We start from the raw sequence: 66,464 nt of genomic DNA on the forward strand, positions 1-66,464 counted from the left end.
TAAGCAACCAAGAATGTCCCATTCCACACCCATTTCGGCTTCACAGGTCCTGCTAGGGTGCTTTCTGCACAGAGAGCCCTGGGACCACACCAGCCCAAGACAACTTCAGCTATAGCCATCCTACAAGGGCAACCCCAGCAGGAAGTGTCCTGGAACATCCAACACATGCCAGCCACAGCTCTAGCCAGCCAGCCTAAGTCACCAGGCACACACAGTCTACACAGGGAACAACCATACACAAGACCATTCCTTTAAGTTTAGAAAAAGTAGCTCTTCCACACAATTCATACAAACAACACAAAAAGTCAAGCAAACTGCAAAGACAGAGGAATATGCTACAAATGAAAGACCAAGACAAAACCTCAGAAAAAGAACAAAACAAAACAGAGATAAGCAATATGCCTAATAAAGAGTCTAAAGTAATGATCATAAAGATATTCACTGGAAAGGGAGAGAAGAATGGAAAAGTTAAATGAGAACTTCAACAGAAATATAAAAAAAAAATAAAAACAAACCATTCAGAGTAGAAGAATACAATTGCAATGAAAAATACACTAGAGGGACTAAACACCAGTTGATGCAGAACAAATCAGTGATCCGGAAGACAGGGTAATGGAAAGCACCCAAGCTGAACAGGAAAAAAAAAAAAAAAGGAATTTTAAGAATTGAGGATAAGTTAAGAGATATCTTGGACAACATCAAGCAAACATTCACATTATAGGGATCCCAGAAAGAAAAGAGAGAAAGGAGCAGAAAACTTATTTGAAGAAATAATAGCTGAAAACTTCCCTAACCTGGGGAAGGAAACAGATATCCAGGTTCAGGACGTACAAAGAGTTCCAACCAAGATAAACCCAAGGAGGTCCATGTCAGGACACACAATAATTAAAATGTCAAAGATTAAAGATAAAGAGACAAATTTCTAAAGCAGCAACAGAGAAGCTAAAAGTTAAGTATAGGAGAAACCCCATAAGGCTGTCAGCTGATTTGTCAGCAGAACCTATAGGACAGAAGCAAGCAGCATGATAAAGCTAAAGAGCTGAAAAGAAAAAAATCTAAAACCACAAATATTCTACACAGCAAGGTTATCATTTAGAATTGAAGAAGAGATAAAGAGTTTCCCAACAAAGTTAAAAAAGTTCATCACCACTAAACCAGACTCACAAGAAATTTTACATGGCCTTTAAGTGGAAAAGAGCATAATTAGATGTAAGAAAATTATAAACAAAAAAGATATAAAATATGACAACATATACATAAAAAAACAGAGAGGAGTAAAAGAAAGTTCTTTTAGAATGTGTTCAGACTTAAGTCACCTTCAACTCAATACAGACTGATATATATTCAGGATGAACCTCACAGTAATCACAAAACCAAAACCTATATAGATACACAAAAAATAGAAAACAAGCATAACACTACAGAAAATCTTCCATCACAAGGAAAGAGAGAAAGGGAAGAAGAAAGGAATAGAGAATTACCAAAACAGCCAAAAAACAAGAACAAAATGGCAGTAAGTACATACCTATCCATAATTATTTTAAATGTAAATAGTTCAAAGCTCTAATCAAAAGATATAGGATGGACAAATGGATAAAAAGCAAGACCATCTGTATGTTGTCTACAAGAAACTCACTTCAGACCTAAAGACACAATCAGACTAAAAGTTAAAAAATGGAAAGATATTCCATGGAAAGGGAAGAAATAAAAAAAAGCTAGGGTAGCAATACCTATATCAGACAAAAATCGACTAAAACAAAAACTAATAAGAAACAAAGAAGGGCATTATATAATAATAACCCAACAAAAGGATAAACCAATTATAAATATTACACACCTAATTACATAAAGCAAATATTAACAGACATAAAGAGAGAAATTGATGGTAATACAACAATAGTAGGGTACTTTAACACCCAACTTACTTCAATGCATAGATCATCCAGGCATAAAATCAATTAAAAAACAGTGTCTTTGAATGAAATATTAGACTACATGGACATAATAGATATATACAGAACATTTTATTTAAAAAAAAAAAAACAGATACACATCCTCTTCAGGCGTACCTGGAACATTCTCTAGGATAGATCACATGTCGGCCCACAAAACAAGTCTCAATATTTAAGATTATGGAAATCATATCACACATCTTTTCTGACCACAATAGTTTGAAATTAGAAATGAATCACAAGAAAAAAGCTGGATAAGTCACAAACACATGGAGGCTAAACAACATACTACTAAACAGCCAATGGGTTAATGAAGAAATCAAAGAGTAAATCAAAAAATTCATAGAGACAAACACAAATGAAAATACAACAGTCCAAAATCTTTGGGACACAATGAATGCAGTTCTAAGAGGGAAATGTGTAGCAATACAGGTCTACCTCAAGAAACAAAAATCTCAAATAAACAATCTAACCTTACACCTAAATGAACTAGAAAAAGAAGAACAAAACCCAAGGTTACTAGAAGAAATAATAAGGATCAGAGTAGAAGTAAATGAAATAGAGTCTAAAACAAAATAGAAAAGATCAATGAAACCAAGAAATGTTTCTTTGAAAAGATAAACAAAATTGATAAACCTTTAGTCAGACTCTTAAAGAAATAAATCAAATCTGAAATGAAAGAGGAAAAGCAACAACTAATCACAGAAATATAAAGAATTATAAGAGAATACTATGAAAAGTTATATGCCAAGAAATTGGACAACCTATAAGAAATGCATAAATTCCTAGAAACATACAATCTTCCAAAACTGAACAGAAAATCTGAACAAATTACTAGTAATGAAACTGAATCAGTAATCAAAAAATCCCAACAAATGAAAATCCAAAACTAGATAGATTCACAGTGAATTCTATTAAACACTTAAAGAAGAGTTAAGACCTATTCTCCTCAAAGTATTTCAAAAACTAGAAGAGAAAGGAAAGCTTCCAAACATAGTCCATGAGGCCAGCATTACCCTGATACCAAAACCAAAGACACTACTAAAAAAGAAAACTACAGACTAATATCCCTGTTGAACATAGATGCAAATTCCTCAACAAAATATCACCAAACTGCATTCAACAATACATTAAAAGGATCATTCACCAGTCAGATGGAATTTTTTCCAGGGATACAAGGACTGTTCATTACTCACAAATCAATCAACATGATAAATCATATTAATAAAATGAAGGGTAAAAATCATATGGTCATCTCAATAGATACAGAAAAAGCATTTGACAAAATTCAGTATCAATCCATGATAAAAAAAAAAAGTGGGTTTAGAAGGAACATACCTCAATATAATAAAGGCCATCTATGGAAAACTCACAGGTAACATCATACCCAATGGTGAAAAACTGTTCCTGATCTTTCTCTAAGATCAGGAACAAGACAAGAATGTCCACTCTCACCATTTTAGTCAACATAGTACTGAAGTCCTAGCCACAGCAATCGAACAAGAAAATGAGAAAAAGACATCCAAATTGGAAAGGAAAAGTTAAAATCATCACTCTTGGTGCCTGGGTGGCTCAGTCAGTTAAGTGTCTGCCTTTGGCTCAGGTCATGCTCCCAAGGTCCTGGGATCGAGCCCTGCGTCAGGCTCCCTGCTTAGTGGGGAGTCTGCTTCTCCCTCTTCCTCTCCCCTGCTTGTGCTCATTCTCTCTCTCTTTCTCTCTTTCTCAAATAAATAAGTAAAATCTTTTTAAAAACTCTATTAGATGTAATAAATGAATTCTACTGAAGTTGCAGTTGCAGGATACAAAATTAATATAGAGAAATTGGTTTTGTTTCTATGCCCTAATCACTAAGTAGCAGAAGAGAAATTAAGAAAACAATTCCATCTATAATTACACCAAAAAGAATGAAATACCTAGGAATAAACTTAACCAAGGAAGTCAAAGACTCATATTCTGAAAACTATAAAGCACCAATGAAAGAGATTGAAGATGACACAAACAAATGGAAAAATACACCAGGCTCATGGACTGGAAGAACCAGTATTATTAAAATAGCCACACTACACAAAGCGATCTACAGATTCAATGCAATCCCTATCAAAATACCAACAACATTTTTCACAGCAATGAAACAAATAATACAAAAATTTCTATGGAACCACAAAAGACCCCAAACAGCACTAGCAGTCTTGAGAAAGAACACAGTTGGAGTTATAACAATCTCAGATTTCAAGCTATACTACAAAGCTGTAATAATCAAAAGAGTATGGTACTGGCACAGAAACAGACACACAGATCAATGGAACAAAATGGCCCAGAAACAAACCCACATTTATACAGTCAATTAATCTATGACAGTAAAGGAGGCAAAAATACAGGATGGGGAAAAGATAGTCTCTTCAATAAATGGTGCTGGGAAAAGTAGAAAGCTATACAGAAGAATGAAACTGGACCACCTTTTAACACCATACATAAAAATGAACTAAAACCAGAATAAATATCTAAATGTAAGACCTGAAACCATGAAATTCCTAGAAGAAAACATATGTAGTAGCTTCTTTGACATTAGCCTTAGCAATATTTTTTCTAAATATATCTCCTCAAGCAAGCGAAACAAAAGCAAAAATACACCAAAATAAAAACTTTTGCACAGTGAAGGAAATCATCAACAAAACAATAAGGTAACATACTGAATAGAATATATTTACAAATGACATTATCTGATAAGGTGTTAATATCCAAAATATATAAAGAACTCATACAACTCAACACCAAAGAAGCCAACTGATTAAAAAATGGGCAAAGAAACTGAATAAACATTTTTCCAAAGAAGACATACAAATGGACAAAAAACACATGAAAAGATGTTCAACATCACTAAAGATCAAGAAAACGCAAACTGAAATAACAACGTGCTATCACCTTACACCTGTCAAAATGGCTAGAATAAAAAAGACAAGAAATAACAAGTGTTGGCAATGATGCAGAGAAAAAGGTATCCCCATGCACTGTTGATAAGAATGCAAACTGGTGCAGCCACTGTGGAAAATACTATGGAGGTTCCTCAAAGAATTAAAAACAGAAATACCATAAGATCTAGTAATTCCATTACTGCGTATCTGCCCAAAGAAAACAGAAACACTACTTTGAAAAGATATATGTAACCCTATATTTATTGTAGCATTATTTAAAATTGCCAAAATATGGAAGCAATACAAGTGTCCATAAGAATAAAGATGTGGTATATATCTATATACATATAAGAATATTAGTCAGCCATAAAAAAGGTTGAGATCTTGCTCTTTGTGCAACATGGATAAACCTAGAGAGTATTATGCTAAGTGAAATAATAGGAAGATCGGTAGGAGAAGGAAGGGAACAATGAGGGGGGGTAAACAGAAGGGGGGAATGAACCATGAGAGACTATGGACTCTGGGAAACAAACAGAGGACTTCAGAGGGGTGGGGGGTGGGGGATTGGGATAGGCCAGTGATGGGTAGTAAGGAGGGCACATATTGCGTGGTGCACTGGGTGTTATATGCAAATAATGAATCATGGAACATTGCATCAAAAACTGGGGATGTACTGTATGGTGACTAATATTAACAAAATAAAAATTATTAATAAAAAAAAGAAATAAGTCAGACAGAGAAAGACAAATACCATATGATTTCAATTATATGTGAAATCTAAAAAATAAAACAACAAACAAACAAAAAGCAGAAATGGACCCATAAATACAGGGAATAAACCAATGGTTGCCTGAGGGAGGAAAGTTTTATGGATGGGCAAAACTGGTGAAGGGGAGGGGGAGATACAGGCTTACAATTATGTAATGAATAAGTAACAGGGATAAAAGGTACAGCATAGGGAATATAGTCAATGGTATAATAGCATATGGTGACACATGATAGCTATACTTGGGGTCAGCATAGCATAACATATAGACTTGTCAAATCACTATATTATACTCCTGAAACTAATGTAACATTGTGTGTCAACTATACTTCAATTTAAAAAAAGAAATAGACAAATTTAATTTTGGATTCAAGTGTGATGAATAAGTTATATTATCAAATTAAACAACTGTGTGCAAAAGCTGTAAAAATAGTTTTAAGAAGATGCTTATTGTTGTTACGGGTTGTGTTCCCCCCTCTCCAAAATACATTGAAGTCCTAATCCCCAGTATGTCAGAAAGTGACCCTATCTGGAAATAGGGTCATTGAAGATTAGTTAAAATGATGTCATACTCTAGTAGGGTGAGCCTTTAATCCACTATGACTGGCACATTTGTAAGAGCGAGAACATCTTGCAAACACAGACATGCACAGAGAAAAAACAATGTGAAAACACACAGTAACAGAGAACCATGTACCTGGAGTGACGTTTCTACAAGCCAAGGAATACCAAGGACCGCCAGAAAACACTAGACGCTAGAAGAGGAAGCTGTCAGAGAGAGTATCGCCATACTCACATCTTGATTTTGGACTTCTAGTTTCCAGAACTGTCAGACAATAAATTTGTTGTTTTAAGCCACTTCAAAAATAAACAAATATTGTTTTAGATGTTACATAAGCAAAAACACTTGAGCAGCACTATTTTACATATGAGATACGACTATGTGCCCTAGGAATAAAATGAGAGCACAAGTGTCAATCTATATTATTAGATATTATCAAAATGGAATTTATTGCTCACAGGTCAAACTAATCCCAAACCCTTCTGACACCCTAACATTTTATCCAGAACCTCTCAGAGGTTCTAATGATTTGTACTCTACCTTACAGACTGCTGTTCAGAGGACTCATGGGGACTTGAGTGGTGGCAGCACTATGAGGTCTATGATCAATATACAAGAAATGTAAACTAATTCCTTTTGCTCTTCCCACAGCAAACCTGGAATGTTCAAAAATGAGAGAAAAGGAGGTGACTGGAAATTTTCTACAAAGGAGCAGGGTCCCTCAAGCCAACATGAATGAAAAGAGAATGAAATCATACTGGCTTCCAGGGCATCATTCTCATGGACACTGCTACTGATATGGCTGGACATGTGCCATGTTTGGGGGTTGAGGTCTTACGGAGGCTAAACAGCAGAGGAACTCCATTCTCTCATAAACATGTTTTATCCATAAGATGCATTCTCTACTTCCATGGTTGACAGTGTCAGGCTGAAGCAAATCACTGAGAGATGAACAGTGAAATGACCAGTCTTCCTTCTTTGCAGTTCATTAAATGAGGCACAATTGGGAGTCTTCACATCTTTAACCTATTAAGTCTCTCCATATTGGGTTGAGTCACACTTGATCTTAGAATCAAAATGTTAACCCTGTTAAATTTAATCTAGGGCATGCCACAGTGGATGACAGTCATCATTTTTTCTCTGTCATGTTCTCTTTGCTCCACATTATTGCTTGCTTTTGTTATGCTGTTTCTTATACCGTAACTCTTAGGGAGGTACAAGGCTCACCTTTGTCCTTTACTCCAATTAAGAATGTATTAAGACATAGGGGAATCCATGAATCATTTCCATGACTCAACTATTTACACTATTCTAGCTTCTTCTCTACATTTATTTTCCCCTAGAAGGTTCCTGATCTAAAATTTCTAGAAAAGAAAAATAATAATAGAAGCAGGCAGTGATATCTACACTAATAGAACTTCCTGCAAAAATGTTCTACTGTGCTATGTCCAAAGTAGAAATCACTAGCCACATACAGCTTTTGAGCACTTAAAGTGTGGCCAGTGCCACGGAAGAATTTCTTTTTTTTACTTGTAATGAAATTTAAATAGTGACTACTATAAGAGTGGCTACTCTACTGGATAAAATAGACTTTTATAGGGTTCTACAGTGTTACACCTTAGACTTATATAGTGTTTACCATGCGCCATGCACTGTTTTAAGAACTTTACAAACACTAATACACTCAATCTTCCAATGACCCTGTAAGGTAAGTAATATTATTCCCTTTCATCTCACTGAAAACGAAATTGAAACATGAAAGGTTCAGTAACTAGCAGAAGATATCACAGCCAACGAGTAGCAGAGATAGGATTTGGACCTTGTACTCTGCTTCCAGAGTCTATATTTGTATCCATTAGCTACCTTATCAGGAAAAAATTTAAAAAGTGACAGGAATAATATCTATTTTAATAGCGTCCATTTTCTCCTTCATCTGCCACATTTTCTGATCTAATTTTCAAGCCTTAATATATAAGCAACATTCAATCAAAATGGTTCATGAATAACTTATTTTCCTCTTCCACCGCAGAGTTAATGTTTGGTAATCATAAAGTTCTTTTCTTTGGAAAACAGAAGGCATTGTCACACTCTGCAATGGGTCTGAGGAATAGGTCAAGGTAATAGAACTATTCTGTAATGAGCTCCTTCTACCAGTTTTGAAGCATCCAAAATTCAGAGACTCTCTAAAGCAAGGATATTTATTTTTTAAATTATTCCAAATTGGAACTAAATTTTGCTTACTGATTCTTGACAAAGGAAGTCGATATTCATTTCTCACGTTCGCCAACTTGGAAGCAATTAGTAGGAAGGAAGGAAAGTCCTCTAACACTTTTCAGTTATACACATGTAGAGAAGCCTTAAAATCCTCCAGGAGCTCATCAAGGGTCACCTACAGGCAAAATATTTGTCAGAAAGATCTCTCTCTTTTTTTTAAATTCATTTGAGGGAGAGAGACAGAGAGAGCACAAGCAGGGGAAAGAGTCAGAAGGAGAGGGAGAAACAGATTCCCCGTTGAGCAGAGAGCCCGATGTGGGCTCAATCCCAGGACTTCAGGATCATGACCTGAGCCAAAGGCAGACGCTCAACCCACTGAGGCACCCAGCCACCCCAGAAACATCTTTTTTTATTTAAACAATTAAACTGCTTGGTAAAATGACTGCATCATAGTTTTGTAGGTTAATATTCATTCACAGAAATCCGCATTTACTTTATTCATTTGTGAAATTAAGGTAAAATTCCATTTGGTTTCAACCAACATCTATAAATGCAAATATCTTTCCTCTTAAAAATCTACCTTGACCCTATCCAATCAAAATCACCATTTAACTAGATGCATGCCCTGAACTCATTTTTAACTTATATCTATTGTAAAAACTTGAGGGGCATATTTGGAGAGCAAGTAACAATTTATTATAGCAATACGAGTATCAACTCATTATTTAGTTCTGATTATGTGCCAATGCTGTGCTGCACTTTGTTAAGCACTTGTATTTTACCGCAGTTAATATTTAGAACAACCTGTGAAGTTGGCATTTTCATCTACATTTTATAGATGAGAGAATGAAACCTCAGAGGTAAACTTGCTTTAAGTTGCGCAGGGAGTGGGTAAAGAAATAGCTGTAGCTTGTACTGTAATCCAGATTAGCTTCCAAATTTCATACCTAAGCACAAATTTTTTCAGAATCAAAACGAGAAGTTTCTTTATTTAATTGAAATAGCATAAACAGAAAACTATGACATTAGAAATATTGTTTTCTTTTGCTACAACTTCTGTTTTTTTCACTTGGTATTTTCTTTAATTTATTCACACCCTGCACTACTCCAAGAATTAAGGTACTTTATATGGGTGAAGATAACACAAGATAAAATAAATCAAAATATGGTAAAAGGAAAATAAAAACAAGAAAAAGAACATAAAACAGGCCACAAATTGTACTCAAAGATTCCTAGCAGCCACATGCGGAAAGAAAACCTCATCAGTTAACACACACATTTCACAAGGTCTATGAGATAAACAGTTATTTCAGTACTAAAACCACATAAGAACCTCTCGGTGGACTCAAAAAAGCACTATGTGAATATGACGAATAAAGCCTCTGGCCAAATCCTTACATGGACAGTGTGACGATTTTCCTAGGGCTCTTTTTCATCTGTTTCTCTCTATCCATGCATGAACAAAAGCCAAAGAAAAGGGCACTAAATTCAATTCTGTAGTAGGGCCAAAGTAATGTGTTGATGTGTCCTCACTCAGTATTGCACAAATATTACTGTTATTATGCCTTCCATTTCCTGTTTCTGTGCCAGGGTTGAGCACTGTGCTAGGGGTGCGTGTGCTACTTATCACGGACAACCTTAGACTGTGAGACATCTTCTCCCATGTGCGTGCCACATATTCCGAGCTAGAGGGTAAGCTCTTTGAAGGCAGCAATCATGTCTTCTAACTCTGATTTTCCCACACAGTTTTCACATAGTTATTACTCAATAAATCTTTGCTAACTGACAGATATAAAAGTTATTCCCAAACTGTGGCACATGTAACATAGAAGTACATGAGAGGATTTAACATGACACATACATAGAGCATTAAATAACATTAAGTCAGTTTTAAAAAATAAAAACTCCCCCCTTCCCAAATCTCTTTAATGCTTTTGGTATCCCATTTGTAAAGGTGACTGGTTATCAACTCATAGATCCTCTTTTTCAGTTTATCAACACTATCACTAAAAGAGTATCCAACACAGTTGTTCTCTGTTTATTAGCTGTTATACTTTAAACCAAACTAGATGATATATAAGGTGATACAGAACAATGATATATAAAAGATCACTAATTTCTACTACATCTTCATTCATAAACACAATTGCTTTATACACAGTGCTCTCATTTTACTTTCCAAAAATAAGATAATGAGTCAAAAGCTATAGGCGCTGGTAAACAATTCCCTGATCTCAGTGGAAAGAGACTGACAGGAGTTCTTTCTAGGACCACCTGGTGCTAACAAACTTTCAGGGAGCCAAGAAGCATCACAGTGAAGACCATTCAGCTCTTCTTTTTGCCCAGGAACGAGCAATGTATGGACTTAATGCCATCCCTCACCACAGCCAGATGAAGATAGCTCACTGATCCTATTCAAGTCATCTCCACGAGAAATCATCTCCACGGAAGAGTAACAGAGGACCAAGGTTAGATAGCTCCCTTTAATTCTTCTCTTGTTGCCTCAACCTAATCTCCTTCCTGTCATGATTGAGCCATTTCAATTTCATCTGATGTATGCTATACTAGAACAGAAAGAAATTGCTCTATTGGATAGATCAGCTTGCTGTTATTATTGCTACCCTTGGAGCACAAAAAAAGTCTAATGTAAATGCACAGCTCAGAAACTTAACCATAGTTGTCTAAAAACTTTAAAAGGCCTAAGTCTTTATATCTATCCCCAGATATGCATGAAGATTTAAGAAGATTTAAGAAGTACAGCCTTGCACGGGACTGGAGGAGGTAATGCTAAGCGAAATAAGTCAAGCAGAGAAAGACAATTATCATATGGTTTCACTCATTTATGGAACATAAGAAGTAGGAAGATTGGTAGGAGAAGAAAGGGAAGAAGAAAGGGGGGGTAAACAGAAGGGGGAATGAACCATCAGAGACTATGGACTCTGGGAAACAAACTGAGGGCTTCAGAGGGGGGGGGTGGGGGAATGGGATAGGTGGCATAGGCCGGTGATGGGTATTAAGGAGGGCACGTATTGCATGGTGCACTGGGTGTTATACGCAAGTAATGAATCATGGAACTTTACATAAAAAACTATGGATGTACTGTATGGTGACTGACATAACATAATAAAAAATTATTATAAAAAAAAAAGAAGTACAGCCTTGCAGAAGTCATACAGGGTCAGAGGACACTGTAGTGGTTATGTTGCTTTCCAGTTACTCCATTAATAGCCACTGAGAATACAGGAAGGCATGTAACCCAAAATGATATTCTTGCCAAGTACTCCTAGCCACTGTACTCACAGCTGGTTAAAGATAACCTCTCTAGGGGGCAGCTAGCTGGCTCAATTAGTAGAGCTTATGACTCTTGATCTCAAAGTTGTGAGTTCAAGCCCCATGTTGGGCAAGAATCCTGGTTTACAACAACAGCAACAACAACAAAAATATAACCTGTCTGGAACCTCCCTAAGCATAGTAAACCATAAAAAAAAAAAATTATAAAATACTATGCAGTTAGAAAGTGACTGGGAATTCTATGTTGAAAATGTCAGAAAATGATTAGAAAGTTTTAAAAACTATGTCTCTTCATCCTGTATCTATTCTCTAGGTTTGGAGTCAGGTATGGAGAGAGGCATGAAGGGCAAGAATGTGTATTATAGCATTTAGTTTGAGTCAGTGTAAGCACATGAAAAGTTACATAATAAAATTCTACTTGAAAACTTCCATGAGATAGAATTACTTCAGCTAGGTTTTACATTCCCTTGATCATCACAGCTTGAGTCTATGAAGTCATTTCCATTCAGCCACTCACTCAGGCATTCAATCTACAAATGTTTCAGTGAAACGCTACTGCTAAAATCTTTAAGCCTTGAAATCAAACCATCTGAATTTATATCTGAGCCAGACAATTACTAACCATGAGTTCTTAGGCTATGTAACCTCTCTCTCCCTCTCTTTCCTCGTCTATAAATTGAGGATAATCATAGTACATTTATTACCAAGATGTTATGAAAATAAAAAGAGCAATATAAATTCTTAGCAAGTACTGTCCACAGAGTTAAATGCTCAACATATATTGGTCATTGTTATTCCACAAATACATGCTGAGCAGCTTCTAGATCTAAGGCACTATGAGCTAGCTGTAAGATAATCCAGAGGTGAAAAAGCACAAAATTCTTCATCAGAAAGTCTGGAATCTAATTTTTTTAAAAAAAGATATGGAAAAAACAAAAAATTGTAACAGCAGGCTGACCATCCTTGGTGTTGTTTTTTAAAATACAAGTGAGTTATATACCAAGAGAAAGGATTACTTCCAGAAAGAGAGATCATAGAAAGACTTCTGAATAAGTTCCCTCATTAGCAGAGACATGAAAGATGAATAAGATCAGTAAATCTATAGTTTAGAATCTGGGGTGAAGCATTCTAAGTACAATATATACCATGAGGTCTTCCAGGTGAGGAAAGTGAACCTAGACTAGAGAAGACCTTGAATGCCAAGCTAAGAAGTATGAAATGTACTTGTTTCCAATAAAAACACATTGAAAGCTTTTGAATAGAAGAGGGAGAGGATGAGAACTATATTTTAGGAAGATGAATGGAACAGTAGAATCTTGAACATAGCATAATGAAAAGACCAGCCATTGGCTATCGTCTTTGTACCTTTGAGAGGTGTCCCAACTAGGATGTCTTAAAGCTTCCAGCTTATCAATCATGAAAAAAAGTTATGTCAAGATTTTCATGTTAGTAAGAGGTGTCTCTTCCTTATTTAGACCATTTGATAGTGATCAGTTTCTGACATGAACAAGGGGTGCCCATACAGTTGTAGCTGCACTGTTAGTCACAGAGAAGCTGAAGACAGAAACAGGTGCAAGGAACAAGCAAGATAGGTAAAGACAAATGTCTAGGAAAAACATAATAATTAGCTAACCAAAGAACCCAAATTAGAATTCTCCATTACTTTCTCTCTAGTGGTAGTTACTAAACTTTGAATGTCACAGATAACATTGAGATTCTAATGCAATCTACAAAAAAGTATACACTTAAGATTGTTAGGGAGAATTACAATCTCGCATGAATGTTTAGCATCCATGCTTAGCATGAATGATTGCCATCTTCATGTCCATTGACCCAAGGTTAAGATTATCTGTTGTTAAAAAAAAAAAAAAAAAGGCGTTTCCGCAGCACCGGGGGCGGGGTCTGGCAGGCGGCGGCGCGGGCTGCGCGGGGATCGGCTGAAGCCGCCCAGGCGGGCCGAAGGCTCCGTGCGGTGTGGTTGCGGCCTGCCGGACCATGCCGAGCGGAGCATGCTGCTGGCTCGCCTCAGCGCTGCGGGGTCCACGCGTACCGCCTTTCGCGGTCGCCCGGAGGTGCCTGCACGCGTCGGGGTCACAGCGGCTCGCGGACAAGAGCGAGAGGACCGGGGACCCGCCCCGCGCCTTCGACCTGGTGCTGCTCGAGTTCCTGGTGTGCCCGCTCTCCAAGATGCCGCTCAGATATGAAGCATCGACAAATGAATTGATTAATGAAGAGCTGGGAATAGCCTATCCAATTATTGATGGGATTCCTAATATGATACCGCAGGCAGCTAGGATGACACATCAAAATAAGAAGAAGAAATGGAGCAGCACTAGATCATAATTAAAAACAGCAACACAACTAAATTTTCTTAATACCACTTACCTTTTTAAAAGTCAGAGTGGCAGGTAATAAGTGGGGGAGAACAATGTTTCTGTCTCTTCCTACGTTGACTGTCCTTATTCCGTTGGTCTCTCTAGCAGGACTGTGGAAGAAAAATTTCTTCCACAGGACTGCACTAGCACAACCAGCCTGTGCTTTTACAGTCTGCTCCTGCCCATTACCATACCAGTTTATGTGTTCTTCCACCTTTGGACTTGGATGGGTATCAATTCCGGCATAATTAATACAACCAGAGCCAAGATGATATTTAATGATATGTCGTGAGTGTCTATCTCTGAACGCTCAACTACATGAAAATACTGGAAACCCACTTAAATTGCAGGAAAGGTGCTTTGCCTTGCTTCTCTCAGAGGTTTAGGGCTATGGGAGGCTTAAGCTGCAGAAGTTTTATTGTACTTTTTGTTCTGCCCTTGTTTTTTGAAAATTCTAATTTATAACTACTGTATCAGAAGAAACACTTCAACAGAGTTGCTTGTTGGAAATTAACAGTCCCAACCATCACCTGATGCCTTTCTTACCCCATTCATCTAAAAATTAATAATTAAAATTTTATATGTTTATTTTAGATTCAAAGTATTTGGCAGAGTCACATGTTAAGGATGACTGAAATAATTCCAGAGGAGTTATGCTGGAGTAGTTGTAGAGAAATGTATTTGAGCTAGTGTGCTAGAAAACTACAATAAAATGGAAATTTTGTGTACTTGCAGAAAAAAAAATACGCTGAATTCTATGAAGATTAATTGAACCACTTTTCAGTTGTGATATACATTAATTAAATTCCTCTAATAGGCAAATATGGCTTTATCCTTAAAATATTTAGTGCAGCACATTAAGTGAAAACGATCAAAATAAACATCATGTTTTACAGAACACAGGTGCTTCTCTAAATCATCGTCTCTCTCTTTATAGAGTACTGAAGAGAAAGAATATCCAAATTAATGGATACATGATGATTGGAATATAGATAACTTTAAAGGAAAATATAAAAACCTCTATACTTCTTCTATATTAAGCTTACCAAGTCTAACTTCATGACTGATTTATGTGCAAGTAGTCTAAGAAATCTGAGACATAGGTCAGACTTTATTTCAGAAATGAATTTTTTTTTCATAATTTTATCTGCCTGTTTCCAATACTGTTATACTGATTATAGCCACCTTAAATAATAAATATGCAGATTATGTAAGCAAAAATTGGAGCCAGTTACCAATAATTTAGATATTTTAAGCAAAAATAATTCCTCAGGTCTAAAAATTTATCCTTAAGCACATGGGTTTAGGATTTAAACTGTAGGAGTTTGAATCCTAGCACCATCACTTCATAGCCATGGATTCTGGGCAAGTCCCTTAACCTCTCTATGCCTCATTTCTTCATTTTAAAATGGAGGACAATAACAGTACCTTCTTCATAAGGTTGTTAAGAATTAAGGGAATTAATATATCTGCCATATAGGAAACACTATGTAAGTGTTTGTTGTCATTGTTGCTATTATCGTGGTTGTTGAAAAGCCAAGTCTGGTACAAAACAATACTCGATATCCAAATAATATGGCTTTGTTGTTCTTATGATGACCATCTAGGGGGTGGAACAATGTTAAGAAACCTCAAGGTCAATGGCTGTATCCAGTTATTTCCTGTGGCTTTACTTCTTGGATAAGGACAAAGAAAAATGAAAACAGTATCACTTCAGATGACACTTGAGAATTTTTGGAAATTTTCCTACACGGTTTCCTACCTGGCTGTGGGAGACCTTGATTTTCTTTTGGGGAAGAGGTCTTTCTTCTGTCTTCCAAGAAATATATGTTCAAAAAAAAATTTAGAGAAGTTATAGTCTCTGAAGTTTCAAAGATAAGGCAAATTTACCTGAAAGATATAAATGTTATAGAAATAACCTTAAACACTTCAGACCATGTAGGTAGTATACAATTCATTCAATACATAATAACTATTCTGTCCAAAATGAAACCTACACTTACTTAGTGAGAAGCTTAGTGTTTCTTATGGTAGCTGAAAAAAACAAAGGAACACTGGATCATGATAAAGAAATGCTCCCCAAATTTTCCTCCAATCTCTCTGGCAAGAATTATGAACCTAGTAAAGAAAAAAAAAATCTATCAGTTGAAAAGCTGATTTGCAAATAGTAAATGGAAAAAACACAGAAGCATAAAATAGTCATGCAGTTTCATATAGTTGATCAAGCCTAAATAAAGTGAATGGTGATTCAGGCAATACAGACCACTGATACTTAACTCTTCTTCAATCTCCACAACTAATATGCCATTAATTCATATAAATTCCAATTCTGAAGCCAATTTTGAAGCCATGTCTTCCTCTCCATTCCTATTGGCATTCAATCTACCACCACCTGGATTTCTACAATAGCCTCCTGATTGTTTTCTTTGGTTCCACTCTTTCTCTATACACTTCATATTGTAGTCATAGAGGATTTTTACCCTAAGTCAAATCAGGCCATGTCACTAATTAAAGTTCTGCAATGTCTGTTTAAGCACTTAGAGCAAACTGTAAACCACTTAACTCGAAGTGTATCACCCTGCATGATCTGGCCCCTGCCCACGTCTCCAAGTTCACTTCAGCCTACTCTGTTCTCTTGTTCATTCTGCTCTGGACATACTGACCTTGTTTCCATTCCTTGAATATACCTGTCCCACCTCAGGGCCTTCCCATATACTACTCTCCCTCCACTTAAATCCTCACCCATCTCTCTTCCTGACCATTCCTACTTATCCTACAAAGCTCAGATGATGGTCACTCCCTCAGAAACACCTTTCCTGAGCACCCAGACCACACCGTCCTTACCTCTCATTCTGCCGTTATTATGGTCACACAGACTAATCTTCTTCATAGTTCTCATCACAATGTCTACTTACATTTTCATTGGTGTGTTTCCTGGTTTACTCTTTCCCTAAATCAGAAGGTCATTACTGGTATACCAAGGAAAAAGCAGAATGCCTAACAAACAGCAGGCACCCAATTCATATTTGTTGAGTGGATCAATTACTTTTCACCAAATAATACAAATTAAGACTTAGAGAAGAGGCTCAAAATTTGACACAAAATAAATTAAGACACTTGGGACTCTCAATTGGAAGTATTTACTACCAGAGACAAATAAATAAATAAATAAATAAATAAATAAATAAATAAATAAATAGGCCAGTATATTTTTTTATCCTTTCTGACTTTGATCTGGTTAGGTAACACACCACTTTACCAAATGTTAACCTTTTATTTTTTTTATCAGGTAGCAATTTCTCTGAACTTTCTAAAATAGACATTAATTTGCAAAGCCTTCCTGTAGGCAAGTTTACACATGTATAAATCATAAAAAATGAGTTACCCAAGTTTTTTTCTTTTTAAAAAATGTTTATTATTGAAGTATAGTTGACATACAATATTAGTTTCCTGTGTACATGGTTTGATAATTCTATACAGTACACACAATGTTCACCACAATAAGTACAGTTTTCATCTGTCACCATATGACGTTATTAAAATATTACTGACTATATTCTTTATGCTGTACTTTTCATCCCCATGACCTAATTTTATAAGTGGAAGTTTGTATCTCTTAATCCCACTCCATTATTTCACCTATCTTCCTACCCCCTCTCCCCTCTGGCAACCACCAGTTTGTTCTCTGTATTTATGAGTCTGTTTCTGTTTTGTTTTGTTTTGTTTATTTGTTTTGCTTGTTTTTTAGATTCCACATATAAGTAAAATCATAAGGTATTTATCTTTCTCTGTCTGACATATTTCACTTAGCATAATACCAGGTCCATCCATGTTGTCGCAAATGGCAAGATCTCATTCTTTTTTATGGCTGAGTAACATTTTATTGGATAGATATCGATATCTATATATTGATATAGATATCGATATCTATATCGATATCTATATCGATTTATAGATATTGATATAGATATCGATATCTATATCGATATTGATGTCTATAGATATCTATACCACATCTTTATCCATTCATCTAATGATGGACATTTAGATTGTTTCCATATCTTGACTATTGCCTCTTGGACATCAGTCATAGCAACATTTGTCTGGATATGTCTCCTAAGGCAAGGAAAACAAAAGCAAAAATAAACTCCTGGGACTCTACCAAAATAAAAAGCTTTAGCAAAGGAAATCATCAACAAAACAAAAAGGTAACCTACTGAATGGAAGAAGATATTTTCAAATGATATATCCAGTAAGGGGTTAATACCCAAAATACATGAAGACTTTAAATAGCTCAATACCAAAAATGAAAAAACAATCCAATTAAAAAATGAAACTTGCAGAGTTGCCCAAGTTTTAACATAATTGTGCTTATGCATTTTAAAACGAGACCACAATTCAAGCTTCCAGATTGTGAAGATCAAGGGTTTTGTCTTGTTTTGTTTCCATTTAGAATGGGAATGTTCAAGGTCACCAAGACATAACACAGCCCAGTGAATAAAAAATAAATAGAGGATTTACGGGTCAAAAAAGCAGAACAACAGCATGTTAGCCTGCTCCTAATTTCACACAAAGAAAAGGTAGACTAACTATAGGTTTGTCATCTTGTTCTCTTTAAAGCTGAAATTGTTTGAACAAAGAAATTCTTGCATTCTATTTCATCTCCTTCAATTCATGTTGGTAATAATATTCTATGTCCCACCAGATCTACACCACTCTCCAGTTTGCTCTCTGACCAAGGAGTCTAATTTTGGGCATTGGCTCAACTGACCTCACTCACTCTTTGGCTTCTATTGGGTTTGGCCACTGGAAAGCCCAGGCAAGAAATGGGAAGGACATAAAATAGGTCAAGGTCTTTATTCTATTGTCTCCCTCCCTAGGAAGTCAACCTTGGCTGTTATGTTCCCCCATAAAGGTCATAGCTCTTCCCAAAGAGGCCATATTTATTTACAAACCCTCTCTCTTTCTGAGTTCCATACTGCTTCCTCCTCTCTTTATTCCTACAGATAATAGTAACAGTGAGGGGCTGGTACTATTTCTAGATTACCACATTTCCCTCATGGTTTTCCTCACATAAACCTTTGTAAACAGCCTCTATAAAAACACTTCTCTAAATAGTATGCAATTTGAATATGCAATCTGTTTTCTGTTGGTACACTGGATGACACCACAAGATAGTTAGTGTTATACCAGATAGTTACTAGATAGTCAAAATCATAGAGCCCCACATTTTTCAAATTAGAAATTACTGGCCATATGAACACTAGGACATCAACGCAGAGACATAACCCTGAACCTATCTCATCATATCTAATTGTTTTCACCCATTTTTAGCAATGAAGAGTAAGAAGCAGAATTTCAAAGCGTGCAGGCACCATAATAAGTACCTAAAAATATGAACAATTAATGTAGCTAACTTTACTGGGCATTTATTTTGTCAGGCACAGTAATAAGAAACTAAAAACTACAAGTTTATGACCCACTATATGTACTTACTGATAATTAAGATAGAATATTGCTGTTGAGGGAAGTTTCATTCAGATCACAGTATATCTTTGATATTTGTAATTTAAGTCCTTCTATTGATGAGCATTTAGATTAATGAAACTGGAAAAGCTTATGCTCTATAATGGTTGCTTTACATTTTGCTTAGTCTTAATTGTTTACCTGTAAGTTCAGTAAGGGGAAAAAAACTCTATGATTTACCTAACAACAGAAACACAGATATTTTTAAGACAAGTTTATTATGAGTATTCTTTTTTTATAATAATATTTTTATTATATTATGTTAGTCACCATACAGTACATCCCTGGTTTTTGCTGTAAAGTTCGATGATTCATTAGTTGTGTATAACACCCAGTGCACCATGCAACACTATGAATATTCTTAAATATTATTTATAAGAACAAGAATTTTGAATGGAAAAAAGAACTTGGGTAGTTATTTTATAATGTTTTGGGTTTGTTAAATCTACTTGAATCCCTTTACAAATTAGGATGCAATATAATAACCTATCACTTGAAATTTCAAGTCATAATGTAAGTGTCCTTAGGGAATATTGATCCTAGTTCTCACTCTTTAGAGTAGAACAACCTTAACTTTTCCCTTTAACAATTACATTTCTTATAAATTTAATGAAATTATTTCCAGAAGGATTTGTGACTCTGTAGATTCCCAGTAAAAGAGATATATATATAAGTACTATTATATAATTTAATTATAAATTCATTAATATGTCACACCTGACAGTTTAGGGTGTTATAATGGTAATCTATTGTGAAAATACCACATAGAGCTCTGCCACATGGTTAACATTTTGGTAAAATGATTCTCAACAGTGCTGCCACTTAACCAAGGGTCTGACTGACAAGAAAAAAGACCCATTAGTCACTTAAGAGAGAACAGACATAAAAACCTCAAAGGACAATAGACTTGGTCTGCCAGTGTATTGTTCGATGAGCCTAGAAAGTTTAACCCCTTTCTATCCCTCAGTATTAAATAGCTATATTTGAGTTACTTGACTAAATAAACAGGCTTAAGTGATAACATTTAGTGAACAGCTGACATAAACACAGCTTCATCCAAAGGAAAATCCAGGAAAAGGTCCCCACACATCAGAAAAAACTTCCCACACGATCAAGCATAAAGAGAAGGTGTGAGTCAGTAAAGGCAGATGCTTCTTTGAATCTAAGCATAAAACCTAATCTGAGAGCAGACATCAAAATCTGAAGGACTTTTTCTTATTCCTAGTTCTAAGGAAAGTGATATTATAGCCTTTGAAACTGAAAGGAGAAAATGCAACTTAAAAAGTAAAGTGAACTAAATCTACCACATGGCCATGTGAATTATTTTTAAAGGATTCAAGAATGAAAGAAAATTCAAGTCATTTGAGCACTACCTTTTCTGATGCAACAAACACAACCATCCTTTCATTGCTCTCTTTCAGCACTTTCTCCATGCAGTAGTAGGAAGCATAGGTTTTGCCTAAAGACCTTGGGCAGCAATCACTGCTGACTCATTACTACCCACAACATCAGGGAGCTCACTGCAGGATTCAGAGCACCATCTTTTGTCAAGAGAGTGAAGAGCATTATGCTACATCCAGAACTTTGAATCTCTCAAGATTAGGTATGGTAAACATTCAGAGGAATGATTCACGAGAATGCCTGATTACTGACTGAAGTCATTACTTCAGAAAAGAAATTTTGTTTTACATTTTGGCCTGGAGGGAAGATTTTCTTTCTGCAAAATGGAAAGTAAGGCTGAGTGAAACATCCTTTTTAGTTTTCTAATTATTTGGTATTTCATAAGTACAGAAAGTTTTATAAAATTGAATTCTAAGAAGTTAGTAATGCCTCATCAGACTAGCTTCACATTTAGCTAACCACACTCTGCTCAGGTCCCCTTCCAGAGACATGCTACGGTGAACTGATTAGAAGAATTATAATTTATGTAGGAATAATGAAGAATATTATTACTCTCCTGCTTTTGGAAAAACAGCAAATCAGGTTCTGACTTCCTACATAGATATATTTTATTCTCACCTGTTAATATTTTTCAATTTTAAATAGATTTGTTTAAGAACAACTAAGATAGTGGGAGTCCAGAATACAACTGTCTATGGATTCTATACATCTTTCTCTTCAGTTTAAATGTTTTGGCCCATTTTCCCACAACTCTTCTACAAAAATCCCAGACAAAATTTACTGATCACTTTAGAAAAAGTTAACTTTCAAAAAAATGCCTAAATTGGATGGTGATAGTTTGTATTACTAGCAATCAAAGAGCAAAGAATGCACAATCAGAATTATCTTTCTTATCCAGTGATAGACAGTGTTTTTGGAACCTAGATATGAACTCCTAGTTTAGACCACCAAATTTCCCTGTACATATATACACTGACATACAAGTTTTTCTGTTATCATAGGCAATATTTGGAAGCTCCTCCAGGCTAATGCAACTCAAAGATGTCTATGTGACTCAATCAAAGTACCCACAGTTGGTTTTTTTTTTTCCTTAAAGCCTTTCCTTTGAGAAAATTATGGAAAAATCTTACACGTACACATGGAAAAGTAAGACATGATCACAGTTAAAAGTGAAGACAATCTAGGGGTGACTGGGTGGCTCAGTCAGTTAAGTGGCCAACTCTTGATTTGGCTCATGCCTCGGTCATGATCTCAGGGTCCTGGGATCAAGCCCCACGTCAAGCTCCACACTCAGCTGGGAGTCTGCTTGAGGATTCTCTCTCTCTAACCTTCTCCCTTTGCCCCTCTCCCCACTCATGTGTGATGAAGACAATCTAACCAGAAAGCTTTAATGTCTGTTAGCTAGTGTTAAAACTCAAGTTCTGAGTGTGACATGCTGCAAGGCTGAAAGAAATAGTAATTACTACTCCTCTCCTTCTTCGTGCTCTTCAACAGAATCCACACCAACCTCCTCATAGTCCTTCTCAAGGATAGCCATGTCCTCCCAGGTCTCAGAAAACTCTTCCTCCATTCCCTTACCCACATACAAGTGAAAAAAGGCACACCTGGGATATACAGGTCAAACTTATGGTCCAGGTGAGCCCAGGCCTCAGCAATGGCTGAGGTGGTGTTCAGCATGCACTCAGCTTGCTGTACTTTGGCCAGGTCTCCACCAGATACCACAGTGGGAGGCTGGTAATTAATGCCAACTTTGAAGCTAGTGGGGTACCAGTCCATAAACTGAATGCTGTACTTGGTTTTGATGGTAGCAATGGCAGCACTGACATCTTTGGGAACCACATCGCGACAGTACAACAGGCAGCAAGCCATGTATTTACCATGGCGAGAGTCACATTTCACCACCTGGTTGACTGGCTCAAAGCATGCATTAGTGATCTCGGTTACAAACAGCTTTCATGGTAGGCTTTTTCAGCAGAGATGACAGGCACATGTGAGCAGGGGGAAGTGAATGTGGGGATAGGACACCAGCTTGATCTGGAATTGTATCAGGGCTCCATCAAATCTGAGGGAGGCAGTGATGATTTATATATCAGATGAAAAGTCAACGAGGCATCTGGGTAGCTCAGTCAGTTAAGCGTCTGCCTTCGGCTCAGTCATGATCCCAGGGTCTTGGGATTGAACCCCACATCAGACTCCCTGCTCAGTGGGGAGTCTGCTTCTCCCTCTCCCACTGCCCATGCCTCCCCAGCTCATGCTCTGTCTCACTCACTTTCTCTCAAATAAATAAATAAAACTTTAGAAAAAAAAAAAGAAAAGAAAAAGAAAGGTCACATTCCACAAGCTTGTAGTTGACCTTTTTGATGAAACAGTTTCAAATGACATTACGCAAAATTAAAAATTTTATGTAAATACAACATGTAAAGACTCAGCAAAAAGAAGCTGCAAAACCAAATTAATTTGAAAAATATAATGATTGTTGCCATTACTTGTCACAAGTCAGAAATAAAATCCTGGATCTTAGAATCTGGGTCTTTTCTCTCATCTCATATCAAGTAATGGCTCATGTATCATAGTGGAAACTAAGCTGGTCCATTTTCACTTCAATATTTATTCTTTTTCTTATCATCTCTTGTTATATGCTATGATTTTAATATAGAGTTTTATCTGAAATCATCTTAAACATAAAATTGAAAAAACATTTAATAAATATTTACTGAGCACATCCAAGCATAAGGCATTTTTGCCATGCTGTTAAATAGTGTAATATTTAAGCAAGATGAGTTTTATCACCTAAAACATCATTTTGGGATAAATAAAAAGGCAGATATTAATGTTGAAAACAAAGTACATCCTGGATTTGGAGGCTAGTAGCCTATTAAAGACTATTCTTAGCTCTCACTACAATTTATAGATATGGTGCCAGATATTGTTACTAAGAAGCTTCAAAGTGTCATCTGGAAATCATTTGATATTTAATCTGTGCTTCCAGAAAGTGTCCATAGCAATTTTCTAATTCTAATATACTTCAAATTTTGGTAACTAGGTTACCAATAAATAGTCTCAAATCTGTTATATTATTAGAATCAGTAAATATGTTCAGTTGAGAACTCTACCTGAGACACTTCATTAACACCAATTAACTTTTCTACTACATTAAAATTGATTAAAAATTAAAAGTAATGAGGGGCGCCTGGGTGGTGCAGTCACTAAGCATCTGCCTTCAGCTCAGTGCGTGATCCCGGCATTCTGGGATCGAGCCCCACATCAGGCTTCTCCGCTAGGAGCCTGCTTCTTCCTCTCTCACTCCCCCTGCTTGTGTTCCCTCTCTCGCTGGCTGTCTCTCTCTGTCAAGTAAATAAATAAAATCTTTAAAAAAAAAATTTTAAAGTAATGAGACATTACATTTACCCTCAGGGTTGGATCTAAAGGTCTGCCAAACCATTAAAACCTAAATTCTTAAGGCTTTGGCTATAAATTGATTATCTTCCTCTTCTAAAATCTCTGGGTATTTCTCCAGGACCTAATAGATCCTTTTTGCCATTTGAACAGCTACAGTTAACCTTTTGAAATTTTGCCTTGTTAAAGAAACAATAAATTGTTATAAAGAGCATCAGAAATAATTGCTTTATCACATGTCAATAATCTAGTCAACCAATTAACTTAATCTAATTAAATTCAATTTTGCTTGCCTTTATCAGAGGTTATAGAGCATTAAAAAACAAACAAACGAACTTGGGGTGCAGGTGGGTCAGCCCATTAAGCATCCAAATCTTGATCTCAGCTCAGGTCTTGATCTCAGGGTGGTGAGTTCAGGCCTAGCAGGAAGCCTACTTAAAAAAAAAAAAAGCTAATGATTAAGTAAAATTAATATTCCATCTATCCACACTTCCCCATCATCTTAAATAACTCTGAAATAGCTTTGTAAATGTAGGCAAAAAAAAAAAAAAAAAGGAACAAACTCTGTAATTCATAGCAGAAATAAGAATCACTTACACTCAGCTCTGAACAAGTTTCTACAAGAAGATAACATAATATGCCTATCTTCTTTTCTACACGCATAGAAAAAATCCTATGACTTTAGTTATCTGATCAAAACAGAAGCAACATTTTCCAAGGTCTATTCTTGGCCATATATGGTATTTGCATTTATGAAACAATCAGCAGAAATTCTGAATCATGGAGGGCTAAGATAGAAACTCACCACATCCCAATCATTCTATACGAACTTTCATGTTCCCATCCTCTTTATTTCTATCCAACTACTAAGCATTTAATATAAGGTCAGGGCTGTTCTAATGCCCTCTTTATTCAACAAATATTCCTGAACATCTGCTTATGCAGAAGGTAGATGTATGCTTTAAGAAGGTACAAAGGCATTTAAAACAGTTCCTACGTCCAGGGACTTTCAGTCTGGTGGGTGAAACAAAGAATGCTCTTGACCTGGACAATTACGAAATAAATTTATAATTCAGAGTCCAACAGGAGATAGATGCATTAGGGTTACACAACTGGAGTTGAGAAGCCTTCATGAAAAGATGGACCATAAACTGAATTTGGAGGATAAAGAGAATTTAAATTAAGACAAGGAAGAAGGTATATGTAGAGGAGATTGATAATTGCCACCTCCATATCCATTAGCCCATTCTTCCTTATCACTGCCTGTATTAAAGGACAGTGCAATGTGCCCAACTAAGAGCCTGTATTTACTAACAACCCTGTGGGTATGCATGGCTTTGTAACAAGTTTGGCCATTGAGACATAAGCAGAAGTTGGTGGAATTTCTAAGAATCCTCCTTAAATGGAGGAAATACAACTGAAATGGTATATATTTACCTTTTTTTCCTCTTCTTAATATGACCATGATGGCTGGAGCATCAGCAGCCAATGAAATAACCTTAAGAATATAAGCCACACACCAGATACAGTGGAGCATGATAGAGGAGCTATGTCCCTCATGGTACAAAAGAGTAGCCACAGCAGCAATAAACTCCCTATCTCCGGACTTCCTTAACAGAGAAAAAAAATCTCTTTTTAAAGCCATTGTCATCTCTTTGTTAGTAGCAGTCAATGGCAATTCCTGATATAACATTATGGATAAGTAAAAATACATAAGTTAAGGCTTAAAGATGGAAATGAGCATGGTATATATGGGCTGAGGGACTGGCTTTGTTGGGTAACAAAATAATGAGATAGGAGGGTGAATACCAAGAAGAGGCATTTGGCCCTACATGCATCCTTGCAAAAGGAATCTGAGTAGGAACTACTCAAGACAGGATGATTAAGTAGAATTGTCAGTTTGGAAATGTAATGACATGTGGTAATTTCATCTAGTATCAAAATTACATCTCTAGGGGCGCCTGGGTGGCACAGCGGTTAAGCGTCTGCCTTCGGCTCAGGGCGTGATCCCGGCGTTGTGGGATCGAGCACCACGTCAGGCTCCTCTGCTATGGGCCTGCTTCTTCCTCTCCCACTCCCCCTGCTTGTGTTCCCTCTCTCGCTGGCTGTCTCTATCTCTGTCAAATAAATAAATAAAAAATCTTTAAAAAAATGTTTAAAAAAAATTACATCTCTATTCAGTCCCACTTTTCTCTAATTTTTCCCTTAGCTGTCACTTTCATGTTCAATCTTCAGGAAAATAAAGAATAAAAGCACAGACTATCTGAGTCACATGAGTAAATAATACCTGAAAATAGTATGCACATAACACTTCTCATATATATTTCACAAAATGACTCTACTACCCATTGGAGACATTGATAAAGTAATCATGGGGAGCCACAGAAACTTTAAGGAGCACTTAGAAGGCTAAGCAGGCAGGACCCATTTCTACCCAATTCTTTCTCTGCTAGACCATAGTTTGTAAATGGTTGCTATTGGACATCTACTGCCCAGCAGCGATAGCTCTCAAAGTATTCTGAAAACCACTCCCTTTCTTTATTCTTGTCAAGAACCATAAAAGGGCTAAGATCTCATCCTATCTGCAAGCTAACCATTTACTCTGACTTAGCTTCATGGATGCTGGAAAAAAACATGAGATGCTCAGGTGAGAAACAAAGAACTTTATTATTCACACTATAACTAGAATAGCATAAACACCATGTGTGTTAATTCCCTGGGACCATGCTCCACAAGGGAGATACAGGATCCAGGTACACGCTGTACACAGAGTGGGTTTATGTCACAACTAAGGAAACTTCAACTTAAAAAACAAGTCTCAGGGCGCCTGGGTGGCACAGCGGTTAAGCGTCTGCCTTCAGCTCAGGGCGTGATCCTGGCATTATGGGATCGAGCCCCACATCAGGCTCCTCCACTATGAGCCTGCTTCTTCCTCTCCCACTCCCCCTGCTTGTGTTCCCTCTCTAGCTGGCTGTCTCTATCCTGTCGAATAAATAAATAAAATCTTTAAAAAAAAAAAAACTCAAGTCTTTTATAATGGGCTGCAGGAAAACCTGCCCCTTTGCCCTGAAGGAAGACATTATCTTTATTACACTGGAGAGTAAACAAACCTGGTCTTTACTCTAGAAGACAAAGCTTCTATTCCCCAAGGCTGTTCACTGTACAGCATTTTTAAAATCATAATTTAGAACAAAAGCTGTCGGTGCTTTTGCTCTCAAGGCATGCAGAACAATAAGAAATACATGGACAATCACCTCTCAACAGCAAATTTCACATCTCCCAGGTGGTCATGGCTTCCATTCATTAATGCACCCTGTTGCCATTGCTGCACCTCACCTGCTTTGATGATCCCCTGAATTCTGTCCACGACTTTGAAAGACTCCTTTTCTCACACTTTCTTCAATTTCTTTTTGAATGTGCCATTTTTTTCCTGTTGAGACACCCCCCCTTAACCTCTGTGAATTCTACTTCTCATCTGCAAAACAGGGATAATAATATCTTAGAGGTTAGTACCAAGAATAAAATCAGATAATGTGAAGGTTTTAACATAACCTTGAATTCAGTAAATATACTAGTCATTTTTAAAAAATTTTCCCTTTGAGAGTCAGACTTTGCATTTTGTTTTGTGATTTTATCTTATTTAAATTTTAATTTCAATATAATTAACTTATGGTGTTATATTATTTTCAGGTGCACGATATAGTGATTCAACAATTCTCTGCATTGGTCAGTACTCATCACAGTAAATGTACTCTTAATCTCCCTCACCTATTTCACCCTTCCACCTATGTACCTCTCCTCTGGTAACCATCAATGTGTTCTCTCTATTTAAGAGTCTGTTTTTCATTTTGTCTGTTTTTTCTTTGTTCCTTTGTTACTTAAATTCTACATGATTGAAATCATACGGTATTTGTCTTTCTCTATTTCACTTAGCATTATACCCTCTACATCCAACCACGTTGTTGCAAATGGTAAGATCTCATTCTTTTTATGGCTGAGTAATATTCCATTGTGTATATACCACATCTTCTTTATCCATTCATCTATGGACACTTGGGTTGCTCCCATAATTTGGCTATTATAAATAATGCTGCAGTAAACATAGGGTGCACAGATCTTTTCAGATTAATGTTTTTGTTTTCCTTGAGTAAAAACCCACTAATGGGATACCTGAATCATATGGTAATTCTAATTTTTTGAGAAACATCCGTACTGTTTTCCACAGTGACTGCACCAATTCACACTCCCACCAACAGTGCATGAGTGTTCCCTTTTCTTCACATCCTCACCCTTTTCTTGTGTTTTTGATTTTAGCCATTCTAACAGGTATGAGGTGATTATCCCATTATAGTTTTGATTTGCATTTCCCTGACAATGAGTGATGTTGAGCATCTTTTCATGTGTCTGTTGGTCTTTTGTGTCTTCTTTGGAAAAATGCCCAGTCATGTCTTCTGCCCATTTCTCAATTGGATTATTTGGGATTTAGGGGTGTTGACTTTTATAAGTTCCTTACATATTTTGGATACTAACCTTTTATCGGATATGCCATTTGCAAATACCTTCTCCCATTCAGTAGCTTCTCTTTTAGTTTTGATTATTTCCTCTGTTATGCAGAAGCTTTTTATTTTGATGTAGTCTCAGTTTATTTTTGCTTTTGTTTCCCTTGCCTCAGGAGATGTACCTAGAAAAAAACTGCTACAGCCAAAGTCAGAGAAAATACTGCCTATGCTCTCTCCTAGGATTTTTATAGATTCAAATCTTCCATTTATGTCTTTAATTATTTTCAGTTTATTTTTGTATATGGTGTAAAAAAGTGGTCCAATTTCATTCTTTTGCATATAGCTGTCCAGTTTTCCCAAAACCATTTGTTGAAGACACTGTCTTCTTCCCATTGCATAGTCATTTTTACTTTGTCAAAGATCAATTGGCCATATAATCATGGCATTATTTCTGGGCTCTCTATTCTGTTCCATTATTCTGTGCTATTTTTGTGCCAATTTGAAATAGGAGACTGGGATACCTCCAGTTTTGTTCGTTTTCAAGATTGCTTTGACTATTTGGGGTCTTTTGTGGTTCCATGCAACTCTGTTCTAGTTCTGTGAAAAATGCTGTTGGTATTTTGATATCGATTGCATTAAATCTGTAGAGTGCTTTGGGTAGTATGGATATTTTAACATTTGTATTCCCAATCGAGAAGCATGGAATACCTTTCCATTTGCTTATGGAATCTTCAATTTCTTTCATCACTGTTTTATAGTTTTCACATGATATGTTCCTTCGTCTCCTTAAGTTTATTCCTACTTATTTTATTATTTTTGGTGCAACTGTAAATGGAACTGTTAATTTCTCTTTCTGCTACTTCATTATTAGTGTATAGAAATGCAACACATTTCTGTACATTGATTTTGAATCCTGTGACCTTACTGAATTCATTCATCAGTTCCACTATTTTTTTGGCAGAGTCCTTAGGGTTTTCTATATATAGATCAGGTAATCTGCAAATAGTCAAAATTTCACTTCTTCCTTACCAATTTGGATGCATTTTTTTAAAGATTTTATTTATTTATTTATTTATTTATTTATTTATTTATTTATTTATTTATTTGAGAAAGAGAGAGAGCACAAGCAGGGCTGTGGCAGGCAGAGAGAGAGGGAGAAGCAGGCTCCCTGCTGAGCAAGAAGCTCAATGAAGGGCTCAATTCCAGGACCCTGGGATCATGATCTGAGCTGAAGGCAGACACTTAACCAACTGAGCCACCCAGGCACCCTGCATTTTATTTCTTTTTCTTGTCTGATTGCTGTGGCTAAGATTTCCAGTACTATGTTGAATAAAAGAGGTGAAAGTGGACATCCTTGTCTTATTCCTATCTTAGGGGAAAAGTTCTCAGTTTTTCACCACTGAGTATGATGTTAGCTATGGGTTTTTCATATTTGGTCTTTATTATGTTGAGGTATATTCCCTCTAAACCTACTTTTGAGGGTTTTTATCATGATTTGATGTTGCACTTTGTCAAATGCTTTTTCTCCATCTATTGAAATGATCATATGGTGTTTATCCTTTCTCTTGTTGATGTGATGGATCATGTTAATTGGTTTGTGAATACAGAATACCCTTGCATCCCAAGAATAAAGCCCACCTATTCACAGTGAATTATTTTTTTAATCTATCGTTGGATTCAGTTTGCTAATATTCTGTTGAAGATCTTTGCATCTATATTCATCAGAGATACTGGCCTGTGCATCCCTTTTTCTGTAGTGTCTTTATCTGCTTTTGGTTTCAGGGTAATGCTGGCTTCATGGAATGAATTTGGAAGCTTTCCTTCCCCTTCTAGTTTCTGGAATAGTTTGAGAAAAATAGACATTAACTTTTTTCCAAGTATTTGATAGAATTCACCTGTGCAGCTGTCTGGTCCTGGACTTCTACTTGTTCTGAATTTTTTGATTACTAATTCAAATTCATTGATGGTAATTGGTCTGTTCAAATTTTCTATTTCTTCCTGATCGGTTTTGGGAAGTTACATGTTTCTAGGAATTTTTCCATTTCTTCTAGGTTGTCCAATTTGTTGGCATACAATTTGTCATAATATTCTCTCATATCCTTTGTATTTCTGTGGTGTCAATTGTTATTTCTCCTCTTTCATTTCTGATTTTGTATTTGAGTCCTCTCTATCTCTCTCTCTCTCATGAATCTGGCTAAATGTTTATCAATTTTGTTGATCTTTTCAGAGAAAGTTCCTGTTTCCTTGATTTGTTGTGTTTTTTTAGTTTCTCTTTATTTCTGCTCTAATCTTCATTATTCCCTTCCTTCTACTAGTTTTGTTCTTTGTTCTTCTTTTTCTAGCTCCTGTATGTGTAAGGTTAGGTTGTTTATTAGAGATTTTTCTTGCTTCTTAAGGTAGGCCTGTATTGCTATAAATTTCCCTCTTAAGAACCACTTTTGCTGCATCCCAAAGATTTTGGTCCATTGTGTTCTCATTTTCATTTGTCTCCACGTATTTTTTAATTTCCTCTTTGATTTCTTGGTTAGCCCATTAATTGTTTAGTAGCACGTTATGTAACCTCCATGTGTTTGTGTTCTTCCCAGATTTTTTCTTGTGATTGATTTCTAGTTTCATAGCATTGTGATCAGAAAAAAACATGGTATGAGGTAGATCTTTTTGAATTTCTTGAGACTTGCTTTGTAGCCTAAAATGTGATCTCTTTTGGAGAATGTTCCATGTGTACTTGAAAAGAATGTGTTTTCTGCTGTTTTAGGATGGAATGTTCCAAACATACCTGTTAGATCCACGTGGTCCAATGTGTCATTCAAAGCCACTGTTTCCTTCTTGATTACCTGTTCAGATGATCTGTCCATTGATGTAAATGGGATGTTAAAAGTCCCCTACTGTTCTTGTAATTCTTTCAATTAATTCCTCTGTTTGTTATTAGCTGCTTTGTGTATTTGGGTGCTCCCATGGTGGGTGCATAAATATTTACAATCATTATTATCTTCTTGTTAGATCATTCCCTTTATGATTGTATAATGCCCTTGTCGCTTTGTTTTAAAGTCTATTTTGTCTGATACAAGTATTGCTACCCCCACTTTCTATGCACTTTCATTTGCATAATAAATGCTTTCCCATCCTTTCACTTTCAATCTGTATGTGTCTTTAAGTCTAAAATGAGTCTCTTGTAGGCAGCACATAGATGAGTCTTGCTTTTTTCTATTCCATCACCCTATGGTCCTGATTGTTTAGTCCATTTACATTCAAAGTAATTACTGATATGTACTTCTTGCCTTTTTTACTTATTTTATGGTTGTTTCTGTGGTTCTTATCTGTTCCTTTCTTCTCTTGCTCTCTTCTCTCACTTTGCTGGCTTTCTTTAAATGATATACTTGGATTTTTTTTTTTTTTGGCATATCTATTACTGGTTTTTGAATTGTGGTTACTATTATGTTTATATTTGACATTTTATGCATATAGAGGTCTATATTAAGTTGATGGTCACTTATGCTTGAACCCACTCTAAAAGCATTAAATTTTTACTATTCTCCTCCCACCATGTTTTAGGTACATGGTGTCACAATTTACAATCTTTTATTTTATGAATTCCTTGACTGATTTTTATAGACATACTTACTGCTTCTGTGCTTCCTACTTTTCTTACTCCTTCTTATGGTATTTCCTTTCCACTCAAACAGCCCCTTCAACATTTCTTGTAAGGCTGATCATGAACTCCTTTAGCTTTATCCCTTCTATTCTGAATGATAGCCTTGCTAAATAGAATATTCTTGGGTGCAGGTTTTTTTTTTTCCTTTCAGCACTTCAAATATATCATGCCACTCTCTTCTGGCCTACAAAGTTTCTGCTGAAAAATCCACTGATCACCTTCTGGAGTTCCCCCTTATATGTAACTGTTTTCTTTTCTCTTTCTGCATTTAAAATTCTCCCTTAATATTACCTTTTGCCATTTTAATTACTATGTGTCTTGGTGTAGACCTCCTTGGGGTTTTTGGTGGGTACTCTCTGTGCCTCCTGGATCTGGATTTCTGTTTTCTTCCTCAGATTCAGGAAATTTTCAGCTATTATATCTTCAAATACGTTTTCTGCCCCCTCCCCTTCTCTCCTCCTTCTGGGATCCCTATAATGTGAATGTTATTACACTTGATGGTGTTGTTGAGTTCCCTTATCTACTTCCATTTTTAATTATTCTGTTTTTCTCTCCCCTTTCAGATTGATGTTTTCTAATACCCTGTCCTCACTTACCCATTCTTCTTCTTCTTCCTCTAGTCTACTATTTATTCCCTCTAGAGTATTTTTAATTTTAGTTATTCAGTTCTTCATCTCTAACTGGTTCTTTTTCATGAGTTCTCTTTGTTGAGTATCTCACTGAAGTCTTCCACTCTTTTCTCAAGTCCAGTATCTTTATGACCATTACTGTAAATTCTCTACCAGGCATAGTATTTATCTCCATTTCATTTAGCTCTCTTGCTGTGATTTGTCCTGTCTTTCATTTGAGACATAGTCTTCTGTCTTTTCATTTTGATTAGCTCTCTGTGTCTGTTTCCATGTTAGGAAAGTTAGCTCACCTCCTGCTCTTAAAAGAAGTGGCCTTATGAAGAAGAGGTCTTATAGTGCAATGTTCCCTGTTCATCAGAACATGGTACTTCATGAGCATCTCCTATGAGTATTGCGTGCACCCAATTGTTGTGACTAAACCATATTTGCCACATTTGCCTTCAGCCCAGTTATCTGCAATGGCTCTCTTTGCCTGCTGTGGCAGGGTTTGGTCCCTGTGCTGTTAGTGGGCCAACCTGGGGCTGCCTTGGGCTTGAGTTGAGTCAAACCAGGCATTTGCAAGAGCTGCAGGGCTGCAGGAGCAGTGAACTGCAGGGTGCTCTCCCTGTGTTGTCCTCGTAGAAGCTTTCATTGGTGGACAGGGCCTGCAGTCAGACCAGATTTCTGCCCCCAGCCCACTGCTGGAGCTGACTGGTATGTGTGGTTATCTTACCCTCTCCCCAGGACAGGAGTTACTGTGGAGTGGTACTGGCCTGCTGAGCTGCTAATACACTGCTAGGCTCATGTTGCCACTTTGGATTGACTTCCACCGAAGGCAGGTCTGCAAGAGAACACAGGGGCAGGCACGCATTGTTAGCAAGGTTTGCATTGGTCTGCTGCAGGAGGGGACCTGCAACAGCTTTAGAAAACTCCTGCCAATGGATGGGGTGAGTCTGGAGGAGAATATGGGGGCTAAGCACAAAAGCCAACAAGGTCCACTACAGAAGAGGAGCTGCAGCTGCCCAGGAAAACTGCCAAGGCCAGCTGGGGTGGAGGTGGCAGATCCACAGAAGTGTGCAGAGGTGGAGCATGCTGTGGACAAGCTAGGTGGAGAGTGTTCCTGCTACACTGGTTCCCGCAGGTGTCCATGTATGTAGGCTGGTAGGCAGGTAAAGGAAATGGTGCCTTCCAGCTCTTTTGTTATTAGGAAAGTCTCCCAAAGATCCCTGCCTCTCCAGCACAGCTCTCAGATTAGTAAACAAATCTCTATCCATACACCCTAGGTGTTTTTCACACTGCTGCTTCTATGCTGTATCTCAGTGGGGCTGTTTGTTGTGCTATCTCTTCAAGGATAGAGACTGTTTCCTCTCTCCCTCCAGCTCTCCCATAGTTGAGCCCTCTGAATTTTAAAATTTCAGCTGTTAAGCCTTGCTGATTGTAAGAACTTACAAAATCAAGGCCTTTTGGTTCTAAACCCAAATGTTAATAGAGATCTGTCTTCCCAGTGTGAGTTCCCCATGTCTGGGATGCCTGGTATGGAATCTGCTCCTCTCTTCTCTCTGTGCCCACAGTATCCTTCCCTTCTGCCAAAAGTCCTGCACATCAGTTTGTCTCCTGACCACACCTCCATCATCCCCTATCCTCTTCGATGTGGACTGTTTTCTAAATTTAGCTGTGGAAAGGCTGTTCTCCAGGTCATTTTCTGGGTTATTTACATTGGTGTGGGTGTGTTCTAGTTGTATCCATGAAGCAAAATGAGCTTAGGGTCCTCCTACTCCGCCATCTTCCCCAGAAGTCTTTTAATTTTTAACTGAAGCATAGTTGACCTATAATATTATATTGGTTTACAGGTGTATAATATAGTGATTTGACATTTATATACATTATAAAATGCTCACCACAGAAAGTGCACTTACCATCTGTCACCATACAAAATTATGTATTGACTGTATTCTCTAAGCTATACTGAGTCATTAATGTTTTTTATCATTATTCTTTACCCATAGAATACAGAATCACATCTTTACCTCAGCAATGTCCCTCCGATGCTTTAAAGGAGGCAATGAACCCTACCATTTCAACTTGGAATTTTAATGAGTTACTTTTACATGATTTTTAAAAAATCTTCCAGGTTCTTTATTCCAGAGTTTAAATTTTCTTTTAACTCCTTCTCAACAGAAAATAGCAGATCATACCATTGTTATTCTTTCTGATCTTTGAAAATTGACCTTTTTCTTTTCCTTTCTGATGATTTTGTCAGGTTCAGCATCCTGCTCAGTAAGAAAAGGAACATAACATGAAAGAAGTAGAATTATTCCAAGATGATATTTCATTAATGATAATAGTAGTTCTCAAGTATTTACTGATGATTTTGACTAACACCCTATTCTTGAATTGGTATATTTCCAATGCACTTTTCTTAAAACTGAAGTCTTTGTGCTATGCAGACCTACTTAAACTTCACTATTAAAGTAAATACTGTCTCTCACAGAAATTTTTCTAGATTTCTAAGTGGTATAGATTATTGACAAAGGACTAAATGTAATAAAATGAAGAAGAGAAATGTCAATGAGCTTGACCATAGGGAAACTTCTTATGGATTTATTTATTAATTTATTCACTCTTCCCCCCACCCCAAGAAAGCTTTTTGAGCCCTTCATCTCCCGGTGATGGAGACTGAATACCAACGGCTCTAATCAGAAACCAGACAAAGAGGGGGGATAAAATTTCTTATTTAAGAAACAGAAATCCCTCACTAGATGTGAAATTTAAGAAACAAAACAAACAAGCAAAGGGGGAAAAAAGAGAAAGAGGAAAAACAAGAAACAGACTCTTAACTACAGAGAACAAACTGATGGTTACTAGAAGGGAGGTGGGTGGTGGGGATGGATTAAATAGGTGATGGGGATTACGGAGTGCACTTGTGATGAGCACCAAGTGATGTATGGAATGCTGAATCACTATACTGTACACCTGGAACTGATAATGCATTGTAGGTTAACTAACTGGAATTTAAATACTTAAAAAAAAAATGGTTTCACGCAACATTCCAAAAGAAAAAGAGGAGACAGAGAGAGAGAGAGAGAGAGAGGGAGAGAAAGAAAGAAAGAAAGAGAGAGAGAGAGAAAGAAAGAATGAAAGAAAGAAAAAAGATCCCAATAGGCAATGGAGGACCCACATACTCGGAGTTTTAATTTAACCCATCTCCCCAAAAGTTGGATCTAACATTTAATTCCCATTTTGCCTGAATCACAGTGCACACTGTGCCTCACATGAGAAGGAGTGGACGCGTGGTGGCCTGGGCCCTCAAACCATGTGTCAGGAGCCAGCCTTGGGGGTAGGGGAAAGCTAAGCAAGGCCTCTACAGATGGCTGCAGATGGGGGTGACTTCTGACATTGTTTCCCCTCTGGTCCTTGGGCTTAAAGAAAAGCCTGAACTCTGCCCCAGAGTGTCCCATCTGGCCACCCTCAGCCAGGAAGAGGTGAGACCTGTGGGATGAGGTAGAGCCTCTATAGCCAAAAAATCAGGTGTTCTGGGGAGACGGCTGATGGACCTCTGAAACAGTTCTAGGAGACAGACCTCATAGCAGTGCCAAGAACCTTTTAGGGTAATTGGTGGATGGCTTTCCTATGTTATCTGGAAAACCTTTTGCAAAAATCCTCTGAATGACATGCATTTCCTTGGAGTCTTTTTGCTCTCAGTCTAATCTGTTAGTTTCAGGTCTGGTAAGGAAAAAGAAAAGTCTAATTCTCCATTAAGAATTTCCTGAAATTGGTAGGAAGGGAAAATATTTTCATATTTGGGGGATTTTTCTCTGAAGACTTTATTTTTCATTCCCCAAAATATTTCTATACCCACTCAAATTTGGTAAGGCAGCTGTGATGAATGCTTTTAGTCATCAGTTTGGTATGTGCTCTCTCAAATATTTAGCATTGCCGACCTCAAAAGGGAGTTTTAATGAAACAAACATCTTTCTTTAATTCCCAACCATGAGGCCAGGAAAGATGTACTGAAGCCTAATGAAATCCTGTCAATGAATGATCGCCAAGTGGTATCCTCACAAGCAATGTCACAAAATTAACGATTTGTTCAGTTATAAACATAGTTACATTACCTGATCCTTTTTTACATGATATTTTTCAAAATTTTTTTAATTACAGGGATTTATGTATGTTCACAAGTATAGCCCTGGGTAGAGGATAGAAAAAATATTCCCTTAAAAAGGAAGAAAATTGGTATAGAGGAGATCCATCCTTACAGAAAGGAAACTGCTCTTATCTTCAATCCAAACAAATCCCCAATAGATTAATGGCATAATTTATAAATGTTTAGACACTTTTCAAAATTCATGCAAAATAACAAAGCTGATGAGTTTATTAGACCAATTTTTACCAACTATATGTAAAAAAACTTTCATTGAAATAAACTAATAAATGTTTCTTTTAACTTAAATTCAACACTTCTTATCAACTTTTTTAGATTTTTTGTTTATTTATTTGACAGAGGAAGAGACAGAGCAGAAGCAGGGAAGTGGCAGGCAGAGGGAGAGGGGAAAGCAGACTCTCTGCTGAGCAGGGAGCCTGATGTGGGGCTCAATCCCAGTACCCTGAGATCATGACCTGAGCCAAAGGCAGGCACTTAACCGACTGAGCCACCCAGGTGCCCCAAAATTCTGCATTTCAATTTTTTTTTTAATTTAAAGATCTTTATTTATTTATTCGTCAGAGAGAGAGAGAGGGAGAGAGAGAGAATAAGCAGGGGGAGCAGCAGGCAGAGGGAGAAGCAGGCTCCCCACTGAGCAAGGAGCCCAATGTGGGACTGTATCCCAGGACCCTGGGATCATGACCGGAGCCAAAGGCAGACGCTTAGCAGACTGACCACCCAGGTGTCCTTCAACATTTCTAAATCCATGCTCCTAATGCTCTCATGCCCTAGATTCTTCATCAGATAAATCTATCTTTTATTATTAGAAAGAGGATAAAATACTAAATTCCATATAATTTTCTTAGAATTTCTAATGTCAAATAAGTGAAATAAAAATTCATTTCTAAGTAACATAAGAAAGAAAAGCAAGGAAAAAAGCTCCAAGGAGACAAACATACATTAGGTTAAGGAAAGCAAAACAACGTAAAAAAATTAGGTAAAATACATAGAAACTACCTGTAATATTTCAGTTAGCTCTACTGGAATCCTCTTCTCACTGGGTAGTTTGAGTTAAAATAATTTTTGAAGAGACTGATTCTAATAATTTCCTATAAAATTGTTCACAAGTCTGATTTTTTTCACAAAATCATGAATGTGCGAGTCTCTAGATTTTTCTGAACTAGGAAGACTTCAAATATAAAAAGTACTTAAAATCATTACTATATATGGATATAATGTCTTTACTACCCCACACCAAATCACCCATGCATTTTTATTATTTTTATTATTATTATATCATTATTATTATAACTCCAGAATAGTAACTTAGTCTACCTTTGCTAATGAAGTCAGATTATAACATGCTATAAAATAATTCTTAATCTAAGGAAGGGAGAGGTCTGCTCTGCTAAAGTCCCACTCCAAGAATACCAGGACACGCAAGTTTGCTGAGCTGAAGGAAAAGACAGATCATCATTCTGAAAAAAAGCTGGAAGATGGTCCCATGTTCTTGAAATCTGGTGATGCTGCCATCATTGATATGGTTCCTGGCAAGCTTATGTGTGTTGACAGCTTCTCTGACAATCTTCCTCTGGGCTGTTTTGCTGTTCATGATATGAGACAGACGGTTGCTGTGGGTGTCATCAAAGCAGTGGACAAGAAGGCAGCTAGAACTGGCAAGGTCACCGAGTCTGCCCAGAAAGCTCAGAAGGCTAAATATTATCCCCAATACCTGCCACCCCAGGCTTACGAGTGGTGGAAGAACAGTCTCAGAACAATTTGTGTCAATTGGCCATTTAAGTTTAATAGTAAAAGACTGGTTAATGGTTAACACTGCATCGTGAAATCTTTCAGAAGGAAAGGAGAATGTTTTGTGGACCATTTGGTTTTTGTGTGTGTGTTTGTGGCCGTTTTATTAGTTTTTAAAATCAGCACTTTTTAATGGCAACAACTTGACCAAAAATCTGTCACAGAATTTTGAGATCCATTAAAACAAAATTTAATGAGGGAAAAAAAATAATATATGGACATTGCCTCTATCATTTGGCAGGAGAAGAGGCAGGTAGGGGCAGAATCAAAATAATTTATCCATTTAGAACAGAGATCAATAAACGAAGACCCACAGGTCAGATTTCAAAAACACTTATTTTGGGGAGTTTTTTCCCCCTCTTTGGCTTCCCAGCTAAGCATGTTTTATACATTTTTAAATGGTTACATCTTAAATGGTTCTGTAAGTACCTATATCATGGTCTCAATTTTGTCTCTTGGCTTCCAAAGCCAAAATACTAAAACTACCTTGCCCTTAGAAAAAGTTTGTCAACCCCTGATCTAGAATATTCTGACTACCAGTATTCCCAAAAAGAAAAACCACTACCCCGGACACAGCCAAAGGTTTAGGAGCTTACAGCTAAGAGAAGCTACTAGCAATTATCTTTCACCATGTAGAAATTCAAATGGCACAGAAAATCCCAGCAAGCAAGATTAAACTCACTCTAGACCTAATGAACACTTTTTACAAACAAAAGATAACAAATGAACTAGAGTTGTTGTGTTTTTTTCTGTACCTATATCTATATGACCACAAATCAAACCATTTTGGAAACATATCCTACAAAATCTTGATAGCTAGTTATATAAGTAGGTATTTATATATTTAATCGGCATACTTACTGTATATATTTCTAGATTTTTCTGAAAAGAGGTTGTATCAGTCCTGAGAAAGTTGGGAATAAATATGGGGTTGGAGATAAAGAATAAACAAAAAAGAAAATATTCCCTAATCTATTTTCTAAAGGCCCATTTTTAAAGGCTTCATGGGCTTCTCTTTTTGCAGTGTAAGTCCCTCCTCATTACTGAGTTTCTGTGGGCAGAACTATGCTGATATTTATCAGCACCCAATCAACTAGATAACTGTGTAGCATGAAAAGAGCTGAAATCTCTAGGAAAGCTATGGTTGTATCAACATACTTACTTCTGGGAATAGACAGACTCCTAAAAGCATAAATTATCTTTCCTGCTTATAACAACATCTGTTATTTTTAGTAGAAATACCATGTATGTGTACTTCCTAATAAGATGAATACCTCTCTATTTGAAATAATAGATAGATCTTCATGCATACATACTTGCACATACACATTAGGCAATACAGTGTGATTTTTTTCAGATTGTATACTTTCTGAAGTACTTCTATTATATATATATATATATATATATATATATATATACTAATCTCATTCAAAATATAATTTTTATTTGTAATATACTACTTTTTCACTGTCCATTGAAGAGCTGAAAAGGCAATTCATTAAAGCTCAATTTTAATATGGTCACACAACTCACCATGAAAACAACACAGTCATAGTCATTATCATAGTCATCACTAAGGGGTCTGAGAGCAAGCCAGTTCAAAGTCCACCACATTCCTTTTGTATAACCAGTGAAGTAAAAATTGGATCATCACAAAAGATGTATGTATGTACATAATACATATATATATTATTAACTCTATTAATTCTAACCCATTTCTCTAACAGTTCCATCAGTATTATTTATGAAACTATATATAGTTTTTTTATTTTATTTTTTATTATAAGTTTTTAAATATATTTTTATATAAATTTTTATTATAAGTTTAAAACTATACAGACTTTTACCTGATACTGTTCAAGTCATATTGATTAGATATTATATTCACTTCAATATATTATATATTATAGTCACATTATTGTATCTAATTTGCTATATCCAGATATGATATAATACACATTCTGATGATACATTCATCCCACAAGTTTAGAGTTTACAGCACTGAATTGTTAACTCTCTCTCTTAAGAAAAGGCAAATCATCATGTCTCTGATAAACTTAACTATAGCAGACATCACTGGAATAAAACCCAAATCAGGCATCTTTCCAAAGAAGATTTCTGAAAACAAATATAAAATTAAATTGGGAGGAAATACACAACTATCCTAAAAGAATTTTTTATGTTATTTTCAAATCTCAGAAACACAATATTTTACATGAATTTGATTCATGTTCACCAAATTAGCTCTTCCCAATGATGTATTCCTTACACCAAAAATTTTGGAGCAAGGCAGAATATAAAGAAATAGAATAAATCCATACAGATAGGTAGGTATGCAGATGGTTGCAGATGGATCAACAGACAGACAGAAAAACACGTAGGTTTTTCATTTCCAAATGCTTATTGTTTTTATTATTTGCTATGTCACAGTAAAGAAATAACAACACTTCAAAAGAGTTGCTCAAAACTGACCCATACACAGGCCTCCAAGAAAGTAAAATGACAAAATAGGAAAGATTAATAATCAAATTGTTTCATCCATCACAGAATAATATTCAGGGCCTCCTTGAATTTTTAGTTTCATGTATCTTATATATGGCTTACATGCTGAATATGATAATGGACTAATGATTTTTTATACTTATCAAAATTATAAAGAAAAATTGTAATCTTTCTCCTCCCTCATTCCTAAAATTCAGGACAATACCCTTCTATCAACACATCTAAAATTTCCATTTGCTTTTCTTCTACATCTCTGACATTCCTTTGGGACCATTTACTTCCCTCTGAATTACAACCTATACAAATACCTTTAATGAGGGGGTGATGCTCATTAACTCAGTTACTGTGTGTGTGAAAATATCTATATTATCTCATCTTCTCAAATTGGACTTTTTCTGAGTACACTATCTGCCAATAACTGACTTTTACTTTGTTTCATTACTTAAAAGACATTACTTCATTATCTTTTGCTTCTATTGCTGCTGTTGGGTCAACTAACAGTCTAACTTTTATTCCTTTATAGGTAACTGTTTTCTGATTCTTTGAAAAACTTTATATTTTGCTGCAGTTGCACAGTCATGTGCCTTACTGTGTGTGTGTGTGTGTGTGTGTGTGTGTGTGTATTTAATGTGAGATTGACTAAGCATCTTGAATTCAAATATTCATGTCTTCCATTAATTCAAAAAAACTTTCAGTCATTATCTTTTTAAATATTGCTTACCCTAATACTGCCTCTATCTTCTGCTTCTGAAACTCCAATCACACATATGACTGACTCTAGGTATCCAAAGACTTCGATATTTGGATATTAGAGATATTAGAGATTCGAGATATTAGAATGTTAGAGCTGATTTATCACATAAGATCTGCTCACCCTCCCATGAGGATGCAGAGGACACAACTTTCACCTCACCAGAGAAACAGAATTATGAGGGGAGCCCCAGCTATTTTGAATAGCTGCTGTTATTCTTCTCTGTAGGTCAGAAATTACAATGGAAAATGCTTTCTGGAACTAGAATCCTTAAATGGAATGAGGAGAATTGTACCCTGGGTGGCAGGGACTTACTGGCAGCATCTAATCACCACAGACAAGGTAGTCACGGGTACCGAAATAAGACAGTGGATCAAAGCAGTAATCTGAATAGTCTTACTCACAGAAACCTATGACATAGTTAGCTGATCATGGTGTTCCTAAAAAAGATGGGCAGTCTACTACATTCTAAATTGATCTACGTAAGTTTCACCAGTTTCAGGATGCAACTTGGAACAGACTCAGCAACTGGCAGAATAACCTTCACTGGTTCCCTGACCTGTGGAATGAAGGCTATTATGAAGTCACTAAACATGCCCACACTTAGAAAAATAGTAAACCAAAAACAATACCACATTCCTACAGAGACTGCAGAGATGAGTGCCAACATCAAAGACTTGAAAGGCACAGGGTGGTGATTTTCATCACATTCCCATTCAGCTTGACTCTTTTGCCTATAGAGAAAAGAGATGGATTTTGAAGACTGATATTGCCTTATAAGTTTATCTGCATGGTGACTTTGAATGTAGCTGCTGTTCCAGATGGGGCTTCACTACTTAAACAAACTAATACATCCTTTGGAAACTTATATGAGCCTATTGATCTGGCAACTGATTTTTTTTTTCTCAATCCTGTTAATAAAGACCACCAAAAGCGGTTTGTTTCAGCTGGCAAAGCCAGCAATACTCCTTCACTGTCCTACCTCCGAGGTATATCAACCCTCCAGGTCTATGCCATAATTTACTCCCTAGGCAATTTGATCACCTTTCTCTTCTACAAGACTTCATACTGGCCCATTATGTTGATGCTATTACGCAGATTGGACCTAATGAGTAAGAAGCAGAAACTATTTGACATATTGATAAGCCATTTGCATGTCAAGAGTGGAAGACAAATCCAACAAAAATCTAGGGACTTTCCATCTCAGTGAAATTTCTGTGTGTCCAGAGATGCAGGGACTATTAAGTGGTCCTTTCTAAGACGAAAGGTAAGTTGTAGCATCTAGCCCCTGCTACAACCCAAAAAGAGGCACAATGCCTACTGAGCCTCTTTGGATTTGGGAGGTCACATACTCTTCATTTATGTGTGCTACACTGGCTCATTTATCAGGTGATCTGAAAAGCTGCTGACTGGGGTCCAGAATAAGAAAAGGCTCTGAAACATGTCCAAGCTGCTATGCAAGCTGCTCTAACACTGAGACCATACGGTCCAGTAGATCTGATGGCACTTGAAATGTCAGTGGGAGATACAGACACCATTTAAAGCCTTCGGCGGGTCCCTGTCGGTAAATCACAGCACAGAACCTTAATATTTTGGAAGAAAGGTTTGCTACTACATCTTACTAAAGATTAAGTACTTAACTATGAGCCACCAAGTTACCATACAACTTGAGTTTCCCATCATGAACTAGCTGACCCATAAAGCCACAAACTTGAGCATGCACAGCAGCACTCCATCAAATTGAAGTGGTATATACTAGATTAAGCTACAAAAGAACCTGAAGGTACAAGTAAAATGCATTAAAAAGTGGCTGAAATAGCCGCTACAAAAGCCCCTACTCCTGTAACAATTACTTCTGCCTGCCGGCCTGCAACAATGACCACATGGGACATTCCCTACAACCAGTTGGCCGAGGAAGACAGAAATCAGGTTTGGTTTAGAAATGGTCCTGCACAATAAGCAGGCACCACCTGAAAGTGAACAGCTGTAGCCCCTTTCTGAAACATTCTTGAAGGATAGTGGTGAAGGGAAATTCTCCCATTTGGCAAAATTCTGAGCAGTGCACCTCGTTGTTCATTATGCTTAGAAAGAAAAACGGCCAGAGGTACAAATCTATAATAAGGTTTTGGCTGGATAGCCAGGGAATTAAAAGGACTATGATTAGAAAATTGGAGGTCTGTGGAAAAGGCGTCTGGCCAGGCCTCTGCAAATGAAAAAACATGAAGATATTTGTGTTTCATGTGAATGTTCACCAATAGGTGATCTCAGCAGAGGAGGATTTTAAAAATCAAGTAGATAGAATGACCTATTTTGTGGATCTCAGTCAGCCTCTTTCTTTTGCTACTTCTGTCATGGCCCAATGAGGTCATTAACAAAGCAGCCATGCTGACAGAGATGGAGGTTATATATAAACTCAGCAACATGGACTTCTACTAACCACAGCCACTTGGCTATATACACTGCTAAATGCCCTGTCTTCCAAGAGGAGAGACCAACACTGTGTCTCTGATATGGCACTGTTCCCTGATTACACTGCTTCCATCATGGAAGTGCAAATTCTCTGCACTCACTGGAATAGACACTCTGGATATAGATTTACATTCCCTGCATATAAGGCTTTTCCCAAAATTACCAACCTTGGACCTACAGAATTCCTCATCCACCATTCTGGTATTTGACACAGCATTGCTTCTGATCAAGGAAATCACTCTGAAGCAAATGAAGTGTAGCAATAAACCCATACTCATGGAATTCATTGGCTTACTCTGTTCTCCATCATTCTGAGGCAGTTGGTTCAATAAAATGATTACATGGTCTTTTGAAACTTCAGCTACAGCACCAACTAGGTAACAATACCTTGCAAGTCTAGGGCAAGGTTCTGCAGGAAGCTGTATGTGCTCTGAATCAGCGTCCAATATATGGTACTATTCTCCCATATCTCCCATAAAGAAGATTTACAAATTCAGAATTGAAGCAGTGGAAAGAGAATAGCTCCAATAACTATTACCCCTAGTGATCCCCTAGCAAAACTTCTGCTTCCTATTGTGGCAGCCTTGTGTTCTGTTTGTCTAGAGGTCTTAGATCCAAAGGGACGAATACTTCTACCAGGAAAGACACAATTATTCCATTGACCTAGAAATTAAGACTGCTATTCTTCCACTTTGGGTTCCTAATGCCTCTGAATCAAATGACAAAGAAGAAATTTATTGTGCTGGGTGCTGCAACTGATCCTGATTACAAAGGAAAAACTGGACTGCTACTACACAACAGAAGTAATAAAGAGCATGTCTGGAATATAGGAGATCCCTTAAGAGTATCTCTTAATGTTACCATGTCATGTGATTAAAGTCAGTGGAAAACTGTAATAACTCAAGACAGGTTTCTAATAATCCAAGCCCTTCACGGATAAAGGTTTGGGTTACCCCATGTTGTACACTGACTTGTGTTCTTCAAAAAGACACTCTAAGCCCTAACTCCCAGTACCTGTGAACATGATGTTATTTTGAAATAGGGTCTTTGCACATATAATCAAGTTAAGATGAGGTCAATCTGGATTAGAGTGGGCCCTAATCCAATGAGTATTGTCCTTTTAAGGAGAGAGAAATTTGGAAACAGACACAGAGGAAACACACAGAGAGAGGAAAACTACCATGTGAATATGGAGGCAAAGACTGGAGTGATGCATCTATAAACCAAGGAAAGCCAAGAATGCTAGCAATACTAGAAGCTAAGAGAAAGGTACAGAATGGTTTTCACTGCAGGGCCTTCAGAAGGAACCAAACCTGCAGGTGCTTTGGTTTCAGACTTTTTCCTCCAGAACTGTAGAGAATAAACTCCTCTTGATTTAAGTCACTAAGTCTGTGATATTTTGTTATAGTAGCCCTAGGAAACTAATACTTCCCACCTGGCAAAATTTCTTGACCAGCTGAAGCACCTGTTGTGGGCAAAGGGAACATGGATTAGGTAGTGGAAGAAGGTAGTCATAAATACCAGCTATCATCATGTAACCAGTTACAGAAGTGAGAAAGTATAGTTATGAGTAGTTCTTCCATATTTTGCTATGAATATGTATATATATTAAGCAAATACATATTTTTATTTTCTTATTGGTTTACATATGCTATATTAATAATTATTTGTATCACAGTATTTAAGTTGCAGTATATCAAAGCAGAAGAGTGAAAATCCATTTACTACTATTAAATTTATTTCCTTTTCTAAGCCTACCTATAATAGGTTCCATAAAAAAGATGGAAAATTATTGAATTAAGTCATTTTGAGAATTAAAATTAAATACGAAGACAAAACAATAGGAATCATTAATGTTAATTAACTCCTTAAAAAACGTTTTGTTTCTGTCCATGCTTTGTATAATATACGCATAAAGTCTGAGAATATCAGATTCTTGCCCCAATGAAAGCACAACCTAGACTCCCATTCCCCAGGAATGTATGATTAAGAAGTTAGAAAAGGACTGTTGATCATTCAGGCCTTCTCCTGAAACTACCAGAAAACATGGATAATGCTTTCCCAAGAATAATTTCCAATCTAGTGGTAAGCATTTAAAAAACTCTGAACGCCAATGTTAGTATTGTGTTGAAGATGGAGAATTAAAGCAGTTCTCACTGAAAGTTCAGGAAAATCAAAATATGCAGAGTCTCCTATGGTGCGGAAAATAAGTATTTTATTTTGAAATCATCATTTAGTGGTTGTTAATTTTGTTAGTTGAAGAACAAAGGGATATAGGATCAAACCAAATGAGGCCCAACTGTTTTGCTCTGAATTCTAGATAAGGTCTAGGCTTCAATCCTTAAATATCAGTTCACAAGTATATGTCAGAGGTCAAAACTTGGACTTAAATCAAGTGTCTTCTATATTTAAGCAGGGACATACTACTTAGAGTACTCATCAATTTCACTTCTTACCTTCCAATTCATTCACTGTCCAACTTCAAAAGAGGATAAAAGTAGCAAGGGGATGAATATATTTTATCACAATTGGGAAGCTAATGTGGATTACTATCAATAAATAAATAAAACATAATGTTGCAGGTAATGTGTCTCATCCTTAAAGAATGTAAGTCTTTAATCAGCAGATCAAAATTGCCATTTTTAAGTGAAGTAATCTAGATTGTCAATTACAGAAGCCTTACTTTTCTGCATCAATGAGAACATTGCTTACACCTTTAAACACTGTTAAAACAAACCAACTGAAAAAAACCCTATAAATAAAAATTGAACAAATATACCCCAGAATTTCTTTTCTTTTTTTTTTTTTTTTTTTTAAGGTAAGCTCTATGCCCAATGTGGGGCTTGAACTCACAACCCTGAGATCAAGATTTGCATGCTTTCCCAACTGAGCCAGCCAAGTGCCCCTACACCAGAATTCTTAAGAATAAAATAACAGTTGCTTCTGGGGAGTAGGATAGGAGAAATTCTGTATTTTGATTGAGATTTGCTAAAACTGGAATCCATTTAATTTGTAATTTTAAAAAGCTATATATATTACCTGATTGGGGATATTTAACATAAAACAAATAACAAGAAGCCTAGTACCTCAGTTGAACTGGCTGTTCTGCTGAGCTGTAAATGAAACTCCTATTGAGTTTTAAAGTCTAAACTGCTTCCTAGAATTTAAGGATAGGTGGCTAGAGAGCAAAAAGGCTATTGATAAAACTTCCCCTCCCTTCTCTTATTCCTGGGAGCCCTTAAACATCCATCATAACAAATAAAATTGTATATGTTAATGTATATAACATATATGTGTTATATACAATATATATAAAAACGCTGATGCATACCTATTATTTCTAAAATAACAAAACTAAAATACTACATTCTTTTTTTTAAGATTTTTATTTTTAAGTAATCTTTACACCCAACATGAGGCTTGAACTTACAACCACGAGATCAAGAGTCACATGCTCTACTGACTGAGCTAACTAGGTTCCCCAAAATATTACATTCTAAATCTTTATGATGAAACCAAATATTAGCATATTCTTTAAAAAAAATGTTAGCTATCAACCATTTGACTTAATGACACTTCCAGAACACATAATCCAAGAACTGGAGAATATATATACTCTTTTCAAGAATACATGGTACGTGGGGCACCTGGATGGCTCAGTCAGACTCTTGATCTCAGCTCAAGTCTTAACCTCAGGGTCACGAGTTCAAGCCCCACATTGGGCACCACACTTGGAATGGAGCATACTTTAAAAAAAAAAAAAAAAAGATGGTACATTCACCAAAACATGTTATACTGGGCCACAAAAAAAAATCCTAATATTTTTTCAAAGATTATATTTATTTATTTATTTATTTTAGAGAAAGAGAGTGTGTATGCACAGAAGTGGGGTGGGGGGCAGAGAGGAAGGAGAGGGGAAAGAATCTCAAGCAGACTCTGTTGAGCACACTGCCCAATGTGGGGCTTGATCCCATTATCCTGAGATCATGATCTAAGCTGAAACCAAGACATTTAACTGACTAAGCCACCCAGGCACCCCGTAAGTCCTAGTATTTTTAAATAACTGAAATTATACAGAAATATTTTTTCTGCCCACAATGGAATTACATTAGATACAATAACAATAACATACCTAGAAAAAAAGTATAAATTAAAACAACACACTTCTAAATAATTCATTGTCAAAGAAAAATCACAAGAGATATTACAATATATTTCTAATTAAGTAGTAAAGAAAAAAACAATAGATGCAAACTTGTGGTGTGCAGCTAAAGCAGTGCTTAGAAAGAAATTTTAAATATTTGTAACAGAAAAGAAGAAAGGTCTTGACGTAAGTTTCCAATCTAATAAGGTAGTGGGGAAAAAAGAGTAAAGAAACTCCAACAGAAAGAAATAATAAAGAGAGGAAATCAATAAAACTTTTCAAAAATCCGACAAACAATAGAGAAAATAACAAAGGAAAGCTGGGTCTTTGAAAACATCAACAAAATTAACAAACCTCTCAGTAAATAAATCAACAAGAGAGAAGTCACAAATTAGTAATACAAAGAAGGATGGGGCACCCAGGTGGCTCAGTCAGGTTAAGCATCTGCCTTCAGCTCAGGTCATGATCCCAGGGTCCTGGGATTGAGCCCTGCATCAGGCTCCCTGCTCAGTGGGGAGCCTGCTTCTCCCTCTCCCTCTGCCCCTTGGCTCATGCTCTCTCTCCCCCTCTGTCTCTTTCTCTAATAAATAAATAAAATCTTAAACAAAAAACAAAAACAAAAAACGAAAATGGGAACATCACTAAAATCTTCAGACACTAAAAGGAAAATCCAAGAATACTGTAAACCAATTTTGTGCCAAAATAATAAACAATTTAGATAAGATGAACAAATTTCTTGACATATATAATTAGCAAAATGGACACAAAAAGAAAGTTTAAATGGCCCTGAATCTATTAAAGAAATTGTATTTGTTATCAAAAATCTTCACACAAAGAAAATTCCAAGCCCAGATGGATTCACAGGAAATTTTATCAAATTTATCTAAGGAAAAAATAGTATCAATGTTACAAAGACTCTTTAAGAAAACAGAAAAGGAGGAATGACTTCCCAATATATATCACTAGCTCAGCATGATGCTGCTACCAAAACCAGACACACTATAAAAAAAAAGAAAATTACAGATCAATGTTCCTCATGAATATATACATTAATAAAGTATTAGGGGGCACCTGGGTGGCTCAGTTGGTTAAGTGACCAACTCTTGATTTTGGCTCGGTCATGATCTCAGGGTTGTGAGATCAAGCCCCACATCAAATAGGCATGGAGCCTGCTTAAGATTCTCTCTCCCTCTGCCCCTCGTTCCACTCTAAAATATACAGAAATATTAATAAAATATTAGGAACCCTAATATTAACAAATTAGGAAATCAAATCTAGCCATTATAAAACATTCATGAACATATATACATATTAATATTAACAAAATATTAGGAATCCTAAAATTAACAAAATATTAGGAAATCAAATCCAGCCATGTATTTAAGGAAAAAAAAATGAATATCTTAACCAAGTAGGATTTTCTCAGGAATAAAAGGTTAAATAAATACTAAAAAATCAATCAATGCATGGGGCGCCTGGGTGGCACAGCGGTTAAGCGTCTGCCTTCGGCTCAGGGCGTGATCCCAGCATTGTGGGATCGAGCCCCACATCAGGCTCTTCCGCTATGAGCCTGCTTCTTCCTCTCCCACTCCCCCTGCTTGTGTTCCCTCTCTCACTGGCTGTCTCTATCTCTGTCGAATAAATAAAATCTTAAAAAAAAAAAAATCAGTCAATGCAATTCACCAAATTAAAAAAAATAAAGGAAGAAAAACAATAATTTCAGTACATGTAGAAAAATCATTTGAAAAAAATCTAACATTTATTTATGAAAAAACTCTCAGAAAGCTAGCAATAGAAAAGGACTTCCTCGATCTGATAAATGATATCTATAAAATAACTACAGGTAACACAATACCTAACGGGGAAATAATGAATGCTTTCTCTTTAATATCAAGAATGAAGTAAAGATGCCTATTCATTCTACTTCAGCCTTCTGGAGGTGGCAGCCAGTGGAATAAGGCAAGAAAAAGGAATAAAAACAAAATCAAAAAAGAAAAAATAAGAATATATTTGTTCCCTGAAGACATGCAGAAAATCCTAAAGAATGTACAAATCAGTGACTAAAATTAATAAACTAGATTAATAAAATTGCAGATTATGAGGTCAATAAACAAAAATCAATTATATTTCTATTAACAGCAAAAAAAGGATAATTATTTTTAGAAATTTGATAGATAATAACATCAAGAACATTAAATATTTATAAATACATTTAACCAAAGATGTGCAAGACCTCCATAATAAAAACTGCAAAACAATGAGAAAAATTAGAGAAGATCTAATAAATGGAGATATATAACATGTTCATGAATTGAGAGACTATACTGATCTAAGATTTGACAAATATCAATTATAATCTCATTAACCTTTTTTAAAAATAGAAATTGGCAATTTGATCCTAAAGTTTTCATGTAAAAGTACACAGAACCTAAAATAGCCACACCTTAACAAAGAAGTATAAAACCGATCTCAAGATTTAGTATAAAGTTATATTGATTAGGACATTGTAGTACTAGTAAAAAAAAATAATATCAACTCTTTTGTTGAAACGGAGTAGGGAGGCCAGAAATGGACTCACGCATGTAGATATTTGATTTTTGATAAAGAAACCAAAGAAATCCACTGAAGGGAGAAAAATTTTCTCAACAGTTGATGCTGGAATAACTCAACCTCAATCTCTAACTCAAACCACATTCAAAAAAAAATTAATTCAAAATATATCACAGACTCAAATGCAAAGCTAAAACTATATATTGCTAGAACCAAATATAGGAGAATATCTTTATGATTAAGAAATAGTTAGTGATTTCTTAAGCAGGATATAGGAGCAATAACCATTAAAGAATGACAAATTAGATTTCATCAAAATAAACATGTCTGATCATCTAAGACCACATTAAGAAAATGAAGTGGCAAGCCACAGACCGGGCTATACGTGCAACAATATACATGAAAAGCAACTGTATCCAGAATATATTAAGAACTCCTACAATTCCCAATAATAAAAATATAAGGTATTCAAAATGCATGAGCTTTACAGAGAAGCAAATCAACCACTATAGTATAATACATGGAACACTCTGACAGAATTAGCACAAAAAGGCACAGGAGTGTTGAGCAGAGGTGTCATCATCACACTAGAAGCATTGGGGGCAGGAAGGGGCAGGTTGGGGATGCTAATTTTTAAAGGGAAGGTTGCAACGATGAGGGAGAGCTTCAGGGAAGTATTGGGAAGTTAGGGAATACCATTAAGGAGGAAGTTGTTGGTATTTTCTTGGCCTAATTACCACTGAGTTTTTTTTACCATGGTATATCAAGCGACTATGCAATGAGAGACACCTATCAAAGGCTGAATGTCATCAGAAGTTCCAACTCACAGGCAGGCACTACAGTATCCACCGAATGGTGGAAATGAAACATTAAAAATCATGGCCTAACATACCTATAGGCATAAGTGGGTTACACATACAGATAACACATGTCACCTTTGTTCTGATGCCTCTCTCTCAGCTCACACCTCTGGCCTAATATGGGGTCCCCTACTCCTAGTGGACAGAGGAGAAGGAAAAAAGCCTGAGCGTGCTTCTTGGTTTGTCAGCTCAATATGTTGTTGTAAACCAAAATGAACTGTTGCTGCATGACAAGCTCAAATAGGAGTAACCATGACAGAGAGTGGTGAGGAGAAATCCTCCTGGTCGGCAAAGCTCTGGCAGTATTTCTGGTCATTAATTGAGTATGTAAGGAAAAGTGGTTGGATATAAAGATATACACACCCCCTAAGCAGCAGCAAATAATTTAGCCGGTTGGTCAAGGCCCGGAGGAAGCAAGGTTGAAAAATTGGAGACAAAATGATCTGAGGGAGAAGTTTGTGGCACAAACTATGAGAGTGCATACAAACTGTGCAGTTCTTTGTGTCTCAAGTCCACACCCATAAAAGATCATTCCTTAGTCAGGAGTCTAAACAACTAAGTAGATAGGATGATACATCCAGTAGATAGCAGCCAATCTCTGTCTTCTGCCTTCCAGAGCTTCCACAATGGGCCATGAACAGAGTAGTTACAGTAGCAATGATGGAGGCTATGCAGGTGCCCAAAAGAATGGAGACCCTTCCACTACAGTGATTTGGTTACTTCCATTGCTGAGTATCAAACCTAACACCAGCAGAGACCTAAGAGCCCTTGATAGCAGGGGAGTCTGGTTCTCCCTCTCACTGCTCATGCTCTCTCCCTCTCACTCTCTCTCTCAAATAAATAAATAAAATCTTAAAAAAAAAAAAAGAATTAGATGGGATTATTAGGAAAGATACCTCCAAGGAAATGACATTTCAGATGAGACCTGTAGAATGGAACAGCCACGCAAAGGACCAAGGACAGAGCATTTCAGGAAGAAAGTCAAAACAGCACCTAGGTAGGGAAAAGGCTTGGTAAGCTCTAGGAAGTGACAGAAGTCGGCTGTGACTGGTGCCGAGGGAAACAAGTAGAATGACATGAGCTGAAGTTGGAGAGTTAGGCCAGGGCTGACTCATCAGGACAAGACATGGAGTAGGAATTTCATTCTAAGCATAATCAGAGTTCAGTGTACAATGAAAAGGGGAAGTAATGATCTGATTTACATCCTCAAAAGATGACTTTGGCTGTTCTTTGCAGGATAGCTGTATGGAGGGCAAAACTGATAGTAAAAAAGAGAAGTTTTGAAGAGAAAATAGAAAAGACAGAGATGGTAAACATAATCTACCTTTTCAAGAAGTTTGTTCCTTTTAAGAAAGTATAAAAATAGAAATGTAGGCAGAGGCGAGTACAAAATCCATGCCAGTTTTTTTAACATGGAAAAGACTCGAGCACGTTTGAGGCTTGGGCAGATGGTGGAGAGAGGGAAGATCAAGGGGAGAACAGAAAACAGATGAAGACTTTCAATTCAAGACAGTAGGATGAAGGACACTTCTGCCTCCCTTTCCTCCCAAGATGTCATTGAAATTTCAGAAAATGTACTCATGTTAAATATTATATATTCATAACTGTACAGGAAATAAAGAATGCCTGGACTATACAAATAAAATGGGATAAGACTGGTGGAGAAACAGGAGAGAAAATTATAGAACCATAATCCCCAAAAGTGACAACACCCTATCAGGGACATTTTAGAAAATTCTGCAAGTGACACTGGCATTTAATGCCAGGGTACAGAAATAGTAGATGTCCTACAAATCATAGTTCCAATTGTGAAGAATTTCCCTGTACCTTGTACAAATTTTGAATGCCTTACAAATTTTGAATGCCATTCATGTAGATTACAAATACACTTATAATTTTCTAAGCCCAAAATTAAAACCTATATTACTTATAAATACAATGTTTGTTTATACAATTTTTATATAATGGAGTTTGTACAATCCTGTGTATATCAAAGAAGATTACCCCTTTTTAAAGATTTATTTACTTATTTGAGAGAGAGAGAGAAAGAGAGCATATGGGGGACTGGGATGGGCAAATGGAGAGGGAGAGAGAGAATCACAAGCAAATTCCCCTCTGAGCTTGGAGCCCAACAGTGGGCTTGATCCCACGACTCAGAGACCATGACCTGAGCCAAAACCAAGAGTCAGACACTTAACCAACTAAGCCATCCAGGCACCCCCCATCCTTTGTTTTATTTGAAACTAGTTGTTCACCATTTCAAAATATTATGATGTCCACCAAAAGATTACTCATAGTATTTGAAACACCAATACAGTCCATTTGTAGCTGTTAAATTCATGGTGGTTCTAATAGAAGTATAGCATATGAATACATATTATTCTTATTAGTCATGCTCAAAGATTTCCATTATAAAAATTTATATTATAAATTATTTTTCAGATATTTCTGCTGATTTTTCAATTATGTGTGAGGATATGAGGTCATAAACACACAATCTATAGGACACTTTCCCTAAAATGGTCTATTGCAAATATACCTAAAAGAGTCCATAATTATCTTTTACTCCTATTTAAGGGGAAAACAGGTTAGGGAAACCCAAATCAGTCATTTTACTAACCACTGCCTTTATTTATAATACGAATATAAAAGTAAGGATCATCAGAGAGAAAATGATCAAACAGAAAATAAACACCAAAAATAAAGAGAAGCAAAATAAACAGACTGAAAAAAATACCTAATTTTTAAGAAAAGAGATGATTTGAGTCAGAAAAGAACTATAAAAAAATCCCAACCATTATTCTCATGAGAATCAAAAAGATACTTACTGCTATTGAAAAGAAAAAATACAGGAACCAAAAAGTGCTCTTGAAAATTAAAAGTACGATTGCAGATACAAAATAAATTAGTTTGCTAACACAATAAAATTGAGTCCTAAGTTGGTAAGCTAAAAGACAGAGTCCAGAAATCTCCCAAAATACAGAGGAAAAGACAAGGGTAGAAACCAGGGAAACATTCAGACATTTGAAAGGTAGATTGAAGTCTATAATCCATTTAACAGAAAACCCAGGAGGAAATAAGTGGGATACCAAAATGAGTGATAAAAGTTATCAAAAATATAATGTGAGAAAATGTAATTTTAGAAGACTGATCCAGGGCTATAGAAAGATATGAGTCCCTAGATTTTAAAGGTTCTTCAAAAACAGGGGCGCCTGGGTGGCACAGCGGTTAAGCGTCTGCCTTCAGCTCAGGGCGTGATCCTGGCGTTATGGGATCGAGCCCCACGCATCAGGCTCTTCCGCTATGAGCCTGCTTCTTCCTCTCCCCACTCCCCCTGCTTGTGTTCCCTCTCTCGCTGGCTGTCTCTATCTCTGTCAAATAAATAAATAAAATCTTTAAAAAAAAAATTCTTCAAAAACAAAGCAAATTTGATGTAAAAAAGAAACCCACAACTAGACACATCCTGGTAAAATTTCAATGCACCAAAGATAAAATCTAAAATACGCCAGACATTTCAGTTACAATGGAATGGAAATGAGAAACAGTATCGTAAGGCAAATGAGAATATGAGCTCTGAAGCCAGGATGCCTGGATTGAATTGAATTCTTAATTCTCCTTCTATTAGGTTGTGTGAACTGAGGCAAATTGCTTATTCTCTCTCTTTGCTTCAGTTCCCTCATCGGCAAATTTGGAATAATATTACTATCCTAAAGTAACTATCAAGATAGAATGTGCTAATACATAAATTGCTTAAAGAGTACCTGGACATAGTTTGAACTGATTTAAGTAAGCTCTTCTATTATCATGACCAACACTGAACGCTCTGACACATGATCAATGTCTTTTATGTCCTTTAATGCTTTGGAAAGTCTACAGTAAGAAAGATTTAATGATATAGGATACATTTCCTACTATTTGGGTCTAATCACAAAACTTGTCTCCATAATGAATATGTATATAGTTCTAATGTTATAGGTGTTTTTTACTGTTTTTTTTTAAGTTTTAGATTCAATATACAGGCAAATAACAATGAACTTATTCAGAAAATGCAATGTAAATATTTTAAACACTGACAATATAAAAACCAATATAACCAATTTGAGAAACATAAAAAGAGAAGAATGTTGGGAAAAGAAGTATGCTGTTTCTATCATTTCTTTTTTACAACAGGGAGTCCAGAGATAGCATACAAAGATGATGTAAAAGACTGAATGTTTATATCCCCTCACAGGTTGAAGCCCTAATCCCCCCATGATGGTATCTGGAGATGGGGCTGATGGAGAGGTCATGAGAGCGGGGTCCTCATGATAGGATTAGTGGCCTTATAAGAAAGAGAAAACAGAAAGCACTCTCCACCCCACCCCTATGAGGACACGGTGAGAAGGCGGCCCATCTACAAGCCAAGAAGAGAACTTTCACCAGAACTGAATCAGCTGGAGCCTTGATATGGACTTTCTAGACTCCTCAAGAGAAATACATTTCTGTTGTTTAAGCCACATGGTCTATGGTATTTGTTTTGGCAGCTCTAGTAGACTAAGACAAATGACTAATCAAAAAAATAAAGATTTAAAGAATCAAATATCTATCCCACATTTCCTATACAAATTCTATCTCTGATTAAGCAAATAGTACGAGGGGCAGTTTGACTTTATAAAAATAACCCAGTTCAAAAAAAAACTATCAAGAAGGAATGAGGAATTTATATTATCCTCATTTCGAAATGCCTAATGAACTAATAGATTTAGATATTGAGCACCAGGTACTAATACCACAAAAATACAGAAGGCACGACAACTGTCTCTGAATGCAACAAAACTCCATCTATAAAAATCACCAAAAAAACAACTGATCAGCCTTCTAATGACAAGAACAAGAGAGAGACAGAAAGGGAAAGAGAAGAGAGGAAACCTGCAGATTAAAAAACACTTAAGAGACCTATCCACTAATTGCAATGTGAGAACTTTATTTAGATTCTGATTCAAGTAAAAAGAAAAAATAAAAAAATCTTTTGCATAGTGAGTCCACCAAAATTCATGTCCCCCCCTTCCACAGTTTAGAGCTGTCACTAAGAAGAAGCTGTCTAGCCAACAACTACATTTTCCAGACCCTTTTGCATCTGGAGGTGGCCATAAAATTAGTTCTTACTAATGGAATGTAAAGCGAAATTATGGCAGGACTCCCGAAAAGTAGGTATGCCTTGTCTATTGTCATTTACCTTCTAAAAAGCTAACTGCAGAGAATATTAAGACTTGGGAGGATAGTGAAACCACAATATGGAAAGAGTTGAGTCAATGAATCACCATTAAGGGCTGCCCACTAACTAGGAAACTCTGCTTTGAACTCTTAAAAGAACAAGATATAAATTTCTATTATGTTATGCCACTGAAATTTAGAGGATTCTAATTGTTACAGAAGTTAGTATTCTCTTAACTGATACAGAAATTGACACAGAAGTAGGGTGCTGCTATTATATAATTATACAATATTATAGTTCTTCCAATCTAAGAAACCATGAATTACAAGACAGCATTATTTTATGTACCACTAAATTGTAATACTGACAGTTAAATTACAATATGCCATGGAGTTGTATAGGCATCCTCATTTCAGAGATGCGTTAAAAGAGATGGAGACATGGGTAACAAAAATCAATGAAACATGGTATGTATCTTGGGCTTCATGGATGAATAACAGGCAGTGAGAAACCAGGCATCTCAGACTCTAAAGCTGAAACCCATGTGATTCAAAGCAAAATACTTGGTAAAACCTATCTCCTGCAAAACTAGGAAAACAATCACATGCCAACTGAGCTTAACACTCTAAGGAAAGAGATTGGAAAAGTTTATCAGTATCCATTGCCTTTTATTTTCTGTTTTTAGAAAGCTAGCACCAAAGAAGAAAGGAAAAGAAAAATGTTGTAGAAAATAACTGGCTAGTTGGAAAGCAGAGTTAGAAGGAAGAGCTGAGGAATTTGGGGTTTTTCAAGGCAACTATTTCTGTCTCCCAAATAAAAAGTGACAAGACTCGGGGGCTGGAGGGCCTCGCTCAACAAAGACCACAAAGAGTGGCTTAAACAAAAGGCTTACTGCAGAGATCAGATGAAGATGTTGTTTCCCCAGGCAAGGTATCATTTCAAATAAACTTAAGATAGACTCCACTAATTTGAGAGAGATGCATGGGAAATAAGAGCACAAATATAAGATCTCTGGATATAAAGAGAACTAACTACAGCAAATGAAATCAGAAACCTGATACTTTTCTGAAAGAATTGTATTCCCAAATACAATGAAGATATATTTAGAAGATGACCTAAAAAGGGTTATGCCAGTAAAACAAACATCAGACCTCCATACTCACAGGGGTGGAAAGTGAACATGTGGCAGCCAGGAAGGTAGACTTCAACACCCTCATTAATGTAGCCATGGACAATAACTAACACACACACATTGTTTAAAGTCATAAAGTTAACCATGGAAAGAATTTTTAAAATATAACTCATATTGGAAAACAGACTGGATAGCTGTTTTTCCCCCCCACAGGAGTAAATAGGTAGACTCTGCCCAAAGTCCATAAACCCAGAAACAGAGTTATAAGTATGTAATTTATAAGTAACTAAGCAACAGAGTTATAAATATATCTTTATGGTGGTAGCCTTCAGGAGAATTAAACCGTGAGACTAAATATGAGGAGGGAAGTAGTACAGAAGGGGATTTACTATTTGCTTTATGTCTTCTTCTGCTTGAAACAAAACTAATCAGTTAGGATACAGCATAAATGAGATATCAAATCGCAATTACTAAATGAGACTAATATGTACCAATAAATCATTAAGTGAGAAAAGCATGTGCACACCAGTATGACAGCCAAATATGTTTAAAAGTGTATAGGTCTAGAGACAGACAGATGGAAGAAAATGAATGGAGGGATGGATGGATGGATGGATGGATAGACAGTAGCTATAGACACATAAAACTTGTTTCTGATTGTATATCAGAAAGGATATACCCCAAAGGATTCCCAATGGCTTCAGATATAGGGGAGAGGCAGGGATCTTGGAGGCCAAAACCTATCCTGGAACTATTTTAGCAGGCTCAACTACCAGCACCTATGTTCTTCTACTAAACTTCAAACTGTAAACCTAAGATTCATTAAATGATATGCTACTGTATTTCAGGAATACTCAAAACCATGAAGATCTGCGTTACCTCGATGTTATCTTTTGGACCTCTAATTCTGCCTTTGAAGGAACTGCTTCTGCCTGGCAATCTCCTTTGCCCTCCTCCTTCTAGAAGAGGTTGTTAGGACTGTCACCATTCTCAAGGCCCCATCGCAGCTGATGTCACCTTCTTTGAGTGTGGAAAACCTTGAGAAATTAAATATGAATTTATAAATGCAACTTGTAAAACAAAGAGAAACGAGAGAGAGAACACAGGATAAAAGCTGATTTCCACGATTAAAAAGGTCTATGTCCAGTACAGGAAAAGGAAGCTGCTTGCTGCTATCAATGTCTAGATCTTATTGCTTGTGCTCAGATCTGACCCCCTTAGTTTCTCCTCAAGGCGCCAGATCCCCAGCACCCTTTCTTTGAAGAAGACTAAATGCCTGAACACTTGCCCCTTTCCTTCAGACTTCAGACCCACCCCCCACAACCCCATGGGTGTCCCTTTCCTCTGCCTCTCCCTATATCCTGCCTCCCGGGGCGTTCAGTTGCCTAGTGGGTACCCCCAGCTCCCCACACCTCGTGCCCTGAGGGCCCCGAGAGCAGCTCCAGGCACCTTCGTGTTCAAACTGTCCAGATGTCAAAGAAGACCTAGAACACCCACAGGACACCCCTGCTCCAGGAGCATCCCTAGGGGCACCCTTCACCATGACCCCCTTCGGCTCCCCCAGCTCACCACGATCCCCGTAGCACCTCCAACTGATCACTCGGGACCCAGCGCTGAGCTGAACGTGCAGCACCGGAAGAGCAGTTGCCGGGCGTCTTCCGGGGAGGAAGTGACGTAGAGCGGTCGGAAAGCCGAGCGGGAGTGGAGGCTCCAGGGAGAGCTGCTGACCGGCTTCTTTCCAGCGGAGCCGCCCCAGACAGGCTTCTGTACCTAGGAAAGGAGTTTCCGTTTTCTTTCTCCGTTCTGGAGCTTGTGGGGTTCCATTTTCCCGTTTTCATGCCCAGAATATTAGTCCAGGCTTGATAGGTCAGCCCACCCATCGGGTTACGCCGAGAATTTCAAGGAGGTAATAGAGGCAACAGTGATCTTTGGAACATGTAAATAGAAAAGGAATGTAGGCAGAAAAATTTAGAAATCTAAGCAAGATTGGTCGAAGAAAATGAAGAGGCTGAGAAATTAAATGCTGGACACGGTAGACTGAAATTTCACGGTAAGGTGTGGCGTTTTCCTATTCTTACGTGGGTGCTGGGCAGTTAAAAATGGAGTAAAAGAGGACATGGACTTTGAGTTTCTGTCATAAGATTTTCATCTTTATGAAAAATTTCAAATGCTACTACTGTCTACTGTGAACATCTGTAACGCCAGTAATACACCACAAAGAATTTAAATTGAGAGGGGAAATGCCCTTTATTTTTGTCTTGATACCTATTCACATTTGCATATTGGGTTTCAACCCCAGCCTGGTTTTGCCTTTTAGCGCACCAGGCGCTCAATTCCATGATGTGCACGTGCTGAGATTCAAGGGGGTTGTGAGGGCCCCAGGAGTATAGCTGGGTAGTAAATGGAAAGAACTGGAAGCCAGCAGTTTTATCTTCAAAGAAAAGGTAACTTGTCTACAATGGTTAAGAGTCCAGAAAAAAAGGTTTCTTCCCAGAAGCCTGAAGATCAAGTTATTTTTAAAGGAGATAGAGGCATTTATCACTTCTGTTAGGTTTTGGGTTTTTTTATTGAAATAGTTGTTTATTTGTCAGTGATAATGATATTGAGAAAACAAAAGAATCTGAAACTTGACCAGTGATTAAGTCATGAGTCCATCTTATGTCAGTTCACTAGTATCTGGTGCTTACTGGACTTATGTATCATATGAATACATTTGCTAGTAGCAGAAAATTAATTTTTAGTGTAAAAGCTTTCCTGAACTCTTTTGAATGCTAGGCAATATGGTCAGCCCTTACTATGTATTATTATCACATTTTATCATCACAAAAATAGCCATGAGGTGCACACTATTATTTTTTGTATTTAATGGATGAGGTAAATAAGGCTTAGATAGGTTAAATTATAGATGCATGGTCCTACAGCTGGTTAATAGTAGCCAAGATTTTGAAATTTGATCTAACTCTAAATATCTTTGCTTAAGCACAATATTCTCTGTGTCTCTTAAATTATAAAGTGCTTTAAATGCTACAGCGTTAGTGCTCCACCCCAGAGCACATAGGATTTAATTTTGATTTCTTTTAATTTTGATTTATTTTCTTCACTATTACTGAAATCAGCCCCACAAGTTCTTTAGGTAAAGGATAGTATCTTGTTTTGTCTTTTATGATACAAATTTATAAAGTGGGGATTCCATAAATGTTAGCTCTGCTCTTTCTACTTTCCACCCCAAAATCTGTACACAAGACACATAAACATTGAGAATTTTGGCCTTATGTAAATTTTCTTATTTTTATTGAAACTTTGAATGATTTATGTACATGTATTTCTTTTGCTCTGCATAAATTTTAAAGAAAAACCAAATGAAATGTAGTATAAAAATGGTGTAACTGGGGCAGCTGGGTGGCTCAGTCAGTTGAGTATCTGCCCTCAGCTCCGGTCATGATCCCAAGGTCCTGGGATAGAGTCCCATATCTGGCTCCCTGCTCAGCAGGGAGCGTACTTCTCCGTCTGCCCCTTCCTCCCGCTTGTGCGCGCTCTCTCTCTCTCTCTCTCATTCGCTCTCTCTCAAATGAATAAAATCTTCTAAAAAAAGGTGTAACCAATTATATTCCTTAAGTGTTTGACACTGTAGTACTTTATATATGCTTGTATTTTCTTTTTTTGTCGTTTTTTTTTTTCCTGCTACCAATATGATCATTATTCTCATAGCTTTTCTGACAATTTGCTTGCAAGGCAAAATTAGTCAAGATAGTTTAACATTTTTTAGAATTATAAGGTCTACAACATTTCTTTGAAAAGTTCATTGTAGGGGCACCTGGGTGGCTCAGTCGGTTAAGGCTCAGTCAGGTCATGATCTCAGGGTCGTAAAATTGAGCCCTGCACTGGACATGGAGCCTGCTTAAGATTCTCTCTCTCTTCCTCTGCCCCCCTACACTTTCTCTCTAAAAAAAAAGAAAGGAAAGTTCATTCTATATCATATTTATTTAGGTTTCAGTTGTATAATCATCAGTACAGTATTTAATTTATGAATTATAAAAACATATGGTATTAACAAATGTATATGCTGTATCTATGGAAAAGCAATTACCTATAAATGTCATAAATAATGTGTTTAGGTTTTCTCTTACAGGAAGGCTCCTTGATTATGAAATGATACTCAGGTAAAACTACAGTCACAGTTACAGAAGTCAAATGAGCACACTGGGTCTGTGATATTTCTGCCACAGGCTTTTTCAACACCTGTTGATCAGTCAATCAGAGGAAACCTCAGGGGCTGAAGATACGCCAGCTCGGTGGAAATTCCTTCCCAAAATAGCAATAGCTGAGCAAATAGCTAGGCCAACAGAAGTAGACCATGGACAAGCCTCAGGATTTTGTACGATAGGACAACTGTCTTCCAACGGCTGGCATTTTTTCAATGTTTAAATCCTTCTTTGGTCTAACAGCTGATTTCCTCCTTTGTCATATTCTTCCTTCCTGTTTTCCCAGGGAATAACAGCCACACCCTTCCACATTAGACTGTCTTTGGTAAGCAGCTTCTGAAGTTGTTACACAGCTGTCCCTAGTTGTCTGGCAGTGACCACTTTCAAGTTTAATATTCCTTCACTAAATATCTCCATGAGGCATTTAAAATGCAAACTTTGAGAGAAAGAGAAGGCGATCAGTTTTTTTTAGATTAAATGAGTCTCAAAGCCAGTTTTAAATAGCCAATTATTTTGGTAGCTTTGTTTTTCCCTTCTAATGGGAAAAAAAAAACCCAGATGACTTCATACAATTTAGTGAAGTCTTCATTTTTTTTTAATATCAAACAAACTCAATTTAAACCATTAAAATTTTCAGCCATGCAAGGTTCTTAGTTTTTTTTTTAAGTTGTAGTCAAACTGTAAAAACTATTGGTTTTCTTTCTTTTTCCCATAGCATAATATAATGAGCATTTTCTATGTTAATATAAGCACTTTAGAAAAATCAGTTTTTATGGCCACTTCAAAATTCCATGAGTTTACTAAACTGTTCCATAAATTCCATTTAAGTTGCTTCAGTCTTTTGCTATGATAAACAATGCAGAGTTGAACATGTTTTTACATAAAGATTTTCCTGTAGTTAGGATTATGTTCTCAAAGCAGATCTAGGACAGGGTGGGTCAAAGGCTGTGACTTTTTTTTTTAAATTATAGTTGAAACTCAATGTTACATTAGTTTTGGGTATACAATATAGTGATTCAACAAGTTTATACTTTATGCTGTGCTCAACACAAGTATAGCTACCATCTAAAGGCTATGACATTTAAAGTTAGCCAGATGAAGATGAATGTTCATATATGCAGAATACGGTCCACTTATAAATGGATCTGATGATTTGCCAATCAGCAGGCAAAAGCTGACCAAGGTTAGAAGAAACCTTTTTTATTTAAAATCAATGAAGTTTATTTTTAATTCTCTGAATTAAGACATACTGGATTCAAAACTTCTTTAATTAGTTATGCTCTATTTTATACTCGAAGGACTTCAAAAAAATTTTACTCTGTAGTAGATGTATCAGTCAAGAAAGGATTTTAAAAGATTAAAATGACTTTAAGCTCATTATGTGGTTAATTTTTTTCATCTTCATTTTTTTAATGTTAAGTGTAATATAAGCACATACAAATTTGAAATACAAAAAGGAAAAAAGATAATTGAAGGTTTCCTTTAATTTTACTTTCCAGATACAATAACTAATATACAACATGCTTCTCTCACTTAATACTATATTTAGGATATCTTTTCCATATTCTTATTATACTATATTAGAAAGTACATTTTAAAAATTATTAGTAGTAGTAAGGAAAAATATAAGGGGTAAAACAGTAATGGTCAAGATTATCTGATACCATTTTTTCCCTCTGATGACATTTTTAAAAGTAATGACACATACACATTGGAGTAAAGTCTCCCATGGAACCCTATTCACTACCCCAGTCAAAGTGCATTTAGTCCCCCAGATTAAACACTGTTACCTTGCAGGAAAACCTTAAAATTGTTCATTCATATGCCAAGAAAGCAAGAGAAATTATAGACATAGATATAGGTATATAGATATAATTACACATAAATACAAATGATGATGCTATATACAGATATGTATACTGTTTTTATCCTAATTCTATCTCTAATATAGTCTCATAACTGCACACTTATTTATTCATTCCACATTCTTTTTTTTCCAATTTGTGTGAGCCTGAACAACTTTTATTTTGCTGAATGAAGTGAAATAACAATCCAGTTCCTTAGCTATAATGAGGAGCAGATCTGTGGAATTGAACAAGCCAAGAAATAGACATGTAGTTATTTAATATGCACTCTGTTTCAATGTAATGTTCTTCCTATACAGGAATAAGATATGTCACTCCATTTAAACCATTGTCCCATTCCTTATTGTTCATCCATAAGGAATCTCTTAGTACTCCAGCAATCTTGAAAGGCTCCCCCTCTAATACTGCTTCTTTTCTCACAATCATCCTGGATATTTCACCATGCTAATTCCTTTAGATAAACTCTATATCTGTTTTTCTAGTTCCACACACACACACAAAAAATGCTGTATTAATTGAAATTATATGACATTTGTAGATTATTTTTACGGATTTTGTTACAAAATCAGTTCCTCCCTTTCTTTTCCCATCCCATAAAGTTTTGTTGTTGTTGTTTTTTAATTGAGAGTGGATGTTAAATTTTGTCCAAAGACCCATTAGCAATCTGTGGAGGTGGCCATATAGCTTTTGTCTTTTGACTTATTAATATGGGAATTAAGTGTTAGATCTTTGGATGTTAATATACAACCCAATAGGTCATACTATATTCTTCTTTTAATATACTGTTGACTTCTATTTACTAATGTTTTCCAGACTTTATATTGCTATTCAAAACATCAATCTGTATTTTTCCTTCTTTATTCATTTTGATATCCATGTTATTCTGTCTTTATAAAGAAATGTTAAAATTATTTTGCTTAAGTTCAACAAAAGCTGCTTTTGAAATTAAGTATACTGGCTTTCAAGCCCAGAAAAATAAAACTTTTATGTTTAGACCCTATAAACCAAGTTGAAAATGAGATTATTTCAGATTAAGGGTCATATCTAACTGTGCCCAAATACTGATATATAAACATGGATTATGGAATCTATTCTTACACTTCAACTCTACTTTTATTACTGTTACGATAAAATTTATTTTTCTCTATTCATTTTTGTGCACATATACAAATTGGCAGATATCTCGAGTAGCAGAAGCATATGACCAAAAGACCACCCACAGGCTTGGGCTACACATTTGCAGCAGATTTAACCACAGTTTATAAAGTAAAACTCATGAGGGACAAATCTGAAGTTTACTGCTAGATAGAGGTGGAAATAATGTTTAATCAAACAAGTCTTTGGGGGGCATACCTGAGTCTGTGGCCATGTATCCAAGCTAGATACGAAGTAAGAGAAAGAAGTAGGAAGACCACTATGGTTTGAAGCACACTTGTTCCTAGGATCACCAGATAGGCCGACAAGTGGCTCATCAGGATAATTCTGTGTTAAACTGAAAATTTTCTGCCTCAATTTTTAGTTTGTTTCTTGATCAGATTTCTCAGTTACTATTTTATTTGCTGCCCCATGATCTCTGTTTGCTGGTAGAGAGTGCCAGGAATGAGGGGGACTAAAATGTTCAGAAGTGGGGGGTAGGTAGGCCAGCTCCTTGAGAGCTGGAGAATTTGCAGAGCTTCCAGGGCCACCAG

The 66,464-nt window shown here is 36.5% G+C and overlaps 1 protein-coding gene and 2 pseudogenes across 1 annotated transcript; 2 read left to right on the forward strand and 1 right to left on the reverse strand.

Moving 5' to 3' along the window:
* The first annotated feature begins 13,692 nt into the window (after nucleotides 1–13,692).
* On the forward strand, nucleotides 13,693–14,040 carry LOC123793026 (protein preY, mitochondrial pseudogene; annotated as a pseudogene).
* Nucleotides 14,041–14,118: 78 nt separating this feature from the next.
* Nucleotides 14,119–14,364, forward strand: LOC148109097 (phosphatidylinositol N-acetylglucosaminyltransferase subunit Y-like; the record flags this gene model as incomplete). Its single annotated transcript, XM_087866413.1, has 1 exon — nucleotides 14,119–14,364. A coding segment is annotated over one exon (246 nt), but the record flags the coding sequence as incomplete, so codon positions are not given.
* Nucleotides 14,365–22,461: 8,097 nt separating this feature from the next.
* On the reverse strand, nucleotides 22,462–23,081 carry LOC123793025 (tubulin alpha chain-like; annotated as a pseudogene).
* Between the last annotated feature and the right edge of the window lie 43,383 nt (nucleotides 23,082–66,464).

Source organism: Ursus americanus, chromosome 13 (genome assembly GCF_024610735.1).
Source record: "Ursus americanus isolate L20-20 chromosome 13, mUrsAme1.1.p, whole genome shotgun sequence".
Classification (NCBI taxonomy): domain Eukaryota; kingdom Metazoa; phylum Chordata; class Mammalia; order Carnivora; family Ursidae; genus Ursus; species Ursus americanus.